The sequence below is a fragment of the Oryza brachyantha genome, chromosome 5 (assembly GCF_000231095.2).
Source record: "Oryza brachyantha chromosome 5, ObraRS2, whole genome shotgun sequence".
Classification (NCBI taxonomy): Eukaryota; Viridiplantae; Streptophyta; class Magnoliopsida; order Poales; family Poaceae; genus Oryza; species Oryza brachyantha.
Window position 1 is genome coordinate 4128094 of NC_023167.2, and position 70299 is coordinate 4198392.

General features: G+C 39.0%; 4 protein-coding genes and 1 pseudogene across 5 annotated transcripts; 3 read left to right on the forward strand and 2 right to left on the reverse strand.

Moving 5' to 3' along the window:
• Window positions 1–10722: 10722 nt before the first annotated feature.
• Window positions 10723–11559, forward strand: LOC121054527 (glutaredoxin-C7). Its single transcript, XM_040524519.1, has one exon. It carries the CDS (start codon window positions 10743–10745, stop codon window positions 11139–11141), a length of 399 nt encoding a protein of 132 aa, XP_040380453.1. The 5' UTR covers window positions 10723–10742; the 3' UTR covers window positions 11142–11559.
• Window positions 11560–20053: 8494 nt separating this feature from the next.
• LOC102720796 (zinc transporter 7) lies at window positions 20054–24344 on the forward strand. Of its 2 annotated transcripts, XR_001550405.2 has the most exons (5): window positions 20054–20420; window positions 20531–21225; window positions 21314–21463; window positions 22763–23515; window positions 23638–24344. XR_001550405.2 is itself a non-coding variant. In XM_006654078.3 (4 exons), the coding sequence occupies exons 1-4, from the start codon at window positions 20384–20386 to the stop codon at window positions 23066–23068; spliced, it is 1188 nt and encodes a 395-aa protein (XP_006654141.1). In that variant the 5' UTR covers window positions 20054–20383; the 3' UTR covers window positions 23069–23527. The 2 variants fall into 2 exon arrangements, 1 of the variants encoding a protein (XP_006654141.1); XM_006654078.3 differs by lacking the exon at window positions 23638–24344 and having other exon boundaries at window positions 22763–23527.
• A 4429-nt stretch (window positions 24345–28773) lies between these two features.
• On the reverse strand, window positions 28774–30744 carry LOC102718178. The gene is made up of 8 exons (XM_040524290.1): window positions 30707–30744; window positions 30571–30638; window positions 29979–30025; window positions 29749–29896; window positions 29619–29633; window positions 29349–29547; window positions 29119–29180; window positions 28774–29037 (listed from the first exon to the last, which is right to left on the reverse strand). Exons 1-8 carry the CDS (start codon window positions 30730–30732, stop codon window positions 28850–28852), a joined length of 753 nt encoding a protein of 250 aa, XP_040380224.1. The 5' UTR covers window positions 30733–30744; the 3' UTR covers window positions 28774–28849.
• Window positions 30745–37927: 7183 nt separating this feature from the next.
• Window positions 37928–39294, forward strand: LOC102718459 (annotated as a pseudogene).
• Window positions 39295–56185: 16891 nt separating this feature from the next.
• Window positions 56186–57588, reverse strand: LOC102720520 (NDR1/HIN1-like protein 13). The gene has a single exon (XM_006654077.3). It carries the CDS (start codon window positions 57482–57484, stop codon window positions 56621–56623), a length of 864 nt encoding a protein of 287 aa, XP_006654140.1. The 5' UTR covers window positions 57485–57588; the 3' UTR covers window positions 56186–56620.
• Between the last annotated feature and the right edge of the window lie 12711 nt (window positions 57589–70299).

Here is a 70299-nt window from a genome sequence, read left to right on the forward strand (position 1 = left end):
ATACGTAGTAATTATTTAATTTTTATACTTATACACTAATTAATATGATATAATTTAGTAAGAATTGGATAATTTACCCAGGGTCCGAGGACCCCGGGTAAGTACACTTAGGTTCGCCCCTGATGGTAATACTCTAGCTGTACAGCTAACCAAACATAGAGAATCGTTGTGCAGGAAAATCACGTCGGTTACTTTCGGTCCAACGAACTAAACATATAGTCTTTTCGCTTCCATTAATCTATATATATAAGCCAAAATTTAAATTTTTAACGTTAAAGTTAAAGTTGATTTTTTTTCTTGTAGTTTTTTTTAAGTCATGGTTTTTATATTTTTATAAAAACACATATAAAAAGTTTAATTGACAAACAACTTTTTTTTCAAAAAGTTAAACGATGATCGCCTAAATTAATTAATGGACTATATTCAATTTTTTTATATGATGTTATATTTAAATATGGAGGGAGTAATTGCTATGGCCCAAGGAGCACATACGGATAGCTTTAATTTGCCATAAGGGGTACTATACCTCACTTTCCTTGCATAACACTAATGGCATCAAACGAAATGGTTTGTATAAGACTCCCAAAAGGAGCATGCTGTCTGCGTACACGATGCCCCAGCGGCCATACATCATCGGCTTATTCGATCCGATGCTCTTCGTCATCCTCAAATTAAATCATCACTCACTCACTCCAATTGGCACAGCATCTGGTCCATAAAGATCACTTCATCAGCTAATTCGCACTCGCCAGTTCGATGGTCACTTTGTTCCAATGTATGCACACTTTTTCTAGGTATATGCCAAATCGTATTGCCAGCTGACACTATATGGTACTCTCTTAATCTCTCTTTATTCGACGCTATTAACTTTTGGATCCACTCGTCTTATTTAATTTTTAACAAATATAAAAGATTACTTTAGTAATAAATCAAATTATAAGAAAATAATTAATAATTTATTGAATAAAATAAATGTCCAAATATAGATCTAGGAGTCAAATACGTCAAATAAAAAAACTGAGGGAGTATTGTGTGCTAATGACTAGTCATGCTTGCATTAACATGGCACATGCATGCAGGTCCGGCAAATGCATTGCAATTGCTCCCCACAAAATTAAAGAGAAGAAGAAAAAGAAAGAAAGAATGAATGAAAAGAAGAGATAGGAAAGGAGGATGAAGAATGGTGGCGATATGGTTGTGATGGCGATGGATAGTGAGTAGTGGTGGTGCCATGCACATATGGTGCATCCTGACCCAACATCTATCTCTAGAAACTAACATACATACATATGCATGATGTGATGATATAGGTGCAATCAAAGATTGTCTTTGCCTTTGAATTATGATGATGGCATATATATGCATGTACATGATGGAGATGATGATAGATAGATGGATAGATCGATGACCATGATGAGGAGACGAAATGACACTGCACTCACTAAATATATATTGTGTGTGCATGAAATCTTCATACCATGGTGTGTGTATACATATCAGTGTGGTATGTAGCTTTTTCTAAATAAAATTGCACATACTTTTGTATGTAGCCTCACATGTAGTCATGCGTGCACTATCTTAGCTATCAAAATTGCTTTGAGATATGTTGATTGATAGATCTGTTGATTAATTAGTATTGATTTTGAAAATCAACCTACAAAGACATATTTGATGTCTCCATCTGGCCATGAATTGTCTAAATTTCTATGATCACAAAATAAGAAGGATATTAGTTAAGTAATAATAATCATCTAATTTTTTGTGTAAATTAGGTCAAACTTGTTTGGCATAGTTTAAACTAGCTAGCTAGCTAGATACAAAGATCGTCATCACACTAATAAAAACAAAGATAGAGAGATTGGCATACACCCTTGGTCAAATTTTTTAAAAATCAAGTTTATATTAGAAGAAATTATTCATTGTAATATGTTTATAAATATATTATAATAATTAACACTCTGAAGTTAAATCTAGCATAAATGCCTCTTTTATGTTAGTACTAATCATTATATTTTTGACCTTATTTCTTTAGATATTTGAAATGGTTAATATCTCTTATCTAGCTAGTTATAATTATCTAAGAAAATATTGATGGTCAAAGTTACTAGAGTTTGAACATGTTTTATCCTAATTGACCAATATTAATGACTAGAGGGGGTGTAAGATTAGTGTCCATTATATGCCTTCAATAGTACCTGGAATATCCCTACTAAAAAAGGGTGAGAATAGATTAGTGACGAGACGAGCTAGCTAGCTAGATACCGTGTTATCTAATAACACTCGATTACCAGCCGTATATATATGCTTTTGACATAGATGAATGGATGAATTGGACGTGACAACAGTGTACCACATCACACAAAGTGACCATTTATCGCTTAGGGAGCACTCACACACCATGCTTCGACAACAAGTCTCCTAGGACAACCGAAATCAACGCAATGGACCGAAATTTTATTTGCCACAAAGTTTGTACCACACTCATCATCAAGCAAAGAAGAAAATCTTATGCTATGAAAACTTAACTACGAATTAGTATACATATATGGGCAGGAATAACAACGATACGACGTCGAGCGGCCCACAAATTAACATTGTAAAGTTGTATGTGTATGGTATATATACTTTATGATCTCTTTCAGGGGTAAAAAGAATGCATACTTAATACATAATTTAAATTATTCTTGAGTCCACTCAAAATCTATATATACAAGTACAATTTTGCACCTCTATCTTTTGGCTTATGCTTAATTATGCATATAAATCAAAAGTTGAATTTTTTTTAACTTTAAATTTAGAGTTGATTTTGATTTTTTTTCACCTAAGTTTATTTTCCAGTCTTAGCTTTTAGATCGCTAAAAATACATGTATAAAAATTTTATTTACAAACTATTTTTTATTTGTAAATATGGTTTGTATATATGAAGGCAAGATCGAAACAAGACCACAAAAAGCACCAGATGGCATGATGATAGAAACAACAGGAGACGTACGTACATAGCATGAGAAAAGATAAAGATAAAAAAAATGAAAGAAAGAAAAGAAAGTAACAAAATAAAGGAAGGGTGGCATGCACCATGGAGGGATGAGCAAACCACAAACAAGCAGTGCAAAAAGCGCCCCCTTTCCACCAAATGTCGCCCCCGGATAAGAAAACTACGGCCATTAGTTTCAATTCCGGGGCCAACTTACCTCAGCCACCCAATCGCCATTGGTCGTCTCGTCTCTAAAGATTTCAACCAGTTTTTGTGCCCCCTCCCCCACTATCGTTGGAGGTGGCCACACTCATCACCCCCCAAATAATTTTGTACTTTATTGTTTTGCACCTCCCCAGCTTTAATTATTTACTAACATATTACGTACATACATAACGTATTTTTTGTCTACATATAAAGCATACACGTCACTACGTACATATTCGCGAATGTGCCTACCACTTAACACGTGCGCTGCTTGAAATGAAAGCCAACGGTATTTTTTTTATCCCGCTATATGTTATAGGAGTTTAAAATTCTGAGCAGCAATCGGTGATCAACCAAACAAGCTGCTAAGAACGTGAGAAGCTAAGACCCTAAGTGAATAGCTTAAGAGTCTAAAGAGTATTGGATGAGAATCTAGAAAAACTTGGTTTTCAAATCAATTTCTAGGTTCTAATTTATTTTCTAGATTCTATGACTATAAATTCTTAAATTTTAGTAGTAATCGACACTCTTATAGGAGCCGGAGATTCCGGGAGAAGCTCCAGGTCCTCTTTTTAAGTAGTACCAAACTTCTATTTGTAACCGCACTCATATGCCTGCAATATTTGTCACCAGACTTTAAGCTCTTCTAAGTGGAGCATTGAACTATTGATCCTTCCTCACATATGCATATGGCCGTCAAAGGAGGAGAACAAAAAGGTGCTCAATATATATGGCAAAGAAAAGCCGATTTGTTTTTAAATTTTGAGATCAGTCAATAGAGGCCGTGAACCGTGGCACCTGACGTCGTCAAGTCGTGATTAATTAACAAGAACACTAATCAAATGAGACAAGTTTTGCATATTAATTAGGGAGCCTAATCAGGGATCAGTAGGATATTCTGGGAGAATAGTGGACGGCCGCTTTTGCATATATAGTTGCGTCATCGTTAACGAAAGCGAGATTTGGTTAATTAATTTCTACATGCATGCGTGCGTGTGTACGCCAGACTCACTTCTCCTTTTCTTTTCTCTCTTTTTTTTCTGCTTTATTATAGGCCCCTCGCTAAGCTAAAAGCATTTGGAAATGACGTGAATAATATACTCGTCCGCACGACATTGATTTTTTTAAGCATGTTTAATTATTTATTTTATTTAAAAGTTAAATTTATATATATGAAAATGTGAGTTATAATTAAAATATATTTAGTAATAAATATAATCATAACAAAATAAGTAAAAATTATAAGTATTTTTTTAATAAAACAACTAGTCAAACGTGTAAAAAAAGTCAACCAGGTCATAGAGAGGCAGGGCTAAACTTCGTGTACTTGGAAGAATTAAACCTATGGAAGACTAGGTTATCTTAATTATTCTGGCTAATACGAGAATATAAACTGATTGTTATGCAAATTTAATTTGTTGTGTCCCAGCCTTCCAAGACGCTTGGTTCTGTTTTTTTCTCTTATATATCCTCAATTTCAAACACGTAACGTTTTTTCCACTATATTAGTAGCCATAGTTGGATTAGTATAAAATTACTTTGTTTCAAACATGTCTTAGGCTGCGTTCGGTAGTCTTCTAACTCTCACATCCGCTTGTTTTTCACGTATATGTTTACCCAACTGCTAAACATTGTATTTTTTAAAAAAAAATTCTATAGAAAAATTATTTTAAAAAATCATATTAATCTACTTAATAATTTTTAATAAATAATAATTAATTAATCATGTAGTAATCTATTATTACTTTTTCTACGACAGATAACTAATTTCAACTTTCACCATGCCGAACGCGGCCTTAGGTCTGTGTGATGTTTGTGTCGTAAAGTGTTTATATGTGCATCTTACGTTTAATCTTGAAAAGGAGGGCGATATTTAGGCAGCTGTGATGCTGGATATGCTCTCGGCTAGCTTGTTGAGTTGGGAAGGTATAGCAAAGCTGCTCCAGGTGAGGGAATAATTAACTTTTCGTTACTCTTGTATTTGGTCATAACAGATTTATCACTGGACCCATATATCATCGATACATAAGGACCCATGTGTTATAGGTAGCGAGTGGTAAATCTGTTAACGTCCATTTTTAAGAGTGGCAAAAAGCTCAATTGTCCCACAGATGAGGCCTTAATTGACAAGTTGTCACGCCATGTTAGGTGCTCCGTTAGGCCATTCATACTGAGGGTACTCTCCCATGTGACATCTCAGCTCGGATCTCTCAAAAGTTACTCGGCCCACAATGGGGGTGCCAGTAAGGTAGGCCCAAAATCTTAAAGATGCCCGACGGAGGAAGCAAATGCCACAGTTCGAATGGCTTTAGCCCATTTGCCTATAGGTGAATTTACGGGCTTATCTCGAATTGGAGGGTAGCCCACCAACTCAGAAGCCGAAGAGACCCTCCAACTCAGAAGCCAAAGTGACAAGGACACACAACGTCGTCCTCTCGGCTGCCTCACTCCTTCCTTCAAGGACGACGCTGGCAACCCTCCCTTCGACGACGACGCCGGCATCCCTCTTGACGACGACCATGCTAGCGCTCCTTCGTCGACCTCCTGGTCTACAACTGATGAAACACTAGGCCTTGTGCTCCCGCGTAAGAGGGCAATTTCATCCAATTTTCTCCAACCCGTGCCGAGGAGCCACGCCCAGGGCGGCGACCTCTTGTAGCGCATGTCTCGGGGTGCATCCTCGCCGAGCTCGAGGTGGCGGCACTCTTATCCTCACGAGGGTGCGTGCGACTCTATAGGCAGGGAAAAAGTGCTAGCTAGCTTCCTCTCTCCTCTGTGGTAGCCCGAGGCCAAACGCCACACATACGCACTGTGATTGGCCTTAGGACATGGGCAACGTATAGAGATTATGTAGTCTATATGGATGGGACACACACAAAGGATTGGATTCCTTTAAAATGACATTCGGATTATAGGAATAAAATATATGAAAATCAAGACAATTTTCCTTTGTTACAAGTTGTAGAGAGAAAATATAGGAAAATTTTCATTCACTTATACCTCTTAGGCCCTGTTTAGTTTCAAAAACATCACATCAAATCTTTGAATACCTAAATAAAACATTAAATATACATAAAGATTAAAACTAATTACACAGTTATGGAGAAATCGTGAGACAAATCTTTTGAGCCTAATTAGTACATAATTAGCCATAATTGCTACAGTAATCAACATGTGCTAATGAAGGATTACTTAGACTCAAAATATTTGCCTCGCGGTTTTCACGCGGAATCTAAAATTTATTTTATAATTAGACTATGTTTAATATTTTAAATGTATGACGTACGCGTTGATATGACCTCTCTCATAAAAAATTTTCCCAACGGAACGGGGCCTTAGAAAAATTCTCATTGATTGATGTTATCATATATTCCTATTACTCCACTTTTTCTAATTTTATAGGTTATTTTTTTTCCAAAACGAATAGACTCATTATTGTATAGATATTATGGATGTTTTTAAGAGGAATTACACCGGGTTGCGCCGCGTGGGCCCAGGATCGTCTCTACGAGGCTGGCTGACATGGCGAAACGGCCAGGCTGCAGGGCCTGACACGGTCGATCGTTAGCTTAGAACAGTTTTAAGACATGTTTTATGGAGATGTCATGTACATTAAATAGGGTGTCACATTAGTAAAATTGTTGACTTGTCAAAGTTATTAAATAATAAGGGAGTTTTATGAGATGAGAGAGGAGTTTTATTCCCATAAAACTTATTTGGCTCGGTTACCTAGTTTATATTCTTGATAACTATAACTATGAGCATTGAGATGGCCTTAGCGGCATCGTCATCTGCCAGCGATGCATATCGCATGCCATGGTGGCGCGCGCCAGTCGGAATCAGATATTTCTATGCTCAAGTGCACATCGAGTTGTCAGCAGAGGACTAATTATATATGTCTGCCTGTCATGGTGTACATCTGTACTCCGGCATTTATCTACCTTCCACCGTACAATGTTACCTACTAATCTTTCATTTGTAAGAAACCTGGAAATTAATTAGTACGGCGCCGTACATGCACCAAAATTTGGGCCCATATGTTCCATGGTATGTACTCCACTGCACATAAGTATATACCTACCATTTGCGCAAATAGTAGTATAAACTTTTTGGCCATGTATGCATATTGATTCGTGAATTTGTGTCTATCCTTTACGAGCTATTTAGGGGTTGTTTGTTTGGAGAGACTAATCCATAAGTCCCTCCACTTTAGAGCATCCCAACAGCTTATCTAAATTTGGTTATCCATATCTTCATTTGGATGATCATCTAAACTAGTTTCATCCTTCATATCTCTTTGCACTCCACTAGATAATCCATATATGACATCTTCTCTCTCCTAATATGGATGACATCTAAAAATAGATGATAGGATAGCCGTTATGTTGGAGCTCAATTTGTAGTCTTCATCCTCTATTTCTAGGATAGAGGATGTGATAGATGAGCTGTTGAGGATGCTCTTAGTCCCTTTTAACCCCTAAAATAACAAACAAGAGGGACTAAAAGGGACTAAAACTATCTAGGTCCATAAGTCCCTATGGGAGGTGCTAAAAGGGACTAAAAGCTTATAGTACACCTACTCTACTACTTTAGGCCTATAACTATGTGTGTATGTTGTGTACTATTAAGTAGGTTATTTAATGAGGTTTTAGTCTCTCTAAACAAACATGGTAGGATTAAAAGAGACTTATGTTTTAGTTAAATTAGTCCTAGGACTTATGAAAATAAGCAACACCTTAATATAGCCTACATTCCAAATATTTTATAGTATAGTATAATATTTATTTCTGCATTGATTCCCATCATTTCTTTGATTCTAATGATTCTACTACTCACTCTACTTATATTATATGGTAAGACTTTTTAGTGTTATACTTAGACTTATTCATTGGTATATTTATATTTTGTATGTATATCTAGATTAATTAGTATTCATATTAATCTAATCAATGTTAAAAGGTTTTACATTTTGAAATGTCGGGAGTACTTATAAAGGAACTATAATAAATTTAAGTATAAAATTTGACCACTAAAATGATAAAACGTAACATTTTTCTATACCTTAATATTTGCCAAACATCTAGAAATGATTATTTTGTAGAGCGGAGGAAGTACTAGTTTTTTATTTAAAAAATTAAGAATTAGGTATAAAAAAGAGTAGGCTTAATTAAGTTTTATAGATTTTGAGTTAAAAGTATATAAGGACTTATTAGAGTTGTGAAAGAATTCATGGTTCCTAGCCTATTACTAACCCTAGTGATAATAGGTAACTTTACATAGTTTCAAAGTCATTTTTTATACCACAGAAAAAAGGTTAGTATGTTTGTACAGCTAATACCATTCTTATGGACTTAAATACTGCAATTTTCAGTTGTGACTGGGTTGAGCTAAAACCCCAATTCAGCTTTAAAATCAATACTAAAATTTTTAAAAATATTTCGCTTGCGAATAAATCAGTTAAATTTTGCTGGAGTGGAACGGCCGGTGTCAATAATTAGCCAGGCATGGACTCATCGAGCGATCGCTGGCAGATGCTACCAGTGCCACGGCCAATGCTGTGTGCTGCTACCCTCCAGTCCAGTAGGTAGGTGCCATCACTGTGACAGTTGACTCGCCAACACGTGCCACACAGCCCCTACAAAACGACGCACGACCACACGACGGCCCACACGATCGAGCGCCGCAGAAGATCCGCATCCCCCCACCGCCGCGGGGGTCGCGCGCGCATGCGCATCATCCTGGCCGTCAGCCTCGCCCCCGGGTCGTGGCCGTGACGTGGCCGAGACGGACGGCCACTGCCCTCCCCCTCCCCGGCGCCCCGGAACAGCGACGGCAACGGACGGCGCCGCCGCCACGTGTCGCGCATCGGCTGGACCCACGTGGGCGGCCGGCGAGGGTGACGGCGGCGCGCGACCACGGGAGGTGGGCCGGCCGATCTCCGGTGGGGCCCCCGCTCGCCGGCGACGCGCGCGCGACACGTGTGCTCGCTCGGCCGGCGGCCGGCGATGGGCGCCGCCGGATGCAGGATTACTGCTGGTAGCTGCGGTCGTTGCACTCCACCACACGACTTTTGCTTAAGGACCCCGTTTAGTTCTACAATTTTTTTCTAAAAACATCTTATCGAATTTTTAACATCTAAAACATTAAATATATATAAACATTAAAACTAATAATATAAAAACTAATAACATAGTTATGAGACTAATTAGTACGTGATTAGTCAAATGTGTATCATGATGTTTTTGCAAAAAAATGTGTATCATGATGTTTTTGCAAAAAATTTTTGCAAACTACTAACTCTACTACTCCTGCTGGCAATTGTTAATGACGTCAGTCATTGCGGGGATATACGGTATTTTGGCCTTCTTTCAACACAATTACTCCATGGTAAAAGCGAATGACTGAAAAATAATTAATTAATCCCCAGTTGACCATTTATTTTATTTAAAACTTTTATGTAAATATAAAAAACTATAAGTAGTAATAAATCAAATAATAATAATAGTAATAATATATATTTAATAATACTAGTGATTAAATATAGACTAAAAATCATAAAAGTCAATAGCGTTAAATAAAAATACGGAGGAAATACTACTCTACTAGTATTTTGGAAGCAATGCACGATGAAATGAAACTGAAACACACCCAAAAAGTTATGTACAGTACTTGCTAATGATTTGTCTGCTATGATTAAGTCTGTTTTGACTGCTGTTTTGGTTGTTTTTTGGCGATCGAAATGGCATGACCTGAACTCTCGTATCATGCGTCATATTGGTTAAACATTAACAAATGGGAAGAGAACGTAGTTAAAAAATTAAATGGAGAATAATCGTGATTGATTTAGATAAGTAGGAAGGTGGGGAAATAACTATAATTTAAAACAGACTGTAGGTGATAGAATAATAGAAATAACTTCATTTTAATATAAAATTTTCCCGTTTTCCTTGGTTTGTGTTCAACAATAAATTTAATACTACCTTCATCCCATATTAACTTTATTTTTCAGTTTTTAGATAGAATGTTTTAACTATTTATCTTATTTAAATTTATTTTTATGATTAATATTTTTATTATAACTAGATGGTAAAATATAAAAATTACTTTATGTGTGACTAATTTTTTTAAAATTTTTTATAAATTTTTTAAATAAGACGAATGGACCGAGATAGATTGTAATTATATATAAATATATACGTTAAAATATACTCCTATATTTAAACAACACTAAAAGAGTTGCAACGCAAAACTAGGAACGGAGGTGATGGCAGTAGCCATCGCCCGAAGCATAGCTGCCGGCCGGTGCGGCTGTCGAGCCACGTGACGCCACCGGCGGGCCCCACCACCCTCCCCCCGTCGTCACCTTCCGCCATGACGTCACCACCCCCCATGTGCGCCTCCCTCCCCCCTCCTCCTCCCCTCCCTCCTTTATATGCCTCACCTCCCCCACCTCTGCCTCCCCGCCGATCATTTCCCTACGGCGACCACCGCCGCCCGCCGCCGCCGTTAACTCCACTCCACTCCACTCAGTGTCCCTCTGTGTGTGTGTGCGTCGTCGTCATGCAGGGAGGAGGCGGCGTGAGCTGCGCGGTGGCCGGCGAGGCGCCGAGGGGGGCGGCCGGCCTGCTGGGGCTCACGTTCGACCCGCCGGGAGGGGAGCCGCCGGCGGAGCGGATCGGGCGGCTGGTGCGGGAGAGCCCCGTGGTGATCTTCGCGAGGCGCGGCTGCTGCATGTGCCACGTCATGCGCCGCCTGCTCGCCGCCGTGGGCGCGCACGCCACCGTCATCGAGCTCGACGAGGCCGCCGAGGAGGCCGCGGCGTCGGCCGCCGCCGCCACCGCCGTCCCCGCGCTCTTCGTCGGCGGCGCCCCCGTCGGCGGCCTCGACGGCCTCATGGGCCTCCACCTCAGCGGCCGCCTCGTCCCGCGCCTCAGGGAGGTCGGCGCCCTCTGCGGCTAGGTAGCTAGCTAGCTTGCTTCTTCCCACCTCGCCGCCGGCCACCGGCGCAGCCGCCGCCGCCGCATGTTAGTTCCTCACATACACAACCGCGCGTCACGTACGTAATTCTGATGAAGTCGAGGGGGTCGGCTGCAAAATACACCGGTCAATAACACAGCTTCGTTTGTACTGAGCCGTCGAGAGGGGGACTGGAGTGGTAGGTTTGTCTAAAGTAGAGGGTCTTTTCGCAAAATCTCTGGATCTAAATGTAATTAATACTTTTCTTTTCCATCAGTTTAATTCACCTCGCTTGCTGCTTTCTTCTTACTGTACTTACCTCACCTGTACGTATTTCAATATTTTTTTTGTCATCTTTCATGTAATATACCATATCATCATTTTTCTAGCTTAATTTATTTTAATTTCATAAACATCTTGTACTCCCTTTATTTTTTAAATTGATATAGTTGATTTTTAAATTTATGCTTGACCTTTTATTTTGATTAATATTTTTATCAAAATATACAAAATTATAAATCATACTGAAAGTTACTTTAATAATAAATTAAATTAGAATAAAATAATCAATAATTATATGGATTTTTAAATAAGACAGGTCTAAAAATTAACGACGTCAATTAAAAAGACCCAGGGAGGTAATTAATTAGCTCTACAATATTTATAAGTAATGATGTGTACACGTGTACGTGCAAAGTGCGTGTGCGTAAGGGAAAAAAAATTATAATTGGAGTGGACTAGTATATGGTAGTGAGGGAAGATAAGGTATTAAAGTATAATGATGGTGATGGTGTATATATACGTCACCCAAAAGCAGCATTCATCGAGCTAAAAAGAAGCTAGTCAAGTATATACGCAAAGCTTGTCAATTAAGTTCATGCTAATTAAGAGAGATTTGCACGCAAATTAACCTTTTCTGATGAGTCTTTGCCAAGTAAATTAAGGATGGAAATATCTGCACGCCTAGTTAGTTAAGCATCAAGCAATTAGCCAGCCGGACTGCCTGCCTGCTCCGTCAGATACGGAACGTACACGCATCCTTTGATTTTGGGTTAATTAGATTTATGCCATTATAAATATGTCAGTTTAAAAAAATACCATTACAATTTACCAAATCGTAAATATGTCATTATAATTCTTCTTTTCTCTTAGAAACATGCCATTTTATACACCTTTAGAACTATTGGACCCATATGCAGTCTAACGTATTTGCGTATTGACCAAACTGCCCCTATTGTTCAGTGCTGGAGATGGCCGGCAGGTGGTTGGAGGCGCTAAGTGGGTGGCGGCAGGTGGCCGGCGCGGCGATGTCGGAGTCGACGGCGGCGAACGGGCGGCGCGCCGACGACGGAGGCGACTGCTGCAGCCAAGCGGAGGCGACAACAGCTGCTGGCCGGACCTCACCAAGATTCGACATACTTGAGCATGGTGATGTACTGATGATGGTGCTAGGCGAACGGCCGGCGAAAAATGTACAAGATTGAGGATTTTGTGTTCTTTTGTGAACGCGGCGTTCGTCACCGGCGCAGCGGCGCCGGAGTCCAGATCAAGCGCGGGCGGACAGCACGTGGCTGCCGCCGCTGCTGCTGTGGGAGCTGCGGCAGGCGGCGACGTCAAACCCCTGGATCCTCACCGCCGGCGCGAACAACGGGGCAAAACTGTTGCTGCTGCTATTGCTATTGCTACAGGCGGGGAGCCATGGTGGCTTCGGTGGTCAAAAATTGAGAGGTCCGGCACGGCGGCGTCGGCAGCGTGGGGGCGCTGGTTGAGCAGGAAGTGCGGGTCGTGGACGAGCGGGGTGTCCGCATGCGCCGGCGGCAACCCGTCGAACAACGCCTAGCTCCCGTCGTCCTCCTCGCCGCCGTCAAACAGATCCTCCGGCGCCTTGCTCTTCCCTTCTCTTTGCTGCACCAGCCAACCTATCTGCTTTTCTTTATTCTTTTTGAGGTTGAGTGGGTGGAGGAAGAACAGATGAATCATGGGCATGTTTGGTCAATACGTAATTATATTATAGTGCATGTGGGTCCAATAGCTCTAAAGACGTATAAAATGTTATGTTTCTAAGAAGAAGAATTATAAGGGCATATTTACGATTTGGTGAATTGTAATGGTATTTTTCTAAACTAGCATATTTGTAATGGTATGGATCTAATTAACCCTTGATCTTTTGTGAACAATAATTAATAATTAACCGTACAGCTTAATTTGCTTATTGTTACTGCATGGAACTGAAGCCAGCAACGTGTACTGGCTCACGATGATCCAGCAGTAGTCGCGTTAATGGCTAGTTTGAAGGAACTTAAAATTATGAAAAGTGGCCGTTAAAAGGTCAAACCTCTCAGAAAATGGAAAAATTGCAGCTCGATCACTATTTCTATTTCGCTTCTGTTTATACTTATAAGCTAAATTTTATATTTTTTACCTAAAATTTTGAATAGATTTTGAGGTTTTTTAATTATTTTTCTATCTTGGGCTTATAGATCACTAAGAACACACATATCAAAGTTTTAATCATAATTATTTTTTTATCAAATATGTTATTTGACTTATTCCACGATCACCCCACTGGGTTTTCTACTTTCTCGCTCCAAGTTCATTTTATATATCCTATAACTTTAATTTGTCAAAAGTGATGTGCTATTTGGAAGAGCTTTCTTCCATACGGATCCGATTCCTTTGCATTACTGTAGAGGAACATTGTTCATGTGAGTAAAATAGTGATCTAATGCTATGAATAGTACCAAAAATACTATAGCAACAATAATTTTAAAACACTGTTCATCACTATAGCAAATACTGTAACGCTAAATCTCATCCGTCCATTTTAATCCAACGGTCACGAGATATAGTAAATTCACGTCACTGTAGCTCTCTTCAATAGCACATTGCTACTGCATACCATCTCAACCCCTTCCATACATTTCGTGAAAACCTACAACTACCATAGCTCTCCTAAGCATAGCCTAAGAATTGGTTAGGCAAACACCACCGGTTAATGATCAGAAGCTTAGGTATATTTGGAAATGAAATAATTCCGGAAGGCTTTGCAGGAATTGAATTAGGTCCTCAAAAATACCGTAAAAAATCCATGTGTGGTGAACATTATTTACGCGGTAGATCATACTATTCTTTGCTAATACTTCACTGGTTGGCCCATATCCATCCGGGCCAACAGAATAAGCCCAAAAAATAATCTCGTAACAGATGAAAAGCCTTGGTGGGCTGACGCATGAAGTGGGCTGTACAAGAGAATGGGCCCATTTGCTGAATGTAACTATTCTCTTGTTCTCTCGTAACAGATGAAAAGCCTTGGTGGGCTGACGCATGAAGTGGGCTGTACAAGAGAATGGGCCCATTTGCTGAATGTAACTATTCTCTTGTTCTCTCGTAACAGATGAAAAGCCTTGGTGGGCTGACGCATGAAGTGGGCTGTACAAGAGAATGGGCCCATTTGCTGAATGTAACTATTCTCTTGTTCTCTCGTAACAGATGAAAAGCCTTGGTGGGCTGACGCATGAATGAACAAGTCTTAAGCCTCTTCTCTCGATCTCTCTTCAAAATATTTAATTTATTCCACGAATAAAATCACGACGTTGCATATATAAAGTAGCAAAACTATCTCATACGGATACGATTTATATAGTATATGAAAGCATTGCAGATGAATAAATCGAAAATAGGAAACATGATTAAAACACCGATGGTTCTCAACTAGAGCGGACACATCACCGTATGAGCGTTGTGCGGCAGCACACATTCATGATGTCGCATCGTAGCCGAAGAAGAAAGACGGTGCCGTGGTGGACGATCAACGAACAATCGTGTGTAGTGCTTTCTAAAAAAAACTTATTCATCCTCTCTTGGTACAAGACGTGAAAGACAACTCCATATTGATAAGTCATGCCTTCATGCGCATGTCGCATATGCATGCCCCCAAGCTCAGCCAGGCTACGCGGGCAAGATCAAGCACATGTTTCTTTGGTTCTCTCTCGTACTATTGCTCAAATGAATAGAAAAGCTTTTTAAGAAGGCCCCTATCTCTTAGAATAAGCAAGATGAGACTAAAGTTCACATACTTACCTTACAAGAGGTGGTGTTTTGAGAATTTCTTAGAAATTATTTCTCTTATGTGATAGAGCCCATAGTCAAATTCCAACATTCCCAACCAAATCTCATATAACCCAATAGATTTACATATATCCAATGTACTATTTATATACCAATATTTTGATGGAGACCGTTAAGATTAAACATCCATCTAGAATTCCAAGGTACGCTACTCCAGTTAACTGATGACTTGTTCTTCCTAGGTCTTAGTTTACTAGATCTCAGATCACATAGATTGGGTTTCCACCATAGTATTACCCACATGAGTCTCATTATATAACACCCGCCCTAGCACCGTCAATGGTAATGATACCTAGAGGAGATGTTCAGTAGAAAATCGATGCAAATCGACTCCTCACGGGACCGCTTCACCGGTACCAATCCTAGGACACATCGCTTGTACCTATGGTCAAACTGAGATGCATCGTAGCAGCTATTAAAATATTACCTTTTGTAGGTCTCACCTTTAGAGCAGGTTCAGAGGTTGACCGACAAGGAAAGAGGCAACAATGGAAATCCAATCCACAAGCAACAACTTGAAATTAGACACGAAACCCTAAGCTTCAGCTTCACTTGCTTTAGCAACTAGGCTTCTCTTCAGGTTGCTAAATATATAGAGCAGACAAGGAAAGTACGGAAATGTACTCAGTAAGTCACGAGAGATTAATAGATGATATGCAAGGAGTTGAAAGAACAAGATGTACTTTTATGTTGTAAAAGAGTGCTTTTGAATAAAATTATAAAAATCTAACGGATAACTACTATCATTGCAAAGAGGAGGGTGGCTCAGTCCAATTAGCAAGTTTATTTTTAACAAAACCATAATTACCAGGAAGAGACCCACATCTAAATCCTTTCTCTCAAACGGATTCTCATGACTTGACCTCAAATTCCGTAGAGAATACCGTCATCAGTAGTATTCCCTACTTTCTTTTTTAAACCAAATGAAATACAAACTAGTGTCCTATGACACCCGAGTTACGCTGACACGCTTTGACCACTCATGTCAGAATACCAGACATAAAGATTTTATAAAAGCATCAATTCCACCCAAGTTTTTTCTTAAAAAGATTTTTAAATCAAAGCTACATCAGTGGAATCACTTCCTATCACATGTGATTGTGGGTTGATTGTTTGAATAAATTAGACAATCCTTTGCAGAGGTGCATGTTTTACCCACGCAACATGAGCTTACTCTCTCGCTGACCGAGTGAGAGAGGTTCACGACAATGCTGTTCTGAAGCTTTCTCAGAATAGTTGGTTGTCCAATGTTGGGCCCTAGACCAAGTACTGGATAGGTCTCATACATTCCATACTCAAGATTTCCTGCTGGTGAATCTACACTAATGACTCCCAACTCATCCCACAGCTTCACTAATTACTTTCCATGCGGATGCACTTATTAAAGTTCACTGCAATTCCCCAAGAAAATCGGTCCTTACATGCCATGCAAGTGTCACACCTCCCAGGTCTTTGGTATAGATTCCACTAATGAATCTATGAATGGTTAAAATGTCTAATAATATTGAACGGAGTGAGTATAAAGTACTCACCTAATATATGCCTTGCAATGGCTTTGCAGTCTTTGATAGGGTTGATTGAAGTGTTAGAATTACTCGTACTCGTAAGCCTATGCTTCCATCATTCATTTTAATGTGAGTAAAGAAAGATCAATTACTCATGTGTAAATATCACTTGTCATAGGAAACATTAAAATTCATCCAACCATGAGAATTCAAATGTGATTTGGTACGTCCAATTGATCATCATCCACTTGTTCCCCCTACTTTGACTACACATAGACATCTTATCCCAAAAATCATTAAACCACAAAATGTTCTTACTAGGTTGGCCCACTAATGACTTATAAGACTTTGTTTGTTCCAGTTTATTCACTGGACGGAAATGATTTTTTTTGTTCCATGCTTTTAAAAATATATATTTTTCTAAAAGTATTCTTATGTATTTGCTTAGGCACTTGTTTAAAGTTAATTAATGAATTTATTTAAACGTTGTATTGTCTCATTTGAGTTAAAAAACAACATTTCAAACTTCCTTACTATTCTGTTTTTCTAAATCATCTAAAAACATTTATCTCTAGTGCGATTTCGAGTTTTCAAATGTGAAGTTACATAGTATGACACCATTATTTATCAATACTATATAGACACTACCATTGTTTTAAAATATAAGCATATGTAGTTTGTTCACCAAGAACTAAGATTAACAAGAAAAACTACATTGTCCTTTAATAATGAGGAATAAATAATATTAGAAATAATTATATTTTGGGACAAAAATCAAATGCTAGAAACAATGGAGGGAGTAGATTGGACCAAGTGGATTTTTTGATATAAAGATCATTAAAAACATCTTGCTAGTTATTGATTTTAATTTTTTCTATTTAATAGATGACACCATTGACTTTTTGGCCCATATTTGATCATTCTTTTATTTAAAAGATTACATTATGAACTGAGTTCCATTTTGCAAGATTCAAAAAAGTAAAAAAGAAGCTGAATACAAAAACGGTCACTTGACCTTGATCATGCTAGTCCAAAAGTGAAAGTGACCTGGGTTCACAACACTCGAACCTACAAGATCCTAATCCAGATAACTTTTTCGTTTGATCCTTGAGGGAAGATGCGTGTTAATTCATTCAAACCTATTACTATTATTTTTAATCAGCGTAGTTGTTATATAAAATGCATAAAGTACTCGCCATATATGGTGGAGTGTATGCGTTGCAATGGCTATAAAATCCATGACAGAACAGAAGCGTTAGAATTACAATTACTCGTAAGCCTATTATTTTCCCTTTCTTTAATGTGGATTCGTAAGATAATTAAGTGCATGCATATGGACCTTTCAAGTGTAATCATAGTATCACGGGGAACATGAAAAACGCATCAAATCACCAGAATACAAATTCGTTTTGGAAAGTCCAATTGACCGTCAGCCACTAATTACTGCTCCCTTTGACTAAACATAGTCATCTCTTATCCAGAGAGAAACTTGGTTAGTCCACTAATCTTGATCAAGCTCCTGTTCTTCTCAGCTTATTCAAGTGAAATAGATTATTATTCGGTCCAGGCATGTTTTCGAAAAAGACAAAGTACGTGCATGCATGTAGGTTTAATTTCCTCACGTGTAATAAGACCACTTGCCATAGCACCGGATTCAAATACGATTTGGTACGTTCGATTGATCATTAATCACCCACTTGTTCACCTGCCCTGACTAAACCTAGACATGTTATCCGGAAGAACTCCAATAAGTCACAATTGTTATTACTAGGTTGTACCACTAAGGCTGCGTTCGGCTTGTTGGTTGTTAACCGGCGTGAAAAATACTGTAATAAATTATTACATGATTAATTAATTATTAATTATAAAAATAGAAAAATAGATTAATCTGAATTTTTAAAACATTTTTTCTGTAGAAAATTTTCGCAAAAAACACCCCGTTTAGCCGTTCGAAAAGTGTACGTACGGAAAACGAGGGAATATGGAGTTACTTAGCAGACAAAGGAACACGGCCTAAGTCCACGTTATTCCATGTTTTGAAATATACATTTTTTGTTCAAAAAACTTTCTTCTGCTTATATTACTTAGACCACTTATCTTAAGTTCTTAATTGATGTTATCTATTAAAATATTTCTTTTCATTTTGAGTAAATTATGCTATAGGTCACCTTTTACTATCTATTTTTATACTTTGAATCAACTTTTAAGCTACCTTCTTCACTTTACATTGAAAACTTCTCTTATCATATCTAACGTATTTTTTGTCAATTATATGGATTATGTAACGATGGGAGCTAGACGATGTACGATGTACCGGAGCTGATGTGCTTATGGTTGTACATATGTAAACTCAAAAACAATCGTTCAGGGGTGATGTAAACCGCAACGATCGCAAATTTACCTAGTATAAATCGGGAAAAATGTTTTAAAGATGATCTAAAATTAAAACTTGGTAATAAAATACGGCAAAACTTGCAATTCAATCGACCATTTATAGAAGATAAAATCAAAGACTCGCCATTGACAAAACACATCCTTCCAAAAAATACCATTAACCAAAAAATACCATTAACGAGTGCTAGTTATACGTAATACCATCATATAAGTAATTCCGTCTATGGCATACCATTGGCGATAGAGTTCCGTCAGCCGTAATATACCTAACACATATCCTTTTTCCAAAATAACTAGATAAACTGCACCGATATAATTCGCTGAACAATCCAACAAATAATTAACTACGGCCTTTGAATTCAAAGTCGGGGGAGGCAGTACGAGTCCAACTCTATGGGCCGCAGCAGGAGCCGGTAATTGTACCGACCGGCCCATAACACAGTGGGCCCACGAAGCAGCGTCCTACCCGGAAGGCACACCCATCAGATCACACTCACCGCTCCCATCCCCACACCACACTATGTCGACATATTGTTTTCCCCCCACCCTCCCCGATGCGCCCGCACCCTACCCACCCCCCTCCACCGTCACTGACGCCGCGGGCCCACCTCCCCGTGGTCCCCGCTTAGCAGCCTACCAGGTTTGACCCGGCGCACGTGTCACCGTGGGGTGGAACTCGAATGGCCCGGATCACGCACCGTCCGCTGCGGAGATCGACGGCGGGTCCGCGGCGTGGGCCCCACGGGTCAGTGAGAGACGGCCGGGGTGGGCTGCGTCCTTCCCGCCGCCCACGTTTGGTGCGCGGCGGCGTCGCCCCCTCGCGACCACGATGACGACATTCTCTCCTTCCGCGCGCTCTCCTACCTACGAGGAGGAGGAGGAGGAGGGGGACGCCACGAGGCCACGACTTGGACTTGTCCTCCTCTCCCTCCCTCCCTCCCTCCCTCTCCCTCTCTCCGGCGGGCGACCGCCTCGTGGGGGATTCCGTTTGCTTCTCTCTTCTCCTTCTCCCTGTCGCGCTGTCGCTTTCCGCCCGGCGGGCCGGTGCGGTGCGGTGCTTTATAAGTGACGTGAGGAGCAAGTGAGGGAGGCATCCAATTCAATTCAATCCAAAGCGACGGCGGGGCGGCGGGAGTTGGGGAAAGGCTAAAGGAGTGGCTTAGAGTTTGAGGGAATTTCTTTCTTTTGTTTGTTTGGATTCGCTGCTCGGAGACGGCCATGGAGCGGGTTGGGCAGTTCCTGAGGCAGAGCAATGGTATGGCGGATTGATAAAGTTGGGTTGTGATCGATCTGTTTTTGGTTTTTGGTGGGGGGGTTTTTGATTGAGATTGGGTGTTTTTGTTTTGTTTGGTTCTGCGGGTGCAGGTTTGATGGCGGCGTCGTTGTCGGCGAGGACGTGCGCGGAAGAGGTGGCGAAGGCGGAGGGGGCCGGGTGCCGGGACGACGCGGCGGCGATGAGGCTGAAGGGGCTGGCCATAGCGACGATACTGGTGGCGGGGGTGTTCGGGGTGGGGCTGCCGCTGGTGGGGCGGAAGCGCCGGGCGCTGCGGACGGACAGCGCCGTGTTCGTGGCGGCGAAGGCGTTCGCCGCAGGGGTGATCCTCGCCACGGGGTTCGTCCACATGCTGCACGACGCCGAGCACGCGCTGTCCAACCCCTGCCTCCCCGCGGAGCCATGGAGGAGCTTCCCTTTCCCGGGGTTCGTCGCCATGGCCGCCGCGCTCGCCACGCTCGTGCTCGACTTCCTCGCCACCAGGTTCTACGAGGGCAAGCACAAGGCCGAGACCGCCCGCGTCAAGGCCGACGCCGCCGCCGCGCTCGCCGCGTCATCGGCTAGCGACGACGACATCACCGTGGTCACCGTCACCGAGGACGACAACAAGGCGCCGCTCCTGCAAGCCCATTCCCACTCCCACTCCCACTCCCATGTCCACTCCCACGGCCATTCCCATGGTCACTCTCACGGCCACTCCCATGGACACGGCCACGAGCTGGTCCAAGCGGAGGGCGGCGGCGAGGGGGAGGTGCCGGCGCACGTGCGGTCCATCGTGGTGTCACAGGTGTTTCATCTGTTCTCCCAAATTGGAGGCTCAATTCATTTATGGTCTTCAGCTCAATGCATCACTCTCATGAACTTTTGTCTGGCAGATACTTGAGATGGGGATTGTGTCGCATTCGGTGATCATCGGATTGTCGCTCGGGGTGTCACGGAGCCCCTGCACGATCAGGCCGCTTGTCGCGGCGCTCTCATTCCACCAGTTCTTTGAGGGGTTCGCACTTGGCGGGTGCATTGCTCAGGTGCGGCAATTCTCATCATTTCACTAAGCTGCTATATTACTATGATGCATGGTTGTGTGTGTATCACTGCTAACATGAAGATGAAATTGCTTACATGATTAAATTGGGGTGAATCCAATTGTGTCTATTTGATGTTTGATAATTTGCATGCGATTCTAAGTTCCTGTTGTCAGGGCATGTTTGGTTGGTGGTTGTTTGTATGGATAAGGCATTGGCCTTTTGGCACATGGGGTCCACCTATTTGAATTTTGGGAAGGCGTGACATTTGTGATTCTGATGTCCATGCTCAACTTGTTAAAGTTTCATGTAATTACTGTTCAAGAATCATATTTTTACAAGCAAGTTGATCATTATCCAGATTTTTACTGACAAATCAGAAACCACCTTTTATTTAAAACAATATCATGGGACATTCAACTTGCAAGCCTTAAGACGAACATAAAATTGCTAATGTGGGCTGCTAATACAGTAAATTTATTCGAGGCTATTAACTGTCCTGTTATTTTCTCTAAACATTTATGAACAGTTTTGCACTTCTGTTACAAAAATAGTTTGGCTATGGCTGATAAGCCGAAGCCAAGTGAACGAAGCAACAAAACATAATTTGTGGACAATACTTTTATATATGTAGTATTATTGCAGTTTGAAACCCAATTCTGGAATCTACAATGAAAAAAACCTTAAAATCAACTCCAATATTTAGTTTCAAAATTAAAAAGTTGGCTTCAGCTGATAAGCTTACAAGATGACGATTAGATTGATCTAGATCAATGCTTTATATGGCTGTCACTCTCCATAGAAACAGTAAGATGTTGAATTTTTATTTGTGGAGAAAAAGAATCAATATTATCTACACTGTATTTGTCGCTAGCATGTTGTTCAGGATGTTGACACCTGGAGTTCTGACCTCAAATCACACTTTCATATTCCCAAAAATACTGTTCTTGCAGTATTTGTCAACCTTTTAGTACTTCTGTACTTGAAAGGTATTGATATACGAACATTAAACCATTTGAGTCCAATATCATGAATGGTTTGGGATTGTAATATCTTTGGTTTAAACCATTATTGGTCACTGCAAATAAATAGATTAGACTGCTACGCTTTCGTCATGGCTGCCAGGTACTTTGCCAGTAATATTCAATTATGGAGCCAGGAACTAATTAAGATTTTATCTGCTGACTACAGCATTGTTCCATACTTCGATTCATTGTTATATTTCATAATTATGTTTATTGTTTTAAATTTTTCTCAGCAAGACAACTTAGTGCCACAATTTAACAAATCTTCTGATAACAGGCACAATTGAAGACCCTATCAGCAGCTATGATGGCATGCTTCTTTGCCATCACAACACCAGCTGGGATCGCGGCTGGTGCTGGCGTCGCTTCATTCTACAACGCCAACAGCCCAAGGGCTCTAGTTGTGGAGGGCATCCTCGACTCCGTGTCGGCTGGCATCCTTATATACATGTCTCTGGTGGATCTCATCGCCGCGGACTTCCTGGGCGGGAAGATGACAGGGTCGCTGCGGCAGCAGGTGACGGCTTACGTCGCCTTGTTCCTCGGCGCACTCTCCATGTCATCACTTGCAATCTGGGCTTGAAAAACCTGAGAGGCCATCGGTCTGAAGACAGTTGTTATGCATACAGAGAGTAGTAGCAGCTCGGCTCCGGCTCAGCGACATAACATGCCCTGCATTTCATGGGCGTGAGGCTAGTCTGACGCTGATAGAAAACCAGGGGCATCGTATTGTACACGTATGTATAGCGTTGCTTGTAGCTACTACTGGCCCCAACCGTAGGATCACCTCAGCAAGTGTTGCTAATGTGACAACCGCGAGGTGGTGATAGCCAGAGTGTTGGTATGAGTATATGGTTCTGTTCATTTTTTTTTTAATGAAGGTTGAATCTTTTTGATAAACTTACTCCAGATTCATCTGCTGATTTTGTGCATAACCACAGTTTGATATGGGTATGATCCTGACATCCTGTGATATACCTTGCCGTACACCTCCATGCATGCCATTCTGTATGTAGTCCGTACAAGTTTGGTAAGATACAGGCCTGGCTTATAAGTAAACATTTAAATTTTAAATCTTAATTTTAAGTTAATTTTAGAATTTATTTATTTAAATTTACTAAATGCCTTTTAGATTGTAATTGTGCTCTGCAGGTACGTCTGATGGGCAGAATCGGAGTCGGTGTGCAATCTGAATACTCCCTGGTGCTAATTAAAGTAACAGCTTACTCAGCCGGCGTGATTAGTTTAATGCTCAATGAGCATAAGCCGTGCCGGTTATCCAGAGCTTGGGATAAACTAATCTTCATCGAAGCGGCACGTCATCTGAGTTGACAAAACCGATGGCGTTTGGGGCCAAACACGTACTAGTGGCTTGTAAGCATGGAAGACGTCCAGTGAAGACAAAATGGAAAGAAGAGAGACACACGTCGAAGGTGAGGTGACGAACCGAATACGGCTACCGGGAATCGATCCATCCAGCGGCAGCAGAATACTAGCAGCAGTTAGTTGCACGTCATCGCTGTCACAGCCTTGTTTTGTTCGAGCCGAACCCGTCAGGTATGTCCATGTACGCAAGGTCGGTTTCCGTAGAAATGGCCAGGACACAACCGGTGCTTCGGTCCTTTTCGAAATTGCCAAAACAAACCATATGACCCAGGAGGGACCAAGGATAACGAAAGTTCCTAGACAGCCAAAGACACATAAAGGAATTGGTTTATAACAAGAACGAAGAATTGTTGGAGTTTATGTAAAATATATATGCAAAGAGTTTATGTAAAATATATATGCAAAGTCGTGTCCATACCAGACAGCTCTGGTACACGAGCATTCAACTATTCAAGTATCCCTATAGCCTGCAAGCGCAATATGACAAATACTTGCGAGTTACCATTTCTTCTTTTTTCTTCTCAAGGCTTTCATGTGGGCTGTAAGGCCCACGTGCCATGGCCACTGATGTTTGAAGTTCTCTGTTTCTATATTTTTAATATGGCTGTGTTTTTTTATTGGACTATATCTCGTTTTTACGCATATGCTTTCTAACCACTAAACAACTAGGGGCAGAGCTATATGGAGCCTAGGGAGTTCTAGCACCCAGTTTAAAAAAAGTTTTAAGTAAAATTTATCTATTTTCATCATGTATGCATCTACTCAATCTAAATTCAGACACCCGTAGTAGCCTAAATCCGGTTCAAAGCACTAAAAACAAGTGAGTGGCAACCTTCTTTATTTTGTTGTAACTTCCGCCCCTGTAAACAACATATATTTACAAAAAGTTTCATAGAAATTGATCATCTTATATTCTAAAAATTATATTTTTAATACTATATTTTATCATTTATACCATGAATAGTTATCAAAACAATCAGATAATTTTTTATCTTAATCTACCAAAATAACACGGAATATGCCAATTCTATAAAGGAAAATGGACGTGGGCTAAAATAGAAGAGGATGGGTTAAAATAGGAAATAGCATGGACCAATACGGTTAAGGAGCCCATCGGACATGTTCGTGCACGCAAGTTTCTGCCCAAAAGCCCGTTTGGTTCCATATATAGTCCAGGTTCATTAAGTTAATATTTTGAACTAAATATACGGAAATTTGCACGTGTCATTATAATTTTGCAAAGTTAGAAGTATGTCATTAGTATCTCAATGACATATGAGGCCGCTCGAGTCAATGATATGTGGGTCAGGATGGCATATCTCCAATTTTATAAAATTATAATGACATCTTTGTAATTTTCCTAATATACTGACCAAGAGCCCGGGCGTTATGATGGAATTTCCCAAGATAATAATAGAAATTATAGAGTTATCCCTGCTACATACTCCTCTCCTGTTCAAAGCTCAAACAAATAGAACTGGTTTTAGAAATCACTCACATGCTCCTCGTCATGTAGCAGACTATAGCCTCACTCGTTTGTATGTATAAGTCATCTAGATTCTTTTGTTTTCGACCCATACGTTTTCCGAACTGTTAAACGAGATATTTTTTATAAACTTTTCTATAACAAAGTTGCTCTAAAAATCATATCAATTTATTTTTTTTAATATTTTTATTTAATAATTAATTAATCATATATTAATTTGTTAGTACATTTTTCGTGCCGCTTACTTAACACACCGAAGAACAGGGCATAACTATTAACCTCATGGAGTTCATCTTTTCCCTTGCAAATTTTGCTTGTAGTACATTTCTTTAAGGCTTTGACCTCATATTATCATTATAACATAAAGAAATCAACACTTCTTTTTGAAATTCCTCATAAAAAAACTTATTCAAAAAAAAAATCAAGAGTGGACTATCATCTCAGTAAGGAAATCAAAATAAAATTGGTAAATAAAATATCTCTAGCAGCTTATACTTGTTTTTGTTGAAAGATCAAGAACTGCTGGCATTGTATTAATCAAGTGGAGATCATTTAGAAGATAATGCAATGAACGTACACATCTAGTATGTTAGACCATGGCCTGTATTTTTTGAAAAAAAAATTATAGGAAAGTTGTTTTAAAAAACATATTAATCTATTTTATAGTTTTTTAATAATAATTAATTAATCATGTACTAATCTATTACTACGTTTTCCATGCCAGCATAAATTAACTTACCACCCCTCAAAAGAATGTGGCCCATGTCCATTAGCTCATCTATCTAAAACTCAATCTATAAAATTAGATGATCTTTTGATAAAAAAAATATGGTCCAATAGTTACTACAACACGTCCTCGATTTTTACTCATCATCCATATGAGGTGAGGGAAACTTAAATTTAAAGTTTCTCACTTCTTACACTACATGAGGATAGAGAGTATTTCTTAAGTAGTATATACTTAAGGGGAAATGAGCAGTTGTTATATATTAATAAAATATAATTGGATATGATATGAAGTATGTAATGTGGATGATCTACTGGAGTACAAACAAATATGAATGAGAAATCTTTTTGATGATCATTTAAATAGATATATGCAGGATTGAATTTAGATAAGATGTTTGACATGCTCTTAAAACCCAAGAAGTCTTTCTGGTGTAACCACGACCTGTTGGGCATATAAAATGCTGAGAAGAGTGTCCGTTTTGTATCTTATCATCAATAGGTCTCTATGTATGGAGATCTCTTATTTTCTTTGAAGAAAAAGAAACCACCAGCCTCCACTCTTGAGGCATACACAGCGATGCTACTCTAAATGTGCACGACCAATCGCGAGAATGGTAACAAGTATTATAAAAAGCCAAATCTAGGTAGGGTTAGGAGACATCCGGAATCATACTGGTATTTCATCTTTTAACGAGAGACAATAAGCTAAAAAAATATAAGGCTTAATATAAAGTATCACCACTTTGCCACTTCCCATGGTCTGGCCAGCACCAATTTGCCTCCTCAGGAACCTACTCGAGTTTAGTACTACCATGTCATGTACTGCTTTGTGTCTCAAAGTTGAGATGATCCATGTGCTCTGACCCTGCCAGAAAATCAAGCCGAGGAGTAATACTTTGAGTATCTTTGGTGTCAGAGAATCAAAGTCGAGGAGTAATACTTTGAGTATCTCTAGTACAGAACCAAATCCCCTTTAGTAATAGAATATACTACTCATTAACGTGTGGGTCCAAAAGCACGTGGCGTCCATATATCATTAGACAGTAATCCACCTGCATTACGTAGAGAACATGCACCTTTTTGGTCTGAAGTATGCTTGATCTTAACATTTTGGTCTAGTATTTAGCTGGTGTTTTATTTTGATGACCTAGCTTGACTTCATTGCTTGCGGCTGTTCCACAAAATTTGGGGCCCTACGCGAAATCGTCATTAGGTCTAAACTTAATTGATGAAATAAAATGGTAACAATTTATAAATCTTGACCGTTTGGGATATCAATAAGAAACTTCTCAACAACATATATTTGTTGGTTTGTTTCACCAACATTACGATCATCGGCAATATTAATATCAAGTGTCTGATTACCGATAGACTCTGTGATTCCTTTATAATATATCCATGGATAACTCCTATCCGAGATTGAGACCTTTTTTTTTTTTTTTTGTTCTCTTACGGTTCGAGTCATATCTTCTAATCTAACTAGAAACGCCAGCCAGCGTTATAAGGACTGATGTTTAGTTAAAGATCATAGACAAATTAATGCGTACCCGGAAAAGTATGATCAAGGAGTTGATACATTTATATTAATAAACTCAAGTACGTAGAGATATTATACATTTTGGGCTGATTTATTAGCAAGCGATGACTCAACTTCTATATTGATTACTTTTATATCTTTAAATGTACTCAAATTTTACTTCTTTTTTATATCCATGTTTACACTGTGCTCTCTCCGGCAAAAAAATATTTATTATTTTAGAAACAAGATTTGATCAAACTTTTAAAATTTAGATAAGAAAGTTTCTATTAAAATAAACTTATAAAACCTAATAAGTCTATAATATTATGAATACTTTTTGAGAAGAATCTATGTATATTATTTGTATTGTATTTAATCTAAGCATTTAAGAAATAATCGATGGTGGAATTTTAAAAATTTAATCAAATCTTGTTCTAAAAGACAAATATGTTGACCGGAGGGAGTATATTTATATGTTTAAAAACTTCAAGTGTTTTTCTACAGCCCAAACACAAACACTTTTTGTAGTATTTGCATATCTTAAATTGTATTCAATACCCGTCGTTTTGCACAACGGTACAATCTCCAAAATTAGTCATTAATTATGATTTTGTACTATAATATATAATAAATAAATACAATTTACTTTTATGAAAGTGTTTCTTAAAAGCTTATCTATACATGTTGTTTTAGTGTCCTTAAAGTAAATATTTCCAAATTTTTTAATAATCAAAGTTTTAAAAGTTTAACCTTAACCTTATCAAAATGATAAGAATTATTAAACTGGATGGAGTTATTAAATTGTCAAATAATGATGAAACATATATTTGCATTTTTAGAAAATTCAATGTCTTCTAGATTTTAGTTTTGCGAGGAGATATAATTTGTTCTTGTTTTTAATAATTATTATTTATATATTTTTAATAGCCTAAGCACTTTGTCTTCATCCTTGTGTGGAAAAATCTAATTTTTTTTATTATTTTCTGACATACCTTATAGGTAAAAGATGAAAGGGCATATTTCAAAAATTAACAGAAGTTTTGAAGAATAACGGTAGCTTGAGAGCTTTTTTTCCTTAAATTTTTACCGGTAGACGAAGAGATGGTTGTAACTATCTAGTATAATCAGAGTATCTGCAACAGATAATCCAAATTAGACTCTTCAAATATCTATTTGTCCAATCTCTATTTCATTTGTCCACTCAAATTCATTTTTTACTCCAACAATATATCCATCTGTCCTCTTTATTCTGAGTCTATTACAACTGGGCCTCGTATGTCATCCTCTTCTCTTTTTTCCTCCCTCTCCTCAATCTCTCTCTCTCCCTTTTTTTTCCTCTTTCTTTCTCTCTCTCTCCTTCCGATTTTGCTTTTCAGTTTGTACATTCTAGCTACACAAGTCAAGACAATGCCGACCTTTGGGTGATTTGCACCTGCATGGATGGAAAACTTACAGTATAGGTAATTCAATGCTATTACTGTCAGGTACTATTTAATAAGTATGCGTGCCAAACCAAATTTCTCTTCAGCCTTCTTTAGCGCTCTTGTGAGATAATCCTCTGCCTCATTGAACTTCCTGAATTCAAAGGAAAACACAAAATGTTCTGTGTTGGAAGCTGGAACCTCCATAAAAGTAAAGGGGGATACAAAATCGCTACATTTCAAAAAGCACGCTTTCAAGGTTATCGATATAACATTTGGAGTAAAAATGACAACATACAAGACTCAGAAATCAGCATCTTACCCAGAATGTGATAAGAGCTGGCCATACGAACAGGTTGCCCCAAGAGAAACCTCCTCTGGAATCATGTTACATGCTGATAAAAATTTTCCAGACATGTTTTGTGTGCTTAATGCCTCTAGAACCCTCTCATACATTTGTGTAGCCGAAGGAAAATCCCCAAGACAGTGGAGATATTCGCCATAAGAAAGGACAACATTTTCTGCAAGGAACATCAATACCGTGTATGAAATAATTGCAGAAAAGACTGAATTGTCTTAGGGACTGGCTTACCAGTTTGTTCATTGCCTAGTCCAGCACAGAGGTCATTGCATCCATCAAAGAACAACTGTAAATCATTTTGGATAAAACGCCTTTCCTATGATCTAGCAGGCATACCTAGACCATCGTAAATAAAGACAACCTGATTCTGATTCTCCATTTAGAAGTGCAATAAGTCCTTTGATAGCATTAACCCAAAATTTCAGATAGTTATGCTCCGACCATTTGATATTATCATCCTTGATTGATATGTCAACCAAATTATCTGGGGACACAGAGGTGTTGATATCCTGTATAAAAGGTAATCATGAAAAAAACTGTCACCTAAAACCATACAAGCCTAAATGTGCTTGTGGCAGACTTGCTGTAAACCTGGCCTGCTTCCATGTAGAGTCCCATTGTTGCTTCACATGCTGCAACTGCATATTATTCACCAATATAACATCAGTTAAGAGCAAAAGCTTTCCTCTCCTCACTGTTTTCATATCAGCATTCAGCTGATGGTACTCACTTGACAAAAGATAATTGTAAGCAAGCAATGTCCCAGGTCAAAATAGACTTTGGTTTATCTGAGTGCCAGATAAATTGTATACAAACCAATGCACTGGCATCCCATCCTACTTCATATAGAACGACTAAAGCAGAGTAGATGTGTATTTGTCCTTGTGTTTATATGTCCGTATTCTGTACCCAATAAACAATGAACTAAATTCCAATGCTCTCTCATACATTACATGGGCTTCAACATTTCATTTTTCTCTTGGGTCAAGGCTATAATAACAAATGGGCATAAGATCATTAAATGGCCACATATCTAGTTTTTCTGTCTCTGGCTGCAAATTCACAAGATAAATATGGCTCTTGGAACTTTAGTTTTCTTGAGAAATTCACATAGCTAGTGTCTCAATATGTGCTCCCTACTTACTACTCTTTTAGTGTTACATAAAGGCCAATATAGAAGCACCTCTGAAAGCTGCAGGAGCAACTTGGCTGGTTGCTTTGAGCCTTTCCTTTGCATCTTGGCGTCTTCCACTGTACAGAGAAACGGACATGATGTTACTCAAACTACTCAAAACAGGGAAGGAAATTTTCTTCCTCACTCTTTCTCAGGCGGCGACAGAGGCATGCAGCGGCGGCGCGGCGCCGCGCGGGAGCACGGGGAGGCGGCGGCGTCCGTGCGCGGCCGGGGATGGCAGCGGCGGCCAGCTCGGGACGGTGCTGGGCGCGGGCAGAAGCTGCGGCGGTGGCCGGGGACGGTGCGACGGCCGGGTACGGCGCCGAGCGCGGACGGCGCGGCAGTTGTGGACGGCGCGGGCGGCGACGGCGGCTGGCTGGGGAAGCGTCGGGCGACGGCGCGGACGGCGGTCGCGACAGCGGTAGGCGACGACGGCGCCGGTAGTCGCAGCGACAACGGCCACGGTCGCGGCGGCGGGCGGTGCGGCCGGCGACGGTAGTCGCGGCGACGGCCTGGACGGCGGCCGCGGTCGCGATTGCGTGCGGCAGTGGCCGTCGGCGCGGAAGGACGTTGTGGTCGGCATAGGATGGCTGCCCGGGAGAGACGACCGGCACATGGCGGGGGGCTAGCCAGCTCCATTTCCTGGGCGGTGGGCCATGTGCCACGCTCCTGGCCAGACAATCTGCCCTTATAAAGATTTGTAAAAGAGACATGATTTGAAAGTAGAAATCCTAGAGATAAACCTATATAAGTATACATACATGGTGTAAAAACAAAATTTTACTTAGTGCACGTACTACATAAACATATACATAAAAATTGGAAAATAGTAAATCATGTTACCTCTGAGGCACACACCACTGGCCTAGGTGTGTGGCCGTGGGATTCAGATCACCTGCCATGCTAGCACAGTAAGAAAGCAGAGAGATGGACCGCTCAGATTTATCCAATGACCATAGGATTCAGATCACATGTCACCCATATCGAAACGAACGGTTGAGATTTATCTAATGACATCACACTGTTCATCCTCTGCCGTTATCATGGAATGGCAGAGGATCCACCTCGGTGGCCGTGAGGGGCTGCTGCTGTTGCTTATCTTGTCACCGAGGTGTGCTGGTGTTCGGGTTCTGAAAAATTGGGCATTTGAAAATATTGTTGTTAAATCATCTCTGTGGGTTGTTTAGAAAGCATTGTTTTTTTGGTGTAGGATTGTGCTGCAAAAATGGACAAGATCAAGTTACCCCTGGAAAGTGGCGTGAAGCGATCATGGGAAGACTGAGGGGATGTTTGTTTCCAAGGACTTTTTTTAGTCCTTGTCACATGGAATGTTTGACACTAATTAGAAGTATTAAATATAAACTATTAATAAAACCCACCCTATACTCTGAATTATTTCGTGAGACGAATCTATTGAGCCTAATTAGTCTGTGATTAGCGTATGTGATGCTACAGTAAATATTTGCTAATCGTAGATTACTTAGGCTTAAAAAAATATGTAATAAAATAGTCTTTATTTATGTAATTAGTTTGGTTATCCTTCTATATTTAATACTCCTGAGCCTGAAAATGCAGCTGGTAAGCCTAGCAAAGATGTCGGAGGTGCTATCCTCCTTTTGTTTTTCTGCTACGTGAAAGACAGTGTTTATTCCCTTAGGCTTTGTTACAAACTGAATCAATGCAACTGAGCTGTTGTAACACAATACTTTCTTCTTTTAATTAACATGTTAATTTATTGACCCTCACCACAAACATGGTGACTTTTTAAGCTTGTCATAGTAAAACTGCGATAACGCTCCCTAATGCGTAGGTAGATCTATGTATAAAATATTATATATAATATGCGTTTTTAATAATCTTGAGTTGAGTTTCATGTGGACACTTATCTCAAAAATCTTTTTATTCTGAATTTAATACTTCTTCTGTTTCAGAATATAAACTTTCTAGGATTGCTATAGATTCATATGGATGCTAATGAATCTAGACCAATATACAAACCATGTGTCATGTGTATTGATTAAAGTATAAATCAAGGCCAGAGAAGAAATATGAATCGAGTATATTTCCATCTTTTATTCCTATACGGACCAACCAACACTATGGACCAATTAAATTTAAATTATATTTGTGTATATGACCTTTTTATTACAATCACGCATGCGCACCATATTAATACACCCACGAATACGTCTCCTGACGTAGACTCAAAAAGACATAAGCCTTGTTTAGTTTTCAAATTTTTTTTTCAAAAACATCATATCAAATTTTTGGACATCTAAATAAAGTATTAAACATTGATGAACCAAAAAGCTAATTACACAGTTACGGAAGAAATGTTGAGATGAATCTTTTGAGCCTAATTAGTCCATGATTAGTCATAAGTGCTACAGTAACCAACATGTGCTAATGACATATTAATTAAGCTCAAAAGATTTGTCTCGCGGTTTCCAAGCTAGCCGTGAAATTTGTTTTTTCATTCGTGTCCAAAAACCCTTTCCGACATTCGGTCAAACATTTGACTAGACACTTCTTCCAAAAATTTTCTCAATCTAAACACCCCCATAGACCAACCGTAAATATTTTACCTCACTAAATTCATACTGAGACAATTTACACATGAGTGCGCCCCCTCTAACTTAGACCCTGTTTAGTTACCAAAAATTTTTGATAAAAGGGTCACGTCGAACGTTTAACCGGATGTCGGAAGGGGTTTTCAGACATGAATGAAAAAACAAATTTCAGATTCTGCCTGGAAACCGCGAGACGAACCTTTCAAGTCTAATTAATCTATCATTAACACATGTTGGTTACTGTAGCACTTATGACTAATCATGTGCTAATTAGGTTCAAAAGATTCGTCTCGCGATTTTCCCCATAATTATGTAATTAGTTTTAATGTTTATATATATTTAATGCTTAATGTAAATGTTTAAAGATTCGATACGGATGTTTTTGGAACTAAACCGGGCATACTCAAAGCGATGGATACCATGGCAAATCCTTGGCCTTAATAAATTCATATCGATTGTGCAGCCGTGTACGCGAATATTTATGGCCACTAGTATTTGAACCTTGGTGGTTGGACAGTCTCTCATTTTAACATCAGACTTTTAACTAATCGTGAGGTGTAGACTACCATCCCCTTGAAAGAGTTTGTGACCTATCATGACAATGACAAGAGGTTCTACCAACCCATATTTAACTATTATGAGACATTGGAAATGATGCTAGAAATTCATGGTTTAACAAAAGACGGTGGAAATACATAGGATGAGCCAAAAAAATACCTGTGAAATTTAATTTCGTTGTGCAGCTCTTATCTGCAAGATTTGCTGATTCTGTTCAAATTCCCACGGTATGAAATGCCTGTGAAATGATGGACGTGCTCTGCATGAGAACCAAGCCCATCAAAACCGACGCTCCAAATATATATCTATGGCACACATAGGTTTAATCTTTAGCATTTTACAATAATAATCTTCGGCTGGTCGATGCATTGTTCTGATCATTTGGCTCAACTTCAGTACTTCACTGCTCATGTACCAGCGAGATGAAGTTTGGTGCTTCATGCAACATTGTTTTGGCACATTTACACCAACTAGTCTCCGGAAGCAACAGATGTAATGTGTGGTGTGTGCAGAGTTGAGCCCGAGTTTGTGGGATGGCATGATTCAGGTCATTTAGTTCAAGCAAACTAAGTATAAGTACCAGTAGACAATAGTATTTACATTTGTAGTTTGAGAACTTCTGTGTTCTCAAACTAGAAATCTGTCTCAATTCCGTGTTCTTGTTGACTCTGTTTTTCTCCTCCGTTTCTTGTGCACCACAGCATAAACAATTGGGCATGCAAGTCATGAGGTGATTGTCAACACTTCACTACAACAAGAAAAACATATGGATTTCCTAATGTTACACATCATATGTAACTAACAATATGGTACGAATCACACCAATTTAGCAAATTACACTAGAAGTAATTGTGGCCTACGTAGTGTGTTTACAAGAATGTATGGTGTCGATCTTTTCGTAACTCCCGTGTTTTCAATAAACACACCAAACAATTTTACTACATGTAAACTCCATGTCACCTCTGCCTTACTTTGTCTAGGTCGAGAAACAATTCAACTTTATTAAAACAAGTACAAGTCCAATAGCAATGTTTGAAACACTTCTTTTTCCCATATGCTATTTTGTAAACCTACTGAAATTGTATCAAAATGTGCCATAGAGATCCCATGACATGAACTCACAATTTCAAATGTAGTGCTACTACTGTATGGGTTGCTCTTGAGGACCACCAAAACCCATCCACAGATAATTTAGTGCTTGTGGTGTTGCTTGGCATGCTAGCTAGAATATTCCAGTAAAGGGTGACCAGCTAGTTCTCCATGGAGAATGTTGCAAAGGGATAGAACAAAAGAGAATAGCTGAGAAATATATTAATAATAATTTTGTTATATTGTTTGTTGTATATATTGATAATGATTATTTATCTTGTTTGTTGCATATATTAATAACAAATTTTGTATTTTGTTTATTGTGTCATGAACTACTTAATGTTATATCTATATGTTTATCTTCAGTCGACTTGGCACGTACTTTTAGCCTATGGTATTAACATTACTCTAATTGAGACTAAATAAATAAAAATTAACTTACATATAAAGATTGCCTGAGGATGCACAGGAACATTCAATAAAATAGCTGACAAAACAGAATACAAGAATCAAATAACAAATGAAAACAAGCATCGCGACATTGTATTGGTATGCTATTATTGGCTTCTAATTGAATTCCTTGTACTGTGTTCCATTTTTTGTTGTTGTGGCAACTAACACCCAACACCTATATATATGGCCATAATGTTGAGGCCGAAGTCTTGTCGACATTTGCATGATCTGTTACCTACTCTAGTAGGTCTTATGGAGACATATGAGCCTAATCTATGGCCCAGTTTATAGGATTAAGAGGTATCAGGATCTTTGCCTCATCAGCTAGCATGTAAGCCTCATGACATGACCTAGAATCTCTCTCGGTTCTTCATAATGTGGGATCATACACGATGAGATGTGCCTACTAGAGGGGGGTGGAGAGTGAGATTAACAAAATCCATATCTTTTTGCATAAAAAGAAGATGACTCTATTTAGATGAAGTCATAGCTCTCTCTGGAAGCAACCGGCTAGACTTCCTCTTTCACTCTCGTCTGACCACTTTTCTCTAGCTGGTCCAACCAATAGTATGTCATTGGTCCGACCGCTGCAATGTTGTAGGTCCAACCGTCTTGATCTCACTAGTGCAACTGCTCGCAAACATGGAAAAACCAATCTTGACGAAAACCTAGAAACCCGATGAAACTCTTTAAGAAGTATCAAACTTATTTCATGAAGATGTGTCTACAAAATTCATATAAAGCACTCATGTCTAAATATGTGATTACAACTAGAGTTGCACTCCATATCTATTTATACCCTCAATGTGACTGTACAAAAGTCAATAGTCCAAAAGGGAAAACACTCCTCATTCATTAGGAAATCCTCTTGTACAAGTATCTAACTTATCTCTAACAAATTTGAATTCAAACTTTCCAATCTTGAACTCTATCCTGTATTCAACTTCTCGTTCCTTATATGTACAACTCATCTTATATGCCATATGAAATCTATAGGATCGTAATAGTTGGCCAAACCTACCAAGGGGGGATCAATGTAAGAGAAAACAATCAACAAAATATTTTAGCGAAAATTAAAAATCCCAAAGATTTGATGGACTAACTTATTGATACTGATGGACCTTATGCCATCCGTCCGACCGCTCAAAACAAGAGACACAACTTGATTATAGATCAACTTTCTTGCATCAATATGGATGCATTTTTACGCAGATTATTCTCAGTTTTTTTCTATGCTTTTGCACACATGCTTCTAAAACTGCTAAACTCTAGATTTTTACCTTTCTTGTAGTTAAATTCATTGTCTACACCCTTAAATAGCTATCGCAAAAATCAAATAATTTTCATCTTTCGTCCTTCATGTATAAAAGAACATAGCCCTTGTGCTTACAAAGTGCACACGAAGCACCTACTCTCAAACTCTAATGTTTGTTTCCAGGTTAATTTTACGATCATTGAGAAAGTAGCACTAAGTACCAAAATTTATACTTAAATTTTTGGAATCTCTACCAAATTTTACACTAAAAATATGGTCTCTTCCTATATTTCTCAAGGATCAAAAAAATTGCTCTGCTTTCTAGCAAAAGCTGTATGCAGGGTATCAACACCTCTTCTATTTATACCTAAAAATGATAGTTTGAACGAATTACAATTTACCAAATACTAAACCTTCTCTTGTAAAACATGTTTTTTAGTTGCTATTAATATATTTCAAAGCTCTGAATGAATAAAAAAATGAAAATTTGGATGAGTCTTAGGCTGCATTCGGCAGGTAGGGGGTAAGTTAACTTATCTCTGGCACGGAAAATGTAGTAATAGATTAATACATGATTAATTAATTATTAATTATTGTAAAATATAAAATTTATTAATATGATTTTTTAAATAACTTTTCTATAGAAAATTTTTGCAAAAAATATACCGTTTAGTAATTCGGGAAGCGTGCGCACGGAAAACGAGAGGGACAAGTTAACTTGAGGGGGCAAAGCACGTGGCCTTAGTATTGCTTCAAATATACACTTTCATGTCTTAAATTTTCTGTTTTGAAAATCTTGATGAAATCATTGTCAAGGGAATAAATATACCAATGCATTTTGAAAGGAGAGAAATAAACCTTGTCTGATAAAACCAAGCTCCAGTGATAACCATACATTGTGTTTGGTTAGGTGTATATGTTCGGGAGCCTGGCTGTCCCAATTCAAGAGGCATTACTCAGCTTGGCTCCAGGGGAACAGAGAGCAAACTCCTTTCTCCCCCACCAAGCCCATACTGGCCAAAATAATGATGTGATTATAATATAATTAGCATCAATCAAATGATATTAATGTGTATGATGTGATTATAATATAACTAGCATCAATCAAATGATATTAATGTGTATTAAGCTATACTAAGGACTAATATGATAGAATACTTTGATACTATTTTTTTATCCTAAGTTATTCATGTAACATATTAAATACAATCAACCAACCAACATCCCTACAAATATAAATCCTCCGTACCAAGTAACCAAACAAACTACTTGTGTATGCCAATATCCTGGCTTAACCTAGCCTATATGGTTCTACTGAGCATGGCTGCGATATCGTACCAACCAAACACACGCACAATACCTGAGTTATACTCCCGTCGTGCTAGAACTGTAATCGAGTCGTACTCTTGAGGAATAAGTTCATACTACGTCCCTCAACACGATGTCGAGTCTGTATTACGTTTTTCAAGTCAAATACCAGATATTTGTACCCCTTATGTTATAAAAACTGTTTGATATAGGTCCCAAGGTTGCTTTGACCCCTGATTTGCTTACGTGGCATATGGTAAGACCCACTTGTCGGGGTGGCGGCCGGCGGTGCTTCGTTAGGGGTGAACTATGGTCAGGTTGCTGATAACTTGCTACCGCAGGCCACGACCTTGCTCCTCCGCGCGCTGAACGCCACCAGGGTCAAGCCGTCAAGCTGTACGACGCCGACGCGCACGTGTTCAGCGCGTTCGCCGGCTCCGGTGCCGACTTCACTGTTGGCCTCCCGAACCGCCTTGTCCCGCGCCTCGCCACCGACCCGTCCGCTGCCGCCGCGTGGGTGCGCGCCAATGTTCTGCCTCACATCCGTGCGATGTCCATCACCACCGTCACTGTCAGCAATGATGCTCACTGGCAACGACATCACCATGCTCCGGTCGCTCCTCCCGGCCATGCAGTCACTCCATGCAGCCCTCGTCGCGCCTGCAACCTGACCACCCGTGCGGGCGTCAGCACGACGCACTCCATCGCCGTGCTCTCCTCCTCCTTCCCGCCCTCTCCGCCATCTTCCGCCACGAGCTCCCCCCGTACATTAGCCCTCTCCTCGCCTTCCTCGCCAAGACCAACTCGCCGTTACTCATCAACACACAATGATGCATCCAGCTTTATAGTGGAGCTGTGCAACAAACACGACCGATTTCCATGCACATGCAGTGAAACAACAGCATGAGACTCCACTAACCTGAGCAGCTACTCCGCTAATGACGCGTATACGCGGACGTGACCGCACATCCTGACTACATGGCGCACGCATACTAACAATCTAACATACACACCATGAAAGCATCTATGGCGTGGTTTATTCTAACAAACGCCGCGATCTGCAAGACCAACTACTGCAAGCCGGTGGAGATGCGTGTGTCGGAGACCGGGTGGTTGTCCTAGGGCGACGACGACGAGGCCGAGGCCACGCTGGAGAACGCGGCGAGGTACAATGGCAACCTGATGCGGCTGGTGGCGCATGGGAAGGGGACGTTGGCGGCGCCCGACAAGGTGCTGCAAGTGTACGTGTTCGTGCTATTCAGCGAGGACATGAAGCCTGGTCCGACGTCCGAGCGGCATTACGGGTTGCTCAAGCCGGACGGCACGCCGGCGTGAAGGCGCCGACGATTGGTGGCAGCTGGAAAGGGGAGAGGCAATGGCACTAGCGGCGACGGCCGCGACGCCGAAGGGCTGGTTGTGGCGGAAGGGCCCTGAGGGGCGGACGGTGCAGGACCTGGAACTGGATTCTACACAGTGTCTGCAGGCTGCAGCTGCGCATAAGGTGATTAAGCAAATAACTAATTACACTTTGCCATTCCCCCGACGACACCCTGACAAGTGGGTCCCTCGATGTGCCACGTAAGCAAAACATGGGTTAACTTGTATCCAAACAGCCTTGGGACCTATACCAAACGATTTTTAATGTCTGGTATTCACTTGAGGGAATACATACCCGGCATCATGTTGAGAGACATTATATGAACTTATTCCTACTCTTGACATGCTGCAACCACAGCCTCCGAGCGAGCCTGCTCGGCCCACCAGCCCACCACGGCCTGCTTGATCCATGGGTTTGGTCTAGAGCTCACCCCTACCACCTGTACTATACGCAGCTAGATTGCCAAGTGCATGCACAACCATGGAGCCACAACACGATCGTCACGTGCACAGCTGCCGTATCTTGATGTTGTGTAGCAGCCTCTACAACCGGTCATTTTCGTTCGAGTTTCCTTCGTGTTTTCTATGGTACTTGCGCACACGTTTTAAAGCTTATTACGATCCCGTCCCCATACAGTATACACTCAATACTCAATATTTTGTTACCTTGTGTTTAACATCGTTACCTGTATTCATAACTGGTTTGGACCTTAGTTCATCTTCTAACCTAACCAGGTCACATAACATTCCCATCATAGACCCAGTCTCGGTCCTCATCATTAAATAATGTTAACTTTAAATCACATATGCACGTATAGATAATCTAACTATTTTCAGGCATAGATATTGCAACCTAAGCCATGTTAGTCACATGAACTACATGACACCTACTAGGGGTAGGGCTAATACATGTGGAAACTACTCCCTCCATCCCATAAAAAACCAACTATTTTTGGTTTTTTATCGAGCATTTGACCATCCGTCTTATTTGAAAAATTTTCAAAATTTTTTCAAAAAAATTTGTCACACATAAATTAATATCCATGATTTATTATTTAATAAAAATAAAATTATTAATCATAATTTTTTTAAATAAGACGATGAGTTTAACATTGTGGCTCTCGTCATTTCGCTTTTTGGAGGAATAAGCGAAAACATGTTTTTTGCAAATGAAAAATAATTTGCAGATAAACTTTTATATACGTATCCATAGCGACTCAAAAGCGAAATGTGTAAAACAAATCATGATGAAAAAACCATAAAATCAAGTTCAAAATTAAGTTCTAAAATTTAAATTTTGGTTTATAAACAGTTACAACTACGAAGCGATGGAGCCAAAACTGAAAAAGTTTCAGTTAATTTGTTTTAGAACGAAACGGGTACCCGTCGACAAATTTTCATCTAAATTGAATATTATGGACTTTGACAATCCTCCCATGGCAAAGACATTTGACAGTAACCGATCGATGCCACAACAAAGCCACAGTCACGATACACGCATCTGTCTCGTTGCAAGTGTGCAACTACACAGTACTTGCACACACATCCGAATCTCGCTGTACACCGACAAAACAAGTCAAGTACTCCACTAGTACCCCCACTGCAATCCTCCCCTATCCCCACACCACACACAGGCACAGGGCGTGGCCCCACAAGTCAGCCTCTACAAAAGCCAGAGCGTCCTATCCTAGCGGCACTCGAGCCCCCTACGCTACGCTACAGTCCAAGCTACTCCTAGCCCCTACCACTTCCTACTCCTACTCCTGCACGGCGGGCCCATCTGTCAGAAGCTGGTCCACCCACGCGTCGTCGTCGTCGTCGTCGCTCTCGTCCGCCGCCGTGGCTCCGCCGGGCAGCGGCCACGGCAGGGGCGGAGGCGCCGGCGTGCCGGCGCGCAGGTCCACGGAGGCCATCACCGTCGACGCCGACCCCGAGAACGAGGCGCCGCAGCTCCCCTCCATGTTGGTGCTCCCCTTCGCCGCCTGCACGTAGCCGCCGCCGGCTGCCGCCAATGACGCCATAGGAGGGAATGCGGCGGGCGATGCGGCCGTCGCGCCGGTGGAGGAGGAGGCGAGCTTGATCTCGAGCTCCAGCCAGCTCATCACCTCGGCGATGGACTCCTCCGTGATGCCTTCCACGTAGTCCTCCTCTTCCTCCGCCGCCGCCTCCACTCGCTCCGCCACCTTCTCCAGCACCGCCGCCGCCTCACCGGCCACCGCCGCCTTCTTGGCCTTGCCCTTGGGCCTCGGCTTCCCCTTAGGCTTGGCCTCCCCGCGGCGCTTCCGCTTCCGCGCGGCGCCGGCGTCGTCCTCCATTGGCTCACCTGGGGTGGACGTGGCAGCGGCGGGAGCACGAATATGTAGTACCGCCGTCGACGAGACGGGACGCGGAGGGTGACGTCGATGGGATAGCCTCGAGATTCGTGGTCGCAACCCCCCACAGTGCACTGGCGAGTACCGCATGATTTATTTTTCGAACGTTTAACAATTCGTCTTATTTTAAAAAAAATTACGAATAATAATTTTGTTATGCATGACTAATTTTTTTAAGTTTTTATACAAATTTTTTAAATAAAACGAATGGTCAAAACATGTAAAAACGAAAAATAATCTTATTTTAGGATGGAGTTAGTAAATTTTATCTTAAAATATAATTATTTTCACGAGGTTTGGAGTAGCATTTGTCTAATCAATAAGTTTTTGTTCAAAATTCCTCTCATTTTATGATCGATCATCTCTATATCTATTCTTATTTATAAATTTAAAATATTTTTTTATTTATTTTAGTGGTTAATTTTTAAATTCTCCATTGATTACATTTTCTTACTAAGTATATAAATGATTTTGAATGATTAAAGATGTAAAATTTAATGTAGAAAATATATCACTTTCTTCTACTTTTAATTAATACTGTTGACTTTTTACATATTTATGTTTAAAATTGTTGTGCAACATTATAAATGTTACTCCAGTAATAATCAAATTATACAGTAACAAAATAATCAGCAATTATATAATTTTAATTAGGCGAACGGTAAAATCAAATGTAAAAATTCAAAGACGCCAATTAAAAATAGGATAAGTATGATATAAAAATTAAATTTTAGAAATAATTATATTTTAACAGGCAGTAAGGCCAGACTCAATGCATAGTTTCATGATGTCACGAAGACTGTAAACTAGCTAACCGAACAAATGAATTTCATAGGAATAAAATTTCTCTCGCATCTTATAAGACTCTCTCAGCTAACGACACTGTCAATCAGCAATTTTACATTTAACAACACCATAAAACAAGCATTTGAGATTTGACGGAAGCACATGAAGTGTAGAGCTGTACTATTCCTATGGAGACGAGACGGTAGCTGCAGTAGAGGGGAGAGGTACGGAGGATTAGCTTTTTGGGGAGATATTTGGAGCGGTGTGCGCTTCGGGAAACTGCGCTTTTTATGGGAGGCAGACAGAGAGCTACTGGTAGCTTGTCAGCTTGACCTCTGCCATGCCCGGCTTTGGGAGCAGATCGGTGGCAGCTAGCGGGGCCGTCTCTGTTCATCCGTCATCCTGCCGCCGAATGCTCAGCACCCTGACGGACCTAACACCGTAGACCTCTTCAAAGCCCGGGCTGGGCTTCAAAAAGCTTGGGCCCGAGTCCGCAGCCAGCATCCCCGCCCATCTAAATTTGGTCCTCCATATCTTCATTTAAATGATCATCTAAAACACTTTTATCCTTCATATCTCTTTGTACTTCAGCAGATCATCTATATATGACATTTTCTACATCTATTTAGAGGATTAGAGAGAATATCTAAATATAGATTTTTTTCTCTTCTAATATAGATGATATCTAAAAATAGATGATGAGATAGATATTTTGTTGAAGCTCAACTTTTACTCTTCATTCTCTTCTATTTTTAGGATGGAAGATGGGATAGATAAGCTGTTGGGATACTCTTGGTCCACCCATAATCCACTTCGCCTTTTCCTGGTCGGGCCGGGCTTTTTCTAGGCTTTCAACTGTGACACCGAGGAGAGTATGGCTGCGTTCGCATCCCAGCTTTCTAGTCCCACATTTTCTTTTTTTTTTCAAACTTCTAAACGATATATTATTTTTAAAAAATTTCTATAAAAAGTTGCTTTAAAAAAATCATGCTAATCTATTTTATATTTTTATAAATAATAATTAATTAATTATGTACTAATCTATTATTTTATTTTTCACGTCGGATAATTAACCTCTCTTTTCGGTCTCCCAAACACAGCATATATCATCATACTTCTAAAATAAGAAAAACAAAGGGTGTACTGTGTACATAATTTCAAACAAGCCTAGCACGTACTCTTATCTTGATATTGGCCCTATGTTAGGAAAAATTGTGAGATGTCTTTTTAATAGTATTCATAATTTTTAAGAAATGTAAATGAGGAAGAATAATGGACATTGCACCAATATTCTAAGACAGTTTGTACTGATGAAAGAATTGATAGGGGTTAAATAACTTTTATCTAAAATAAATATAGTAAATGCAAGTTCTGAGAAAATCTAATCTAAATAGTAAAGTTAACAAAACTACAAAAAACGGGACATACCCTAAACCCAAATTGTAGTTTTAGTAATAGTCACCACATAACTACATACTACTTCGTAAATTCAGTACTGACTCTAATTGTTTTAAAAGTCGTTGACTTATGTATATGTTTGATTATTTATTTTATTGAAATATTTAAATTTTATGTTCTATATTACTTTTAACATTAAGTTACTTTAAGCGTGATTTGTAATTTTGTATATTTGCACTAAAATTTCAATTAAGATGAATGATCAAGATAAAAAATATCGACAATGTCAGATAAAAAAGCAAATGAAGTATTTTTTTTCACAAAACTACATGTTGTAAAGCCCCGTGAGGAAATAGTACCAGGGATCTAATAAGAAGATTTATTTTTCTAACAATTTGTTAGATAAATTTTCAATTTTGTGGATGGAATGATTTAAATATATATATGTAACTTATTATTATAGTTTAGGATAAGTCTATTTTACATCTCCAAACTCTTTACATGGTCTTAGATACACCTTCAAACTCAAACATCGGATAAACGTCTCCAAGTATCAATATTTTTAAAACACACTCATTGTTCAAAAGCATAGTGTTTTTTTTGCAGATGTGTTGCTGATGTGGCGGACTGGCAGTCCAGTTAGCCCCAAAAAATAAAAAGTTTGATACCGCATGTCATGTGCCACATTAGAGCATTCCTAGTAGCTCGTTTAAATTTATAATCCATATTAGTTAGCACTTCAAGGGAATAACTTAACAAATATCTTAATAACATATGGTCTAAGTTGTTTACTCCATTCATCCTAAAATAAATTAACTTATAGAGTTCAACATTTATCTTAACATAAACTTCTGCCCTCTTATTAACCATTATCTGAGAACTTGTTTCCCTTTAATATCGTTTACGCACTTGCCAATACTACTTTTCCATTAATAATGGATATTTAGATCTTTTCACCTCCCTACTACTACATCTATCCTAAAATATAATCATCTCTAGATCATTTGACTATGGTATCTTGTAATGAATGAATGAGAGTGTGAGAGTATGTAAGGATAAAGTAAGAAGAGTTTTGAATAAAAAGTAAACGATGATCGACCTAGGCGACTTAGTCATAAAAGAGCATGAGTGGAGATCAACGATAAGCAAAATATGGGTGGAGATCAACGGTAAGCAAGAGGTGGCTTATGGTGGATAGAGAGACAAGAAAGCAACTATATGTTTGGGTAAGTGAAGGCGTAATACCCTCCTCATGTGATATGGATGATTGTGAATTTTTTTTTCTGTGTGCCCTTTCTTCCTAAGGCTTGCTCCTCCTTTCATACCCTTAGGGGTTACTATAGGATCCGATGGAAGGTATTTACAGATATAGAAGCAAAGTGTCGGTAGATGAGACAACTACAATAGGACGATTAATGCTCTTTTGTGGGACCGGCTAGGGAACCATTAAATGCATCCATGTTGCTCACGTTCATCCTTGACGCGGAAGGACATCGTGCTTTTGATATTCTCCTTGTGCACTCGCTTCCGATAGTCAATGTGATTCTCGAAGCATGTTGTCTTGTTGCCTTCTTGGATAAGACAAATATCACCCTTTGAATGGATGGATAATAACACGATAAGACTGGTAGACTAAACATATTTGGACATGGATAGATTTGCCATAGGGATTATAGGAACTCAAGCTCCCACTAGTAGGCTCTAAAATTTTATGCCAAATATAAAAAAAAAAGAGGTTGACGCTCTCTATAGTTTATTTAGATTGTCCTAGTATTATTGGTTAGATTCGTCACTTATCGGGGGGAAGCGTGTGTCTGTGGTAATCAAGCAAACATGTGTTAGGAGTCAGCCTAACACTGAGAAGGTGGAACGATGCTTGACCCTTCTGGTCATCAAAGGCATGTGCTTGTGGGTCTTGAACGTCTCGACACCTCCCCCTCTGCTTTGCAGTATCGGACGTCAAGCTGTCCTGATGCACCCGCGTTTAAGTTGGCCTTTAGGGATAATCCTTGGTTTAGGATGCGTTTGGTCTGTGGATTAGGTGAAATGGTTTGGTTCCGTTCCTGTTTGCGGGATGAGTTGATTCCTTTTTTCTATTTGTAGACCTTGTTTTTTGTTTGGTTAGAGGAATAGGATGAGATGGAGTGAACCTATCACTTGTTTTGTTCGTGGGATGGAGATGTGATAACCAGATATGATTACCTTCTATGATGGGCTAAATTTGGGCATCAAACTAATTAATTAGAAGTATGAATTTATCTATCCAAATATGTACTAGCTCTAATGTTCAAGAACCATTGAGATTGTGTTAATTCAACTTTCTGTATGGTTTTATTAATTTACTAATCATTGTCATTTTTCACAGTTCTGCTTGGAGAATGATGGACATGGAGTTTTGCGTGAAGGATGATAATGGATGACTTCATATATCTATTATCATATATTTACTCTACAATTTATATCTAGGTTTCTAGTTTCTATTGCTAGTGTAATGGATGACTCATGTCCATTTTTAAAACTTTCGTTAAAGTTCTATGCTGCTGTAATGGATGAGTCATGTCTACTTTTAGAACTTTTGTGAAAGTTCATTGCGGAGTATGTTTTTTAAACATCATTTTGATGCTTCTGGTGGTATATTGCTCGTCATTTGAATTTTCTTATGCTTCTTGTGATATATTGTTGTACTGTTTAATTTCTAGTTCACTTGATCAGTGCTGGATGATGTGTGGCTGTTGAGATGTGTAGCGTGGATCACATAGTGATATGCCATGCCGTACTTTATCCATAGAAACTACTAAAAACACTTTATATTAGGGAGCATGGTTTCTTGTTGTGAAGTCTTTGAGATATACTACCTCCGTCCTATAATAATTTTATTTTTCTGTTTTTTGATATAATATTTTGACTCTTTATCTTATTTAAAAAAATTTTATGATTAATATTTTTATTATTACAAGATAATAAAATATGAATAATACTTTATACGTGACCGAGTTTTAAAATTTTTTACGAATTTTTTAATTAAGATGAATGATCCAACCATAGATAAAGAAAAAATAAAAAATAAAATTATTATAAAACGGACGTAGAAAATAGGGTCTGCATCGCTCTGATGGCGATTCGAAGCGAATCCGGCGCATTGAATGGATCACGGGATAGTAGGCTCCAGCTGCCAGGACATCTCGTACGGGAGCAACAGGCATGCATGCATGAATGATGAAAGCCCCTGACACTCACCACGCGCCATGTACAGGCACAGCAAGCAGCAGCTGGAGGTCCGTCGTCGTCATCTCCGGCCGTCGACCCGTCCGATCATCATCAGACCTGACCCAGATATATCGATCTCCATTGATAAATACTGTACTTCCTTTTCATAATAATTTTATTTTTCGTTTTTCGTGTCCAATGTTGGATCATTCGTCTTATTTTAAAAATTTATTAGAAAAAATAATAATCAGGCATAAAATACTATTTATGTTTTATTATCTAGTAAGAATAAAAATATTAATCGTAAAAAAGTTTCAAATAAGACGAAGAGTCAAAACATTGTATAAAAAACAGAAAAATAATCTTATTTCAGGACAGAGATAGTAAAGAGCACTCCCTCAGTCCCATAATAAGATAATTTTTTGGTCTATGTGCAGCATTTGACCATCATCTTATTTAAATTTTTTTTAGAAATTTAAAATAAATTAGTCAGACGCAAAGTATTATTCATAATTTATTATCCAATAAAAATAAAATTATTAATCGTAAAAGAATTTAAATAAACCAAAAATCAAAAATTATAGATAAAATATGAAAGATTGATTTATTTTGGGACGGAGGAGCAGAGCGGATACGACGGCAGTGCTAATGGGGAGACGTACGTACTCATGCATGGATGGACGAAGGGCCGTCGACCGTCGTAGAGTCATGTCGGAAACACACCTGCCGAATGGTACGTGCAATGCAAGGTGTTATCACACGTCGCTCAACCCGCGACTCTCTCAGAAGCACTGCAGCAGCGACCCGAGCGGTATTTTTGAAAACCTCGTTTCAATTGTAACGGTGTTTTAAGGTACTCAGGCTTTATAATATTGTTTAGATTCATATGGATGCTAATGATTATAGACATATATAAATTATATATATCCATCAATGAATGAATTTAGATTAGACTAGAAAGTCTTATAATATGAAACAGAGTAGTACTTAACAGAAGTGATCCTGGGGTGTCAGGTAGGCTAAGACCACTATTTCTATAATACAGACCACTTATGGTGCGACCCACTAAAATTTTATGTTTCAATTCATTTCATTTTATATATACAGATCTATGCACTTTAGCCCCTACAACATAAAAAGTCAGTGCATTTATATTCTTCCCATTCCTCCTCCCACCCCCCACACCTGACGTCCATCCCCCGTCGACGCCATCTGCTCCGGCGTCAATATCCCCTCCGACGCCCATATGCTTCCTCTCCCCTCCGGCGCCCATCTCCCCACCCACTACGATGTCTGCTGTGGACCTCCGCGCCCCTCTCTCCCTATCCGGCATCCTCCGCCCGCGCCCCTCTTCCCTCCGGCAGATCTAGCGACAACGGTGACGGATCCAGCGCATGCGGCGGCGGATTTGGCGTGCGGCTGTGGCGGATGGATCCTGGTGGTGGTGCATGAAGAGCGGCGGTGGTGGCCTTACAACGACGGATCCGACAGATACTAGTACTTTTCAACCCCTCTAAGCCCTAGCCCTGGCCTTTTCCTTGCCAAACTTGACGAGGCATACGTGCCCTCAGCAGGACGTGAGGACTCCGCGAGGGTGCGGTCCATGGGGGGCTGGCACTGCTGCGTCGACGTGGTGGGCTATGCCTACTCGCCACATCGGTGCACTGTACATGCCCTAAAGGCGTTGAGCATCTCACACCACCTTCGACTTTTTCCCTTTTGGACTTTTTAGAATATAATAGTATTTAAATGGACAGTCGTAAAATAAGAGTTGCATATTAACAATGGTAAAAATACGGCCCTAACAAACTTGGTCGGATTGGCATTTGTATATTCGACAAGGGATATGAAACAACTCATCAAACTACCCGTGTTTGATAGGTCTAGCACGAAAGAAGATTGATGAACTGGAGGAGTTCCACAGGGCCCATAAACAAGTGTAGCGTACACTAGGTTTGGATAAAGTCGAACTCTCTTAGTTTGATAGGGCCCTTTCGTTCGTCTTGTGTCTAAGAGGTGTCCCAACGGTCACACAAAGTTTGATAGAATATTATTTCTATAATTTTTCTCACTTGACATATATTTGTGCAACTTTTCAGTAATGAGTATTTTTTAAAAATCATAATTTTGCCTATTGTGTAATTTGTTGGTGAATATCCCAAAAGCATGTCGTGGGTAGAGGATATCTCTATAAACTCGTACAAGAGGACACTAAAGTCATTATTTTATTATTATGAGTCTAATTAGAGAGAGAAACAATATTAAAATGACAAAATTGCTCCTTATGCCAACCCATGTTACTTGACTAGGTTTGGTTGAAATGGACCATTTCTCTCTCGACCCTCACCCCGCTGAAATCCTAGAGTAAGAGCAACTCCAACGGCTAGGCAAAAATAGTTTCCCAAACCTGGTATTTTAGTAAGTTTGTAACCAATATGGCAAAGAAAAAATTGTTTTATCTCTAACAGTTAGGTATATTTCACCCTTTTTCATAAATTATCCCAAATTCGAAATTTCACCCTTTTTCATAAATTATCCCAAATTCGAAATTTCACCCTTTTTCAGAATTTTTATTTTTTAGAAGGATCATTTTCTCAAAAGAAAAAAACAAATTCTATAATTACTTATTATGTAACTCGCAATCGATAATCACCCCCAAGTATACTACTACATACACTGTATTCTATCTTTGCTATAGCACCACGTTAGAAGCTTATAACTTGAGAGGCATTCTCGTCTATTAGAAACTTCTCTCTTTAGTTGGGACAGAAATGGTAAAATAATGGTTATGATGTCTTTTAGAAAATTACCAGTTTCTTATGGTTTTACGATTTCCACTAGTAAATTACAGATACATCTAAATTAGATGTCATGTAGCAAAATTTGTCTTTTTTTTTCGAAATTACCGTATAACACCCTGGGTTTTCACCACCTTAAATACTACTTCCTCCCAGCTTTTTTATTTGATGTTGGCTAGTTTAACATTTTCATATGGAGGGAGTACTCAGTACACACCTTCAGATAGCTTAAATGAAAAAAATATCATCAACCATGGACATGGTATCGTAATGGATTTGGAGAAACTACGGATACTATAATAATTACTGATTGGTAAATAAAAAGAATAGTTCTAGTCATGATACTTGTCACTGAATCATTATAAAACTAAGGTATATAGTTTAAGTGTGTGCCAAACTGTAGTAAGGTTAAGAGGTGATACTTCCTGCCCATGTATATCTGTCTGATTTTATACCTAAGAAAAATATAAGAGCACGTATCAAATACTCAAGTACCATATGAAACTAAAAATAATAATTAGAAAGATTTTCTTCTTTCTTTGAAAAGAAAGACCAGATTCAATATAATGGTACTTCTCATCCTAGATAGACATGTATAAACACTCAATTCAATAAAATAGTAATTCTCCTTCCGTCAAATATGGCCGTCCTTTTTATTACCGCTAAGACGAGTAAGCAAGGCCATCACTTATTATAAAATCATGAATAAAAAATCAACTGAAACACTTCATGGCTATGCATGATGTTTGAATAAGTTAATTGAAAAAGAACCAGAATCATAAAACTTGAAAACAACATGACGAATTCAATTGTCAACTTAAAACATAAATAAATTTAATCTGAATAATAACATGAAATCAGATTCAATAACATGTACGTTCATATGAACATACTGAGAGAATAATAATATAATAGTATGGCATTCACCACGGATCAATTAGATAAGTTCGTCACTCACTTTTCTTAACCTTGGTCGATAACCCGATATTATAATCATGGCACTGGACCTTTCTAAAAACCGTAGTCAAAATGTGTTCCACAACTACGCCATTCTACTAGAATATCACAGCAGGTCACAGCAGCAGCAGCAGTAGATCGGCATCAAGAAAAGCAACCAGCAGATCAGCAGCCTTTTCTGCATGCATCGAACATGGCAGGAGGCAACAAGAGGCAAACAGGAACCAGCAGGGGAAACCGCAGCTACATCGCAGAGCAACAACAAAAGCTGAATTAAAACATGTCTATGCCGTGGCATGCAGCAGGCAGCAAATCAACCGATCGAAGCAAAGCAGCTGACCAGGGCCGTGGCCATCGCAGAAGCAGCGGCAACGGCGTGGCTAGGGTTTATAGATGGCCAAATGGGCTGGCCCGCCATGGCCCAGGTATGACCGGGCGCATGCCGAAATTAGTTGGGCTGACACGGCCTAACTTACGCATCGGGCTAGGTCGTGCCCGCAAACAGGCTGCACCAATGGTCTAGGCACAACCTATTAAGACTCAGGACATATCGGACTGGCTTGAAGACACGGTGAGCCATCATGCTTCTTCTACACTAAAAAAATATATTTTTTTTCCTCTTCTCTTCGGATCGTATCTTACATGGCTATAATGAGTCTATTATTCCTTTCTTTTTCTTTGATTGTGTCTTGTGCAGCTAAAATAAGTCTATTTTATGTCTCTTTTCTTTGAGTTGTACTATCTTATATGGTTGAATTAAGTCTATTTTATACAATTGTGCCAAGACATCAGCTCATGTATGGTCCAACCGTCGGGCCAGGCCAGCATGGACTCAACACTAGTCGTGTCGTACCATGCTCGGACCAATCGGGCTTTTGGACCTTATAATCATCTATAGTAGGGTTTAGGACTGGCATGCATGCCACTAGCCGGCGTCCAAGGCCCGGTAAAACACAGGAGCCTGGCCCAGATCGATCCCTCTATTTATCCCTAACTTATTTTTTGTGTTTTTAGTAAAAGTAAAGGAGATAAAATAATTAAAATCTAATAGACCATTACGATTCCATCTGAACCACTATTATAATAGCAAACACATACTCAATATCATAAAACTCAACACGCTTTAGGGGTGGCAATAGAACAAGACCCGTGGTTTCTTTCGCAACTCTTTTTAATTCTTAAAATAATTTTAGCTCAAAACTGTATACAATTTTATTCTTAACCCGTTTTAAACTCGATCCTTAAATTTTGTAGGTAAAATGATTGGGCCCATTACCACCCCTACACATGTGTGGTCATTGATCATCTATCTGATTGAGGGCCCAAACGCCGCGTGCCTAATAATCTTTCAAAAATGGAGCACTTTATTTAAACATGGGGCATTACAGACAGACCTAACAGAACACTAAGTGTCATACTGATACAGTCCTAGAAAGCTATAGTCAGAAAAAAAAACCCAATCATACAACACTAACAACATAAACACACACACCATGCGCCCAGTCGAGAAGACTTAATCACCAACTGCCACTATGCATGACACCGATTATCACCAGGTATACAATGAAACGAAAAATAATATGTTTGGTTACCTGCGTATGGGTTAGCTGGCACTTGGCGGGTAGGAAAATGTGTGTTTAGTTGGTTACATGTGTGTGTATCTGTACTACTGAAAAAAAAACTGGTGGTGGTCACCAAATCACCATCATACACGGGCGGAGCTAGCCCGTTTGTCGGAGTTGGATGACCCCAACAAAATTCCTAAAATCTGTACTGAAACACTGTTCTGATCCATGTTTTCTATGTTATGTAATGAAAATGAGCCTGACGATATTTTTAGTTGGCTTGGTCTCTGCCATCATGTCTGCTAAATGAGCCATTATATCAACACAATAGTGTGAATGATCTAATTGCTCTTTGTATTTGCGCAGCTCTACAACACAATTATCTAAGCATAGTTGTTTTGTTTTTCGGATATAATATTTCTTTTGTACTTTTTAAGCAAAGTGTAACACACCAGCAATCTTTGTTTCAACCAATTAGAAATATTTTTTAAGCATAGTAACACACAAGCGAGGTGAGGCTCTGTCTCTCACCAATGGTTGCCGCCGTGCAGCGAGTTGGTGCTTGGCGCGATGTAGGGGAGCTAGCGAGAGGGCATCGAGCAGGGGGTGGCGGTGTCGACATGCCGCATGGAGTTGCGATGAATGAGATGGAATGCAGGGGCGGAGTCAGGGCTTTTCATGGTGTCAAAGGACACAATAACATCTTACAAATATCATTATAAATTGATGTATTATATTATTTTTATGTGTATTATTTTTAACAAGTAATAGAGATGATATCAATAAATTTTTAGTCTAGCTCCGCCTGATGGCATGTATGTATTGGGCTAAACCCATGGTGATATCCAATGAAAATCCATGGACTGAATCCAATTTACATAGAAAAAAATTTGTATCTAGAATCCAAACCGCTCCAAAACCTTTTTGCCTCCATTCAAACAGCTCCAGCCCATTAATTATACTAGGCCAATTCAAACCATCCAGAGACAGCCCAGAGTCTGCTCATTCTCATCCACCCTATTAGCAAGCCTAGTTTAGTACTTAGAATTATAGAATTATAGCATCTTTAGTGTGCTGGGTGCGCCTTGTGGCCGATGAAATTGAGTGTTCAGGTTGGATGTTATGTTATCACATTTACTTTCGTTATGAAATATAAGTATTTCTAGGTCGTTTAGTAAAAGCTAAGATCAAGAGAAAATATGAGAGAGCAGAGGGGTTAAAATTGAAGGAATTTTGAGTAAGAAGTGGTTGATAGAATAAGTAATACGGTTAATAATAACATAAATGCTAATATTTTAGTGTAAGATGTAAATTCTAAAAATACTTACAATTATAGAACGGAAATACTTACAATTATAGAACGGATGGACAGAGTAGTCGTTTGGGTTAGTTGGCTGAGAACTTTGAGGGTAAGTTGTTGCGGTGGTTTTCTTTTCTTAGCATTTTTCTTCCCAAATACCTGGATGTTAGGCCGCGATCTGGAGGAGTAAAAAGGGTGTTAGTTATTTGATCCGAAAACTAGTAATAGATTAGTACATGATTAATTAATTATTAATTATAAAAAATATAAAATAGATTATTATGATTTTTAAAGCAATTTTTCTATAGAAAATTGTCGCAAAAAATACACCGTTTAATAGTTCAGAAAGCGTGCCCATAAAAAACGAAAGAATGTAAGGGTAAGTTAAGGTGGTGTTTAGATTGAGAAAATTTTTGAGAGAAGTGTCACTTCAAATGTGTGACCGGATGTCGGAAGGGGTTTTCGGACACGAATGAAAAAACGAATTTCATGGCTAAGCTTGGAACCGCGAGACGAATCTTTTGAGTCTAATTAATCTATCATTAGCACATGTTGGTTACTGTAGCACTTATGGCTAATCATGGGCTAATTAGGCTCAAAAGATTCGTCTTAAGATTTTCCCCATAACTGTGTAATTAGTTTTTTGGTTCATCTATATTTAATGCTTTATTTAAGTGTCCAAAAATTTGATACGATGTTTTTGAAAAAAATTTGGGGAACTAAACAACGCCTAAGATGAACGTCTCGTTTCTTATCAAAATTAGTCACATCCGTGTTCTATAAAAATAAATCGGTAACAATTGGCTGTTTAAAAGAACGCCTTATTGGGGTCTGAATGTTTTAAGTGTGTATGGTTTGTAGCAAAAAAAATTTCCTTGTCAAAGACAAGATGCAACCTGATAGCAAACAAAACAAAACACTAACATGTTAACCAAATCTTTTTGGCAATGGCCAATTCTTGCCATTGCAAAAAAGTTTGGCAAGGCTAGTAATGGCTATTATGAACCAAACATAATTGGATGCAGAAACTTCCAAGCAATTCCAAAATTTCCGAGCCCCAGTAAGAGCAACAATTCCAATAGCGTAGGCTATAAACTACTTCCTTCGTCCCATAATAGAGCTATTCCTATCAGATATTATTTGTCTTGCAATAAAGTATTTCTATATTCATGTTACCGTCTCAATCAATCACAACTATTTATTATTTAATTTTTTTCACTTGCATTCTTTTTTTAACTAATCATTCTCGTTTGCTTTCTTAATATCCATCTCCGTGCACAGATCTAGAAACGGTTATATGTTTCGAATAGAGAGAATAATTATATGTATGAATATCAATCCTCTTTTAAAATTTTATAGATTAATTAATTATATATTAATCTATTGCTATGTTTTCAACGCTATTTGCTTAACCAACCAAAGACCAGTGCCTAAATAGATATAAATATACAAGTGAGAGAAAAGAGTGAGATAAATAGTACTACCTCCGTTTCATAATATAAGATTTTCTGTCATATCCTAAATTCATATATTCATATAGATATCAATGAATCTAGACATATATATAAACAATATACATTCATTGATTAATAGATGAATCTAAGTATAGCTAAATTTCTTACGGTATGAAACGGAGGGAGTAGAATCGATCTTATAGTTAATCTATTATACTCACTTCATTTCATATTATTATAGTTAATCTATTATACTCACTTCATTTCATATTATAAATACTTTTTAAGTTTGTTTAGATTCATCCGTATATCGACATATATATATTTCGTTAATCTTTCTCTAAAATGCTACCTGATTCCAAAAGCCAACGGATAAATTACCCCACCACTCTAGCGCACAAACAGAGTACTAATCTGGACGGCCATCCCCTGATCCGACGGCCCGTAGCACTGCACGGCATCCCGACACGTGTACCTCGTAGCACAGGAGCTCTTGCCGGAAAGCGCCACCAACACCCCACGACGCAGCTCTCTTTATTACTGAGAGTACTAGTGATGATGATGGTGTTGACCTCCTAAATGATCCTACGGCTACTCCTAATAAGGCCTTGTTTATTTCTCAATTTTTTTTAAAACATACGTTAAATTTTGGGACACCTAAATAAAGCATTAAACATACATGAATCAAAAAACTAATTACACGGTTATAGAAGAAATCTTGAGACAAATTTTTAAACCTAATTAGTCCATGATTAGCTATAAATGCTACAGTAACCAATATATAGTAATGACGAATTAATTAGGTTCAAAAGATTCGTCTCGTAGTTTCCATGCTAGTCGTGAAATTCGTTTTTTCATTCGTGTCCGAAAACCTCTTTCGACATACGGTCAAAACATTTGACGTTCTCCAAAAATTTTTCTCAATCTAAACACCCCTAAGTGTATGCACGGTTAATTAAAATAAACTAAACTAAACTAATCAATCTCTAAACTAAACTAAATTAAATTAAATTAACCAATCTCATCCGCTCAAGTACAAGGCCTTACAGCTGTGTGCCCCCTATCCACACGTCACGTAGCTACCCCTTCCTCGCTGTCCTTCACATGTCATGGCCTTCCATCAGTTTGCATTTTTGCATTTTTATTTATTTATTTAATCTCTGAAATTGATGTGTAGGAGTCATAATTATGGGGTGATATTAGTATTAAACAAGATCAAATAACTCCATGATTAGATTAACCCTTACCGACACTCACTTGCACACACTACCAAATTAAGCAACTTGTAGTAGCAACAGCTGGCTGGTAGGTATGTATGTAGTAGTAGTACAAACTTAGAAATAAAATTGGAATTGTAATTTTACATATAAATAAATCACAAAATTATACAGTACATCGCTACAAGGAGGAGGAAAAAGAGTTTGGGATAATTTAGAAGTGAAAAGGGAAAAAGACAGAAAAAAATAAACAAATGTTTGAGAGAATTTACACCCACCGACGCATGGTTTTCGTTTCTTCTAGTCCAAATATAATTAATAATAATAATATAAAGTGAAAATCCTTTTCTGAAAATTTTGCACCGGAGCCCCTAAACTTTCGTGTATTTTTGTAGCTAAAAGGTCCACTTCCAGATCTTGACACGGACTCTGACCTTGCACGAGTGCGCCGCGGTGCTCACCGTCGCGGTCGCCGCCGTCGTGTCGGACGTCGCCGGCGAGGGCGCCGCGTCCAGCGCTGTGCCGTTCTTGCCCTTCACCGGCTTCGGCGGCGGCGGGGGCGGCGTCACCTTGATGCCCTCGCAGTGCACCTGGATGCCGATCTTCTTGGTCCTGAGGCTGCCAACCTTGACGCCGGCGCGCGTCTCGGCGTCGATGGCGACGGAGAAGGTGCCCGACTTCTTGATGTCGGAGCCGGCGGCGGTGGGGTCGACGGAGAGGGCGTTGGCGGCGATGGTGGCGGTGAAGACGGTGGTGTTGCCGGCCTCGTGGGTGAACCCCGGCGCGATGGCGTCGCCGAGCGGGACGGCGTTGGCGGCGGTGGCCGCCGAGAAGGAGAAGTCGTCGTAGACGTAGACGACCTTCTTGTTGGGGTTCCTGGCCGTGACGGTGAGCTGGATGGAGTCGGTGAGCACCGGCGCGGTGGCCGACGACGAGAGGTTGAGCGCGGCGAGCTTGACCGACGACACGGTGAAGCTGGGGCGGTGCGGGCGGTAGATCAGGTAGAACGCGCCCCCCGCGACGGCGGCGACGAGCGCGAGCAGGATGACGACCAGCAGCGCCCAGCAGAAGCAGCAGCAGAAGCTGCACCGGCACGACCGCCCGCGCCGCCGCTTCGCCGGCGCCTGCGGCCGGTAGATGGGCCGCTGGTACATCTGCGGCTTGGGCGCCGGGAACGACCCCGTCGCACCACCTCCTCCCCCGTTGGCCATTGCCGGCGGCGGGTTGGGCTTCGCGGCTGGGTACACGCGGTCGGCCATTGGCGCCGCCGTGGCCGGGAACGCGCGGCGAGGAAGCGGAGGTGGCGGCGGCGGCGGAAGCGAGCGAGGAGGAGGTCTTCTCGTCGAGTGAGAGAGAGAGAGAGAGCTTGGTAATAAAAGGGAGAGGGAAAAAAGAGAGGGACGCGTCACCAAATTCTACGCGCGAACGGGTGATGCCTCGACCCTTCACCTAATCATTTTGGTGCCTTGCTAATTGTTCTTCCCCCAAGCTTAATGCTTTTTGCCCTAACCAAACCTAGGTGAATTAATTCCTTGTACCCTTTGGCACCTTAATGGATAGCATCACTGCATTGCATTATACATTTCTCTCTTTTTCTTTTACTATTTTGTAATATTTTTTCTTGCATTTTTTCTGGGTTAGAAAATTAATTGCACCATTCTAGGCATGATCCCAATGAATGTACCGTTGTAATAGCCTGTGAAAAAAAAAAGGAAGAGCAAGTTGGCATGTATCAGTCAATAAGCCATCCATGTGTGTCACATTTTATAATTAACCATGAGTAGAGAGCAGAGTGTGAGCAGTTACACATGGGGTTTGACTTTAGTGGCTGGAGTTGCTGTCAACAGGGTTGCTAAACAAAATTGGCTCCTGATGCTAAGCACCACTAATCTCAGCTAAGTTAATCTCCTATGGCAGGGAGGGGACCTCCAATAGAGAAACTAAAGAGATGAAAAATTGTCTCTAGAAATTGGCTAAACTACTCGGCAAAGAGGAATGTTCAGTGATGGTGGTTTGGTGAGCTGAATGTGATTTGGTTAATTTTTTCCCATGTTAAGTGCAGGAGTGGCACTAAAATGGATAGATTAAGGTGGTGGCAGGCTGTCATTAGGAGGAGGAGGAAGAGGAGAGCATGCAAATGCGAAATGCAAATGGAAAATGCAATGGCATGCATGCTCAGGGAAGCGAATTATTGGACGGCACGAGGGGTGCTGAGCTGGCGGCGTCGTGGCTGTCCGGGAAGGAACGGTCACCTCCCCTGCCTGGAAACAGGCCGAATCCAACCGTCCCCGTGGTGTGGGGCCCACTGGTCAGGATAGCCAGCCATCCAATCCTATGACCCACCCTTGCTTTTCCTTCCATTTTAGGCTTTTCCTTTATACCTATATTTGAAAAATTAAAGTTTAATAATAAAACTTAAATTTAAAGATAATTTTAGTATTTTTTTAACTATAGTTTAGTTTTAGTTTTTAGCCTTTGTATAATTATTATTTAATCGCTAGTAATGTATTTCTCTTATGCTTACTTTCACCGAAACAATAAGGGCCACAGTAATACGGTGGTAACCTCATTAAACTTACACTTAAAAATAGTTTAATTTTTTTATATAATCTTGTATGGTCTATCCCAGGTTGACGTGGTTGCTCTTGTATGGTAAACCCGCCTCCGGCAATAGAGAAACTGTTGTTGGGACAAGAACATAAGCGAAGGTAAGATAAATGGGATACAAATAGACGACTAAGACTAGATGTTATCTTTTGATGGGCAGAATATGATTCCTCAATTCTGTTTAGCAAACGAGATCATGCATTACAAATATCCTACAATATTAGGTCAAGATAGGTAGTGTAAACTTGAGCCGTCCGATAGAAATAACTTGCTTGAGCCACGGTTGATTTTGAATTTTAGATTTGATTTATAGTCTTCATCATTGTTCATTTCCCTTTCGGCCACTGCCAACACAAGTATAAGCTTATCAGAAAATTATTTTTCGTTGGTTCGACATATATCTATTGTTTACATGGAACGAGATCCTCAGCTGATCTTTGCAACAGCAGAGGTAAAGCAACATGCATTTGAGATATCTTGTTGTCGTTGGATTAAAACATATGGTTAAACAATGTTTCAGAAGTAACGTACATACACTACGCCGGCAATATTTGCATCATTTATTTTAATGTTCCCCTCGTATAGACAGTGTTACTCTATGGATGTTGTATTCGCTCCTACGATAAAATTGCCGCCCAAAACAGTTAAGATTTATGAATAGTACTTTCTTCGTTTCATAATATAAGACTTTCTAGTCTTTAGATTTATATAGATACTAATAAATCTAGACATATATATAAATTATATACATTTATCAATAGATGAATTTAAGCAAGACTAGAAAGTCTTATAATATAAAACGGAGGTAATAATTGAGTATATGAACTACCTTAGCTTTCAGGTAGGTGATAGCATCATGAAATGGATAGAAATATTGGAGTCAATGCCAATCCATAAGTAACCGTAAAAATTGTCCACAATGCTTGACGATAAAATAAATATAATGATTTTACCGTTACGAGAACTTGGAGTGATCCTACTGGTGACACATTTATTTTTATCCATCTAAAGTCAATGATAAAAGCGAGATTTTTAGATCTAACCTGGTAATTAAACATGTGTTTGGTTTGCCTGATGCTTGTTGTTACTGCCTTACTGGGATGCATTGCGGGAGAAGGAAATGGTAGGAGCATCTGCACGTGTAGCACAAGGGGCAGCCTCAAAATATGCTGTGATTTCCATCATGTTTTGCAGCTAAAAAAATGGTGTTCTCTAGCCCTCACGACAAGGTACACCCTCCACACTTGCTATTAATTTCTTCGTTGTTCTCGTCGATCTCTATTGTCTCTCTTGACAAAGTTAAATAAGGTTCATGATTTGACGATTTGTGTTGGGTTTATCGGATTCCTTTATACTCCCTTTGTTCTAGTGTGGCACATCTATATTGTTTTCGCTTTTCACTCAATGTAAGTCATTATAGTAGAGTTTTAGGCACTTATATATATCATTTCTACCAATTTACTATTTGAATACTACCATCCTCATCGGTGAGTGATAAAAACACCCTATCTTTTGGCCTTCGCTCTTGCTTATAAACCAAAATTTAAATTTTTAATCTTAAATTTAAAGTTTATTTTAAGTTTTTTCATAGTAGTTTATTTTTCAGACTAGCTTTTAGATCATATTGAAGATGTATATAAAAGTTTTATTCATAAATTATTTTTTTACAAACATGTCTGTTGGTTTTTTACTTCAAAAAGAGAAAAAGATGCTGTCACTATCGATCAACATTTAAACATTTTTAAATTGTGCAAATAACCTGCATATAAATTAATTGAATCAATTAATTTTGTAATAAATCCCCCCATACAATGATACAAACTCCATCCTAGAGTGTAGCTTTATGTTCATATAGCTTGCTGGGAATGCAAATCATTCATGTGGGCACACACAAGAACAAATATTAGGGAGACCTTATTGGTTGGCTGTTACAACTAGAAAATGCATGTACATGTGCGTAATATGGTAGCGACCAGCTAACTGAACTTGACCGTGCATGTTCAGATCAGCTGAGGTATTCCAACCAACCATAATTTGTTTCACTAATCCAGTAGGGTCAGTGCATATGGTATGGTCCATGTTGTACTAGGAGGTTATACAATAATTATGGGTTGTTGAGGTTTAATTTTGGGCAACCCCAAGTTTCTCATATGAACAAACATTTATGAAGTACACACATAATTAAATCTGATGTGGTTCCCAGAGTGATGCAACACTTTGGCCCACCCGCCAGATCATGGATTAAAACACAAAGCAGATCTATATTATTATTCATCCACCAATTATATTATATATTGTCTTACCAACTCCTTCTTTATATATATATATATATATAATATTTTAAAATAGACTTATATATTGGTTCTGTTTTTCTTCTATAAAATACATGTTCCAAAGAATTCTAATATATGTACGAAATTTCTTCGTAGCAAAACACGAGTATTTAGTTAGTATTAAAAGAATTCGGAACACTTCTTCCGGAATATTACCTTAACACCATGGGATGTGTACGTCTAAAATGAGATATGCGAATATTTTGTGTTTACTGTGGGATTTCAGCGCTATTAAGTACCGGACTTGTAAATGTCTTCCTATCTTCATCTTATAGTGTTTCAAATTCCGATTCAATTCTTTTTCCAAAAATATGGACCCCCCCTCACAAAACTATTTGGCTCCAAAATTCCATTTTGTAAAAAAATGTGAATGTAACAAAATTTATTCAAATTATATCAAAATTTATTCAATAGTAAACTGTTTTCTTTGGCATTTTCTGAAATTTCAGTTATTCTGGACTGAGTAGATTTCTGCATACCAAAAAAGTAAACCCTAATTGCAACCCATCGGTGATATACTAATTCCCACCAAATAAAAGGTGCATGTGGAGAACAAGTGTCTTAGCTCAGAGTTCCTAATTAATATTGTACCGGTAATTGCTACTTTGAGATTTCGTCGATAACCACAGTAAGGCACCGTTCAGTTGAAAATTTTCATTTCGAAGAGAGGTCGACGCGTACGGTCACGTATTTAAAATATTAAACGTAGTCTAATTATAAAACAAATTTTAGATTTCACCTGAAAAACGTGAGACGAATCTTTTGAGTCTGATTAATCCACAATTAGCACATATTGGTTACTATAGCGCTTATCTTCTTTCCTATAGTGCACCAACACAAAAAAATTCATGACTGATGGGGCAAATCCGACGAACATAATCATCCGCATGGAACGAACGACTCAGATTATACATGGAATTGAGTGACTGTTTGGATCCAGGGATATTTTTATAGTCCCTTGTCACATCAGATGTTTTGACGTTAATTAGAAGTATTAAATATAAACTGATAAACAAAACTAATCATATAAATAAAGACTATTTCATTAGACAAATTTTTTAAGCCTAATTAATCCATGATTAGCAAATGTTTACTGTAGCATTACATTCGCTTATCATGGACTAATTAGGCTCAATAGATTCGTCTCGCGAAATAGTCCAGAGTATGAGATGCGTTTTATTATAGTCTATATTTAATACTTTTAATTAGTGTCCAAATATTCGCTCTGATAAGGACTTAGAAAAAAGTCCCTGGGGATCCAAACACCCCCTGATACCATTTACTTTCTACTTTTACCTTGTCCGCAGATCGTGCACGCAAATTAATTGCATGCAAATCCACAAATCATGCATGCAAACGAACGGCTCATCATGGAGATTAATTGCCGTGTATGATGACTAACAAAAATCGATGAAAAATGAATGCTAGCCATCAATCTATCGGCGGCATGCATGCACATCCATGAGAGTCAGGCAATTAGTCATCATACAAAAAGATAATCAACGGTGTTAAATCAAAATAAACCAGAAATTAATTTAAAAATATAACATATATATATATAATCTAAAATTTTAATATCCATTCCGGTTGACAAATAAGGAATAATGAGAGCTATTTTGCATCTGGCGGTATTTGTAATACTCCCTCGTTATTTTTATATCACAACGCTGAATTTTAAATCCTTATTTAATCATTCATCATTTTCGAAGTTTTTATATATATATATATATATATATATATATATATATATATATATATATATAACACGAATGATCAACAATAGATCTCTAAATCAACGGCGTCAAATAAAAATAAAAATAGACCAGGTTAACAATATTAAATAACAAGATATATTTTTCGCACAGCAATATTTTTAATACTCACTCGGTGTTATCTATTTATATATCAACACGAATGAATCAACGTTGTCAAATAAAAAAGAGAATGAGTATAAAATAAATTTTGTAATATAAACATACATATATTATTTAAATTATAAATATTGGTGTGTTCAGATTGACTCATAGGTAATCGCGGCAGCTACTTTTTTTTTATTAGTATTTGTACTACTCCGTCCGGTTTTTAGGCGCCGTTAAATATCCTTTGTATGTTCAAAATTATGACACCGTAGCGTTAGCATGAGTATATTGCTAGTGCTTAATCATGTACCAATTAGGCTCAAAAGATTCGTCTCACGATTTTTCCTATAACTTTGTAATTAGTTTTAATGTTCATATAATATTTAATGCTTTATTTAGGTGTCCAAAGATTCAATCTGACGTTTTTGGGAAAAGTTTTTGGGGAGTAAACATGGCCTAACTAATTCTCTATGGGCAAAACCTAATGTATTTTAAACAAATTTTATTTTTTTATCCATATGACCTATTATTGCAATAACAAGCGTTTATTATGGTATTGTAAACCCTGCCTTGACTGGAACGAGATCCCTCGTAGTAGTACAGTGAAACCCTGCCTTGACTGGAACGAGATCCCTTGTAGTAGTATAGTGCGACTGCAGGGAGCTACTGTGAGATGAATTTGATATATCCTGTAACCGTTGGATCAGAACGGATGGTTAAGATTGAACGGTACAATATTTGCTACAATATTAAACAATATTTTGGATTTACTGTTGTTGCAGTATTTAATCACTGTTTATGACATATATTCGTTGTTTCTCAAATGAACAGTGTCCCTGCCTTACCGCAGAGGATCCAAACGCGCCTTGACCCACTCATTAGGCCATTCACACTGCTAATACGTGGCATGTGGCCTTGGCATGCCACGGAGGACAGCCGGTGCCACCTAGCCTCCTCCCATTCTGCAGAGCTGCTCTCAGACCTTGACAAAGAGACGCGCATCCCGACCTCGAGCGTCGTGAGGAACCTGCCAGGCTGCGCACTGCCTGACCTCGCCTCCCCGTCGTGTGGCCCCGGCATGCGTGGCCTCGGCATCTCCGCCGAAACGCGCAAGATCCTCGGCGGCGGCGCAAGTTCCGCACGGCATAGGAGGAGGGGGCGTCAGGTCGGCGGATCTACGCCGGCATCGTGGTCGTCGCAAGATCCACGCCGGTGGCGGAGCAGGGTGGCGCCGGGCACCGGCGGACTGAGTGGCCGGCGAAAGAGGAGGGGGCGCCGGCCGGCGGATCCGCGCTGGTGTCGGCCGTCGTGGTTGTGATAAAGAGGAGTGAGCGATGGGAGGGAGGGAGGGAGAACCGACGGGGAAGGGGGAGAGAGGAGTGAGCAAGGGAGGGAGAGTAGGTGGGTCCCATTTAAATGTGGTTGGTTTCACTTTCATGTGGCTTTCACTGTGAAATAAGTCTCTTCTGAAGTTTCGTCTACGTGATACGTGAGGGTGAACCTCTATTGTGAATGGTCTTAGGGAACCCATTTCTTTATTCTTATATGTCATTCAGCAGGCAAACCGAATTTTTGTTGGCTTGTGATCGATGCACCGTCGTGTTGTTGACTTGTAGCACTGCATGTGATGTGCACACTAGACATATGAAATCATGTAATTCTATGCCCCTTTTCTGGGTTGCTGACCTAGCTCGAGCTGTAAACCGGAACTGTACAAATGGATAACCATTTATTTTTATATCAAATAATGATGTGTATGCTCTATATATTGTCCATACTGCAATGTTCACTAGATTGCTCTTTTTGAATAGGTATTATTTACTCAGATACATTAATGCAAGCCATTCTTCTTGTTTGAGCGTGCATGCCAACAGCTTTGACCGTGCATGTACTATGTACTCTCTCTATTTTAAAATATATGTATTTTTATGTGTTTTATACAATGAAAGGATATACAATATATCTCCGTTTTTATAGAAATAAGTGTGCGCATATTATGAGTATGTGTATTTGTACCATTTTTAAAAAACAAAATGGTAATTGATATATGATATATAAAATATTTGCTAGTAGTGTTCAAATTAGAAGCCCGTGTTTTTCAATTTCACTTTTAGTTTGTAGAGGAAGTTTCAAGGTTAAACTGCCCTATTAGTTGAGCATTTTTTCAATGCGGCTAAATTTAGCCCTAGTTAAGTTTTCAAAATTAAAATTTAGCAGCAATCAGAAAACCAACAACAAGCAGACAATAAGAGGCTAGATCAATGGAAATGATGCTAGGGTAGGACCATTAAACTTCTGCCCTTTGCAGTTTTAAAAGACAAGACTAAAAACTACTAGGTTGCAATGGAAACACCTAAACTAATTTTCAAATTAAGTTATAAAATTTATATCTGTATTCTTAAAAATGACTAGTGGTGGTGGAGAGTACCATCAACTCTCACCTTTTTTTAAAAAAAGCTGGTTGATGACTTACATGTCAGTTATCATCCACCAACTCTCTACTTTATATAGTAGAGAATAAAGAAAAATATTTTAGAGACAACGTATACATTAATTAATAAATTGCATATGTGAGTGATGGTAATAATATGTCAATGATTATTTTTTAACTGAAATCTCGTTGCAACGTACGAACAATATATCTGTTATAAAAAAAACACATGGGCACACCTCACACCTAACTAAGCCTACCAGTGGATTGTAATCCAATCCAAATCCGTTCCAATCCATTTCTTTGCTAATTAGTCTACTAAACCAACCCGCACCAATTATTCTTCATTGAGATCAAATCCAAACCAATCCAACTTTGATTTTAGCCGAACCCACACCAACCCATTTGGTTAAAATGGATTCAACCCACTCTTGCAAAATGGATGTACCATTTGATATGTATAAACTCGGACCTAAAATTTTAAAACTCGCGTTCACACTGTAAAAGTTTATCAAATTTGACTGAAATTTAGTGGGATGATCTGTTATGTATAAAAGCAACTTTGTGCAAATTTTGATCGATTTCTACATGTGGACCCCACGTATGTCTATTATATTATCCATTAGCTAATCCATTTACCCTCCACGGGTTTAATCCATTTAGAACCTAAAATAACCTAACCAAATCCAGTCCATACCAATCCATTTGTCTCTATAACCTAATCCAATCCAGGCCATTTGAAGTTACAATCAATTTGCACCTAACCAAACACAATCCAAATTAAAACCAACCAATTTAACCCATTTCCATCCAACCCATTAGCAGGCCTACACCTAACACAGTTTAAGGAAGAATTGACCTAAAAATTTTTAATGTAAGGTAAAAATTGAGGCTCCTCAAATGCTGAACCATCCAACGGTTGGCAAATGAGGAGAGATTAGGGCATTCCCAACCTATAATACTAGATGTAGTTTCCATAAACTACACATCATTAAGAAACTAGGACTAGACACTACTCTTCCAATGCAAACACCACTATTGCATACTTTAATTTAATGCTACTTATCTGATATCTTGAACGTTGTGTAGAAACCATGTCTCATGCAAGACATGGTTTCATTCTCTTTCCTCATTTATTCACTTGCCACATCATCTTTCATGTGGCAACTTATTTAATGTTATGGACACAATCCTAGTCATTGGGTTGGGAATGCGGCTGCGTTCGAAACAGACGATTGCAAAAGCTAATTAGCCGTACGGAAAATGATAAATATAATTAGTACATGATTAATTAAGTATTACTTATTAAAAAAATAAAAATAGAGTTATTTGATCTTTTAGAACAATTTATATATAGAAAATTTTTGCATAAAATACATCATTTAATAGTTTGAAAAGCGTGGTAACGAAAAACGAGGAGAAATTTAGCACGACCGGCTGAATCCAACGCAGAATATTAATAACAGCTAAACACATTCAGACCTGCAAGTGTGACAGTTAAGTAAACAGTCAAATGATCAGAACAAGCTATTCCAACGTCTGTTCAGTCATATAACGATTACGGTGTATATAAATATCTAGCCCTCGTTTCATGGTTTGGTGCGTCTTCGGTGCAGCCAGCCACCAAAATATTTATTCTATTTCCTATAAAACATATTCCCATTATTACTAGTATTGCGAGGCAGTTACTAAAATCTTTACTCGTTCTATCCACATTATGATTAAGTAGATATTAAAACCCTAACTGTTACGACGATAGATCGAACGGTTACGATTACATGGTACCTCAATGTACCAGCTTAATCGTGAGGTGAATAGCACAAACGAGGATATGAGTACCTCACGGTACTATTACCTCGCCTAGAAAAGAACGGAAGCAAAGCTCTTTAATCAAACAAGCTTAATATGTTTGTTTTTTGCAAGGAGCATAATATTATTTCGGAACCAACAATACAATTTGCATTTATTTATTTATGGGTTCCTGAATTGAAACCACTCACCGACATATGGAACTGAAGATACAAGCACGAAACGGAAGAGTGATTGGCCGGTCGTAATGATTAACAACCAAACACATGTATCAATACTCTTACTCATGGCCCTAATTAATTAATTAACTTATGTATAGGAGTATAATGGAACACTCCTATCTAGAGTCCTAACACATATTACATTTTTAATATATGCCATAATGCGGTGCCCAAATGTTAGTTAACTGTAGCCAGGCGAATCACATTGTCACATTTGTTCCATTAGAGTAGCTCGCGTGTCATGCAAGGTATCTTTTTGTGTGGTATAATTTAAAATTAAGTGGTAATTATGTCTTGTTGCATCAATCATTAGTATTGCTCTATCTGAATCTGGTAGAAATGGTTGCCAAGAAATCTGTCCGAAAATGATGGGCTAGCTGAACTGCAAGGGACGTGTAGTAAAAAAGTCTGCGTTACACCTGAGCGTTTTCATTATGCATGATACAAAGAAGCTGGTTCCATGTTTAATTTGCAAAGTGAAGTGATACTACCGTTTCATAATACAAGATGTGACTTTTTTTTTTGCAACGTTTGATTATTCATCTTATTCAAAGATGTAGTATAATATAAAAAATGATAAGTCGTGCTTAAAGTTTTTTTATAATAAAGTAAGTCACACGTAAATAAATGATATTTTCATAATTTTTTGAATAAGACGAATGGTCAAATATTATAAGTAAAAAAGTTAAACATCTTGCATTACGAAAGAGAGCGAGCATATTTGAAGCAAAATTGGGATCAACTCTCATCAGATATGTAATATAGTATCGCTCAAGCAAAGAATTTATGCAACAGGAAGAAAAACCCTGATTGATTGCTTACGCATGCTTTTTGGGCGACGGTCTGAAGTCTGAACTAGATTAATGCTATTTTTTCATCGGTTAAAATATCAGTCGAACTTTGCAACAAGAAAAAAAGAATAAAATCAATATAAAAACTTATGCCGAACGGCATATTTGTAAATGAAAAATAAATTCTGAATAAAACTTTTATATATATGTTCTTGGTAGTCTAAAAGTCAAGGCTGAAAAATAAAATTCGATGAAATCTTAAAATCAACTCCAAATTTAAAGTTAAAAATTTAAATTTTAGTTTATAGACATAAACATAAGTGAAAAGATTAGGTTGCATGTCTTACATCGACTACTATCATAGATTTACCGACACTTATTTCTAGATACGATTATTTCACATATGGTTATTGGTAGAAGCATGGTATTCTCTTCGTAATTTAAAAAGATGATTTGTTGACTTTTCATCGCTTTTATGATTAGGCCAGTTTTAGTGGGGTTGATGATGGTTTCAATCTTATTAGATGGTCCGCCACATATGTAAAAATGATGATGTGGTATAGAATTTATGATGAAAAGGTTATGTTTTATGGGGATTAAATTTGGTGTATACAGTATCTAGACTATAAAACTAGATTGAAACTTTCACCGAGAGTAATTTGTTTCATCATCACATATTAAAACTCTTATTGGTCACTTAGATTAAACATTTAAGTGATATTTTTGCATATAAAACCGTGAAATGAAATTTTACATTGAGAGCACTTGTTTTCATCGATTTATTCAAATATTTTTTTGATGATGTGGCGTTATTGGAAGCTGCATAATAAAATCTTGCACCGAAGATTAATAGCATATGATTAAAATACTAAAATGTTGGAAACTGAATTTATTTGATTATTAAAAAAACTTCTATAAGGAAGAATTTCACACAAAAATACCATTTAGCATATTGAAAAGCGTGCTAACTAATATGGAGGAAGTGGTTAATCTTATTACGCAGAAAAGAGCGGGTCTTTAGTCTAGCTTTGTTACCAAATTTTTTGGCAATTTATTATTTTTTTAACCAAAAAACCGATGAACAACTAATTACATGTGCATTGCTAGTTCTCTCGAATCGTTAATTTCGCAATAAACCGAACGGTCATAAATCCTTTAGAAAACGGAGGAAAAGTTAAAAAAAAAAATGCGTCCACTCCAACTTGCAAACTGTCGGCGGGAGGGGGGGGGGGGGTGGCGTCTCTGCGTGCACCGACGCAACGCGGAAAGCCTTCCGTGGTCGCGTCAACGCGTCCGTGTAGTAATAATGGATGAGGAGCTCAGCTGTCAACTCCTTCCGCGTGCAAGCCTTGCAACAAATCGATTCGCACACACGCTACTGTACACCAGGTGGAAATACTTTAGGGCCTTCTTGCCTCGTTGGATGTTTTGTACTATCTTTTTTATCCTCACACGTAAAATGTTTCCCTTTTAATTTTTCGGGCAACAAGAATACAGCCGGATTTTCGTTGGACCCTCAACTTTAACTTCTGCTTATATTTCTAAGCCACAATTTAAATTTCCATCGTTAAATTTGGAGTTGATTTAAAGTTTTTTAATCATAATTTAGTTTTGAGCATTTGTTTTTAGATGACTGAAATCACGTATATAAAGATTGTATTCACAGAATATTAAGTTTACAAATATGTCATTTTATTTTATTTTTTTGAAAAAAAACAAGCAATGAGTACGTGGAAGTCTAATCGGTACTCGAAGTACCCGACTTGTACTTGCTTGTTTTCCATGCACATATTTCTCAAAATGCTGAAGTATGTGGTATATAATTTTTTTCATAGGAGAATTGCTTAAATAATCATATTAATTTATTTTTTATTTTTTATACTTAATATTTACTTATTATTGCGATAATATAACGCTTTGTTTGCGTACCGGTGAAAGATCGTCCACCCCAAATGAAAGCAGCCATAACCACTGCGCTTTTAGTTTACTATTAAGTTGTACGAGAGCATTTCCACCTGCGCTA

Bases quoted from the DNA above. Each gene is read 5' to 3' on its own strand.
- LOC121054527 (XM_040524519.1), top strand. From the start codon at position 10,743: ATGCAGGGAGGAGGCGGCGTGAGCTGCGCGGTGGCCGGCGAGGCGCCG.
- LOC102720796 (XM_006654078.3), top strand. From the start codon at position 20,384: ATGGAGCGGGTTGGGCAGTTCCTGAGGCAGAGCAATG. The intron at 21,226-21,313 runs GTGTTTCATCTG...TTTGTCTGGCAG, and splicing joins GGTCCATCGTGGTGTCACAG to ATACTTGAGATGGGGATTGT. The intron at 21,464-22,762 runs GTGCGGCAATTC...TTCTGATAACAG, and splicing joins TTGGCGGGTGCATTGCTCAG to GCACAATTGAAGACCCTATC.
- LOC102718178 (XM_040524290.1), bottom strand. From the start codon at position 30,732: ATGCCTCTGTCGCCGCCTGAGAAAGA. The intron at 29,897-29,978 runs GTTTACAGCAAG...CCTTTTATACAG, and splicing joins TCTACATGGAAGCAGGCCAG to GATATCAACACCTCTGTGTC. The intron at 29,181-29,348 runs GTAAGATGCTGA...CTTTGAATTCAG, and splicing joins CAGCTCTTATCACATTCTGG to GAAGTTCAATGAGGCAGAGG.
- LOC102720520 (XM_006654077.3), bottom strand. From the start codon at position 57,484: ATGGCCGACCGCGTGTACCCAGCCGCGAAGCCCAACCCGCCGCCGGCA.